General features: G+C 40.3%; 1 protein-coding gene and 1 long non-coding RNA gene across 3 annotated transcripts; one reads left to right on the top strand and one right to left on the bottom strand.

The window, feature by feature from the left end:
* The first annotated feature begins 16,504 nt into the window (after nt 1-16,504).
* On the top strand, nt 16,505-49,741 carry LOC127388161 (uncharacterized). Its single transcript, XR_007890325.1, has 4 exons — nt 16,505-17,814; nt 31,632-31,725; nt 47,707-47,790; nt 48,753-49,741. It is a non-coding gene; the product is annotated as an uncharacterized LOC127388161 (long non-coding RNA).
* Nucleotides 21,441-71,220, bottom strand: LIN7A (lin-7 homolog A, crumbs cell polarity complex component). 2 transcript variants are annotated; one of them, XM_051627323.1, is made up of 6 exons: nt 71,001-71,220; nt 49,754-49,872; nt 33,679-33,750; nt 31,093-31,302; nt 24,845-25,057; nt 21,441-23,237 (listed from the first exon to the last, which is right to left on the bottom strand). In XM_051627323.1, exons 1-5 carry the CDS (start codon nt 71,218-71,220, stop codon nt 24,845-24,847), a joined length of 834 nt encoding a protein of 277 aa, XP_051483283.1. In that variant the 3' UTR covers nt 21,441-23,237. The 2 variants fall into 2 exon arrangements, with proteins under 2 accessions (XP_051483283.1, XP_051483292.1); XM_051627332.1 differs by lacking the exon at nt 49,754-49,872 and having other exon boundaries at nt 71,001-71,019.
* Nucleotides 71,221-72,089: the final 869 nt, after the last annotated feature.

The raw sequence follows: 72,089 nt of genomic DNA, 5'->3' as shown, positions 1-72,089 counted from the left end.
AAAACAGAGATCTTCAATGATATCCATATCCATATGCTAATCTCAGATCAAAAGGCTACACTACAAAACTAACATGGGAACATAGCAAAGCTCTTTTACATATAACATCAGGAAGAATTCAACTCAAGGAAGAGATCTAAAGTACAGTTTGCAAAACAACCTTCATTACAATGTTTTTATTTTGTCTATTTTTTTTATAATGCCAATAATTTGAGTTTGTGTATTATCTGTAAGTAGGAAAAATCCTGCTTACTTCGTGTTTCAATTTCTGATTTGTTTGAGTGGAAAACCACTCATATTCCCTGTAAGAAAAGATAAACGTGTTTCTGCTCTTATGGTAAGGCTTAAAAGTGACAGATTTTTAGTAATTAGTTCTTGGAGGATAAAGGGGCCTTAATTCATTCTGTTTGTCAAAATATGCCCAGGAACACCCCAAATTCATGGTTGCATTTTGGGCAAAATTCAGCATCTTTGCCTTTCCAGCTCAGCCTGCTTGTCGGGCTTAAGCATTCAGGCTTCATGTCTGCAGGCAGCTCACTTCTCCCCACCCCAGACCTGTTCCTGCCCATTCTCTGTAGAGCCTTTGACTTGCTCATCACTTCTCCTTACTCCTCTCAGCTGGACCTTGGGGTCCCACAGGAGTACCCACAGCTGGCCACCCAATGACTGCTGACCTTTGGCAGGCTCTGCATGGGGGTATAAGCCCTACAGCTGGCCACAACTGCCTTCCTGGCAACTAAAGACCTAATGAGCTTGGCCAGCTGGAGACTGGGCTGGGATCCTGCTGGCCTATTTGTTCCTGTGTGAGGGATGGAGGAGTGAACCCCCAAATGTGGAGTGGGTTAGCAGAGCATCTGTTCATGTGCTGCTTGGGACACCAGCCATTTGGATTAGTGAAATAAGTAAAAAAGAGACTGCAAGGCTGTTTTTCTTGTGCTTCATTAGGGTTTTCTCTTGCGTATTAGCATAGGCTTCACTAGTGTTTTCTCTTGCCTATTAGCTTAGGCTTCACTAGTGACCTTCTTTATCCTCACATCTCATGCTATTCTTTTCATTCAGTCCAAAAGATACATCCAGACCATGTCCTGACTGAAGGAGTTATTCCCCTTCCCAAACACAGTGTGATACATATTCTTTTCATTTGGTAGGTGCCCCACTTTCTTTCCTCCAGGAGCTTACGCATCCTGAATGCTCATGGACCTCATGCCAGACTCAGCATGCCATGGGATCTAGCTACTTTCTCAGAGGTCTTCTGCTCTCTGCTCCCCAGGCCACCTGATAGGCACCACCTAGTCCTGAAGTCTGGCTTCATTTTGAGCATTAGTAACGCTTATGGACTGCCTGGCAATCTGCTGGAAAATGTGGGTGGCTATGATGCCAAAGGCATTGCTCACCTGTGCTTGAAGAAAGTGATAGTGGACATGCCCAGTGATAGGATAGGTAGCTCAGTGCCTGCTTTAAATCAAGTGCATTTGAATCTGATACTCTGTGAGAGGCCTTCAGAACTGGAGTAGCAGCAGAGGAGTAAATGTGTGGATTTTCTCTTTATTTTCCTTATCTTCTTCTATGGATACATGCTTTGAACAAATAGTATTTTCTGTTTTAATAATCCATATATCATGGATGCTAAGCAGAACTTACATCTTACAAAGAAGACTCAAAAGCTTTAGTTCTGATTTTTTTATTATTATTTTTTTCAAGTGCCAAATCCTCCTGCTTGCACTGGGACTCAGCTACATAGCAGGGACTCAGAATTCCAGCAAAGGTTTGGCTGGAATATAAAACTCAAGGTGGTATGCCTGTTATTCACTATGGGGAAACAAACAGTGGATTAAAACAAGTTTGAATTCAGCCCACTGCGTTTAATTGATTTCACAAAATTTATTAAATTAATACATTAATAACTTCTAATTAATGGCTAGCAAACAACAACTATAATTTCAATTATACGTGTACTTTGCTCAGTGCAAAGGCTTCATTAGCAAATGCACCACTGCTCCAGCAAGAAGTTCATTTTTTTGGTAAATGGAAGTATTTGACTCTGCTGAAAACCAGTTCTGTTCTTCTCCTCTCCACATTTTAATAAATGTACATGGAAGATATTGGGTTTGGGTGGGTTTTAGCTTTTGGGTTTTTGGGTTTTTTTTAATTAGCATTAAAAAATACATGGTTTGGTCATTTTCCTGTCCACTTTGTCAGGCTTTGAAGAAACAGAAATACAATCAGTATTTCCATTTTGAAAAGTATTTCTACCTTTGCTGTTTTTTGAAGCATCTTCAAGTTGAGCTAATAGTACAATTCTAAATCTCACTACCTGAGTACTTCAAAAGTAGAGAGGAAAATCTGTCTGCTGGCCATGCTGGAGGTGCCTCCGAAGTATAAATATATGTATGAAATTTCTTTCTCAAATGTAATGCCTACATGTAAACTTGTGGCAAATGCCTTTATAGACAGTAGAGATCACGGCAGACTTTCTTTCTTTGATTTAACTAAACTACCTCAGTGACTTGAAAAAGCGGCTTAAAAACATTAAAACCCCTTGGAGGGGACTGGACAAGAGTCAAGCATGTGGGAGGTGGGTGCAATTGCTCTGGTCCTAACTGTTGGGATTCTCTCTTCATTGGATAATGTCCAGCTGTTATTAGGAGCAGACCACCAAACTCCCTTCTTCTCCGAGTATATGCTTGTCAAAGGCTGTTTCTTGTTCTGGTGCTATGACTCCTACATTTCATTGAAGTTCTGTCTCAAATAAGCAGCTGGGAGTCCTTCAGGCCTCATTTTTTCAGGTATATATAATGCTTTGAACTCCCAATGTGACTTGTTTAGCTGAAAAGATTCTGCAGATGGATGAGCACCATCTTCCTGGGCACCTGGAGGACCTTAGTAGTGAAGATTTGAGCAGCACCTCACTAGTAAGATTTGAGTTCTTAATCCTTATGTGAGTAAATGTTTATTTTTAGGGCCTCATCCTGAGTGTAGGCATCCACCTTCATCTTCCTTACAAACTCCATGAGACTGTCTACCTGGTCATGGTATAGTGTAGGAGTTTGTTCCTGTCTTGCAGGTGGCCAAAGGGGACACGTCTCATGCAAGTGTCTCATGCAGTGAGAAAGGGGACACCACAGTAATTTGAAGCTGTTTTTTACATGGAGTAAAGGGATGGTGACTTTGGGCAACTGGGAAAAAGTTTAATAACTCTAAAATCCCCCATGCTGAGCATGAAGTAGAGGAGAAACCAAGTAAACAAGGGCTGAGACAGCTGTATCTTACCAGTGCCTGAAATGCACATTTTTCACAGGGTACACATTTCTCACATGTTTATTGACTGGGTGAAATGCAAAAATGACTGAACTTTGAAATGTGAAACTTGTTATTTCTAAGCTTCTTAATAAGTAGGACAGTGAAAGCTCCTTTTAGAAAAGTGTTCGTGAAATTGGACTTCTCAAGCAGAAGTGGTCTGCTCTGAAGGGTGTCCTGGCCATGTCTGCCTCCCACAACCCTTGTCCCCACCTCTCTTTTTACTGTGGAAGATTAGGACTATGAGAAATAACGTATGTATTTTTGTGTATAGTCTTGCTTTAATACTTCATTTCAGCAATAGTATACTTCCTTACATTCCTATTTATAAAAGGAATAGTCCTATTTTAATTACTGCTTGTTATTCTCCATTTTTTCTGTCTATTAAAATGTTTTGTTGTTTATAAATAATGCACTTGTTTACGTGAATGATTTTGAATGCCATTTTCATTTAACATGTATGGAAAAAAAGCTTCATCTTCATGTAAACTCTGTTTTAATCAGAAATACTATATTATAGACAGTTAAGTTTATTCTTACTGTAACTCCACTGAAACCCCTGGAGTTTCACCAGGAACAGATTTGGGCCAGAAGGCCTAGAATATAGTTACAATATATTCATTTTCTCATGCCTCAGAAATGGACTGTTTATGTGCCAAGCTGTAAAGTGATATTCATGATGACTGAAGCCTGAACAACATTAAAATATCCAGATCCTCTGCTCCAAATCCTCTGGTATCCAAAACTCTTCCTTTCCTTTCAAAACGAGGGGGCTACCACTGCTGAGGGTAAACAAGGGCAGGGGCACAGTTTTAGCACTCAAGCTGAAATAAGGACCAGCTTAGCTAGTACTGAAGCTTAACTCCAGGGAGCCTGGGTCTAAGGTGCTGCCCCAGCCCAGAAGGCTGCCTAGAGCCCTCCCCACCAACTCTGCCTCTCCTGCTTCTGCAGCAGCACCTTCCTGGGTTGATCCCTTCAGCTCAGCAATCCTTGGGAGATTTGCTGCACCGCCCTCCCAAAACCCCTTTTGTGAGGATTTTTTTTTTTTAAAGGAAAAGTGCAGTGGAAAATTGCTTTTTATTGCCATTATAAAGGGTACAGTGGTTCACACAGCTTGCAGTGCGCTTGAGAGCCAGGGGCCACGCTCTGTTCACACACTATGGAATATCAAGTACAATCATGTTTTCTGTTTTATTTGGCCCTGTTTTCCAGAAGTAGGAGCTTGAAATTATGCTCACAATAACTGCAGTGATTTTGAATGCCAACCAGATCTTACTCAATTCTGTGATAGGCAGTAGGTGCAAGGAGTTCTTGCTGATCTCTTGCTTAATTTTTTTTTTAAACTTTGCCCATATGTGTACTTCAAAACAGAGTATAGTCAGAAAGAAAATTTTGCTGAACATACAATAAAAACATTCACATTTTGAAAACAGATTTTAGAATAGTTAAAAAAAAATATCACTGTATGTAAGATCCCAGATCAAGATGCAACCAAGTTCATTTTCACATCCTTTTCAACCAGTGGAAATACCTATGCAGAAGCATACATACATATGCAAATTTTAGCAAGTTCGAGGCTTAAAAATAGAGGCAAGGAGTTCCTTCTTTATGATTATAGTCATTTGGAGGAAGGAAGACAAAGAGTATATAAGAGTTACCAGATTATTTATGTAAATATCGGACAATTTTGGAGATTGGTGATCCTATGCTTGACTGACTCTTCAACCCCCAATTAATTTTTATTATAAAGAATTGTGGCATATCAGCTGAAAATGTCCATAGTGTCTCTGGCAGAGCCTTTCCACAGCAGCTTTATTATCATATTGTTGCAGGAAATTGTTTTGGAAAGCTCAGGAGCTCCACCTGAGAACTTCGAGGTTTGTGGCAGACAGATGTGCAGGTGTTGACGTTCTGCACATTTTATGGATGTGAAGAGCTATGTTTGATTCTGATCTTGAAGGCTGGTTGGTCAAAAGCTGTGAGCAATACCTACAACTATTCTCTGTCCAATTTCAGGAAAAAAAAAAATGTACCTGGCAAATATTTTGTATTTTATGAATCCTTTTGGTTCTTGTTCCTTGTTTCCTTTAGAAAAAGAGGAAACTAGCATATAACCCAGTTGAAAATATGGACTATCTGAGAACTGCCTGTACTATAAGAATGAGAGCAGCAAACAAGCTTTGGTCCAACACTGCACAATTCTGGAGCTTGGCAGAGGCTTCCATCACACACAATGTGATTTTGATGAGCTGCTCCACACAACACGGTCTTCCCTGTTGCCACCCTATAAGAAATGCACACCTGGAACAGGGATTTCAAACTGCAGCATTTCATTCTGTTTGTAATATGCTTGTGCTGCCTTCTAAAATATCCCAGGAGACCTGCAACATCCAATGCATCATATCCCATGGGTCAGTGCAGTCCCAAGCTGGTGGGTTTAATTTCATGAAGTAGTCTCAGTGGGGTTTTCTGCCCGGATAACTCCAAGTTTTCTGATGACGTGCGTGCTCAGGCAGGACAAAGCCAGGCGTGAGCTGAGGTTGGTGCTGTTTGGTGTGGCAGACTGGCAGACCTGGGTTCTAGTTTAGAGCTGGAAGTGGGGAGAAGAGCTTCTGGATTAATTTTGATGCTGTGATTCTCCCATGACAATTAAAAAAAAAAAAAAAAAGAAGCAACTGGTAAGAGACCGGAAAAAATAATCCAATCCCTATTGAAAGCATATGTTGTACATCCCAGCCAAAAGTAACACAAATAGCTTTAGCCTGAAAATTGGAATTTATAAGCATAACACTGATCCAGCAGGAAATATAATGCACCAATACTTCAATAATTAAAAGTAATTCCACAGTACCCAGATATAAGAATACTATAATCTGTTTTATTTTGGCCTTAATAGAAGCGCCTACCTTCCAGTGACATTCTACACTTGGCTGAGGTTTCACTCCCTCTGGCTTCTCCAGAGAAGGTTGCTGCAGCTGAGGCCCTTTTGGGTGCAGGAATTCAAAGCTGAAGAATCCTTTTTCCAGTGGGATTATTCTTTTTATAAAGCTCTGTGTGTGTGCTGGAAAAGCAATTTATTTTGTCACTTACATGGGATAAAGCATCATTATGCTACTCAGCTGTCACTAGGGAGTATTTGGAAATGGAAATCTATTTTGGGGCCAGTAGTAGTTCTAATCATGGCAAAAATCTTTCTAGTCTGAATAAAGAACTTAAGAAGTGCAGGAAAAACGACTAATTTTCTTATTTTTTTTTTCCAAAAGCTCTGAAATGTAAGGGTTAGATTTTCTAAAGAATGTAGGATTTTAGAAAAAAACCCATTTCTTTAAAAGGTTGCAGTGCAGAATTTCAAATATATAACTTAAAAAAGAAATAATCAACTGTGCTATTTAAAGCATTGAAATCTATAGGAGTTAGGCACTTTTCAAAATCCCACAGCAGGTGAAGGCTCAATTTCTCCAGTGGGATTAGGTGTTTAAATATATTTGAAAATCAGACTCCAGAGCCACAGCAGGGGTCAGGTATCTCTAGTGCCAAGTGCATTGCCTAACTTCACAGAACTCTGTAGACCAGGAGATTCACAACACAGAGAGGCACTTGGGTCCCAGTGTCATGTCTGGGAATCCATTATGCAAAGCAGGGCTTTGCTTAAATAATAGGAACTTGGTGAAGAACATGTCTTAAATGTCTTAATCTGGATTGGAATATTGGGTCTTTCCCTAGTCAAGATTTTTCTTCCTTTCACGTGCTGAGCACTGCATTTAATGGTCTAAGCAGGAATAAACACTTCATTTACAAAGTAGAAGGAGAATGTGAAGTTGTTCCCCCTTTATAAAATAGCTTATCACTTCCAGCACTCACTCTTGACAGAGGAAGGATCCATGTCCTTTTCTGCCTATATGGAAGGGAGAGCTTTGATTAGGAGAGCAGAGGGTGTTTTGGGGCTTGGTGCCTTCAGTCCATATTTGAGCTGCTTCCCTGCATGGACTAAACCAGGTTGTCCTTCCTACAGCTCAGAGGTTGACTTTGGCTTCTCTGACATTTATTTTGCCTCTAAATCAGTTTCCCATTTCCCTTTTCCCCATGTTGTGGGGGTGGATTAATTATGAGGTATATGAGCCCCTTTTTCTGCAGGGCTTTGCGGGATCTTTTTGGTTGTATGTCTGGAAGCTCATCTAGTAAATGGCTAAATTGCTGGTGTTCTCCATCCTTCAATGAGAGCTTTCCCAGTTCTGTGACCAGGCCACTCATGTCTGAGCAATCTGCTCATCCTGGCTTTCATGTATGTTCCTTGTGTGATGAGGCAGGTGGAGGCATTTTGGTGGACTTAGAGCCCACAAAAGCCTCCTCACCAGGCTGTACAGATACCCTGGACCAAGAGCTTTGCAGGCCCTGGGCTGCTGCAGGAGGTGGATCTTTGTTTACACACTGGGCTGTGAACAAGAACTCCTGTGTTAGGAGTGGCCATTGACTCTGCTGTGGCCTGGGAGGGAGTATGAGCAGTAGTAACAAGGAGGTCTTAAACCACCATGACTGCTTGCTGAGTCACGCAGGTAAATAATTCCAGACCTCCTTGCTTTCTAGAGGAGGTCTCCTTGCCAAACCTGGTCCTCTTGGGGCAGACTGGAGCTCCAGGATGATCGCAGCAAGTTGTACATATTGGAATAACAATCTTGAATAACTTATTCCCTGTCTTGACTAAGTACTGGAGGAGTGTTGCCCATGTACTTCAAATAGTCACATCCTAGAAAGATGAACAGGTTTGCTTATTATACAATAGTGGCTGCTGCAGCAACCAGACCATTGAATGAGGAACAGAGAAATGTATGTTACCTACAAGCATTTGTAATCTCAATTTGTTGAATTGAATGGTGACTATATGGGAAGCAGGTTGACAAAATGAGGATGAAATGGCATCAGCAGGTAGCTCAGGCACATATGCTGGAGCATGTGCTGTTATGCCTGTTACTGAGAAAATTCCGCTGCAAAGCACAGCCTGTTGGGACATGCATTGAGCACTGGGGAGCGCTCTGGGACCCCACAGCATGTAGTGGGTTTTTATTTCCCAATGCTTGAGTAATTGCTGGCTTGAAAATCCTTAGAATGAGTGTATGTGGGCAGTCACCCACAGGGTAGTGCTGAAGGACACAGCAATGTCCAGGCTTAGTTTTTTGTCCTCTCTCTGTACCACAGGGAGTATAATTTGGCATGTTTCCTTACATGCCTCTACTTTTCTGGGATCAGCATTTTTTTTAATTATTATTATTTAAAAAATTATTTTAATTTTTTAAACCTATATTCTTTAGAATCCTGTGATGAAATGACTTAAAGTGGTGGCAGCCACTCATGTCAGACTCCTGGGGTTTTGCATGCTTAAGGATGCTAAAGCAGCAATGTCTGTCTCACAGGACACAGGATGCTTCTGACTGCTTATCCTGTTTGTACCTGCTTATCTCTTTTCCCAAAGGAAAAAACATTTGAAAAGCGTGGGCTGCCTCAATAAATCTATCTGCTATTACTAATGCATAACAAAGAGCTAAGCTGCAGCTTATAATTTTCAGAAGTTGTTGTAATGTGGAGTGGCAGGAAAATGCACAAAACAATTTTCCATTTGAGTCAGTGGGGAAATTGATTAATGAATGTTGATGCTGTCCTCACGTATTTAAACTGAGCCTTTTTTTTCCTGCAGCTTCCCAATAATCTCCATTATAAAAACTGCTGATATACCAAATGTATCCTCTCTCCAAAGTATGGTTTCCTCCGCAGTCCTACTTTGCAATTTCAGATTTCATCACATTAAACTGTCCTTTAATCTCATTCTCACTTTTTCCAAGAGTTTGTCCTGCATGCATTGGGAATTATGTCGGAGTAAAGATGGGCAGAACTAAGTTCATTGTATGGCCCCACTGTAGGAAATATCTGCACCTGCATAGCACTTACCAATCAAAATCACCCCCACAAATGATAGGAATATTTTTTGGGGGAGGGAAATAAATAAATAGAAAGCATGCCGAAACCTGGCTTTTTAGCTTGTGTTTAAAAGTGAAAATAGGAAATAACTTAGTAAGAAACACTTCTTGGGGAACTAAAGAAAGGCACAGAAATATTTTTAAAAGTGGCAAATGATTTGGCATAGAGTGTCAAACCCCACCCTGAGGGATGACCCAGACTGTCATGACAGCTTGCCTTGCTGCAGCCATTAATCATAGAATCATAGAATGGTTTGGGTTGGGAGGGACCCTAAAGATCATCCAGTTCCAACACCCCAACCATAGGAAGGGACACCTCCAACTAGAACAGGTTGCTCCAAACTCCACCCAACCTGCCCTTGTACACTTACTGGGATGGGGCCTTCACAACTTCCCTGGGCAGTCTGTTCCACTGTCTCATCACCCTCACACTGAAGAATTTCTTCCTAATGTCTAACCTAAATCTCCCCTCTTCCAGTTTTAAGCCATTACCCCTTGTCCTGTAACTACAAGCCCTTGTAGAAAGTCACTCCCCAGCTTTCCTGTAGCCCCTTCAGGTTCTGGAAAGCTACTATAATGTCTCCCCAGAGCCTTCTCTTCTCCAGGCTGCAAAAACCCAACTCTCTCAGCCTGTATTCATAGCAGAGGTGCTCCAGCCCCCTGATCATCTTCATGGGCCTTCTTTGGACTCTCTCTAAAAGCTCCATGTCCTTCTTGTGTTGGGGGCTCCAGAGCCGGGTGCAGCAATTTATCAATCTAAGAATTCATATTTGAAACCTGATTCATAACACTGATAAATCTGTGGTCAACTCTCCTGAAACTGTTATCCCCAACCTGACTTTGCACCCCAACTTCCATCAACTGCTTGCATCAAATGCTTTCCATTTACTATGGCTACTACTACCAGGCTATTGAACAAGCATCTTTGTAACATTTACAGCAGTTGTCCACAGCAGAAATTCTGAACTAGGAGTAGTTGTTTGATCCAGCCACCCACTTGCTGGGCTGTGTAATAAAAGTACAAGGTAAATCATGTCATGCCTGCAACTCCAGTCACACAAGGGCTGCAGTGACCACTTGCCTCATTTGGGGAAATGGGTGATGTGGGAGCTTCTCTGGTTGGGATTCAGGGTCACCAGGGAGAGTGAAACAAGGTGAGATGGGAAAGGGCACTGTCAGGAAAAGCAGGCTTCCAGAAAAGTCTTTGTGGAAACTGAGGTGCTGTTGGTTCCCTCGGGGTTATCAACATATAAGGGATCATCCTGAAACAACTCATTTTGGTCTTAAATTGTTAAAAGGAAGGATTTTCCTTCCATGATGCCATTGGGATCTAGTCCTTGCATCACACCTACTTGTAGACATCTGAATATCTTAGAAAATCTGTCTGTAAGATCTTTAATTCATTAGGCTATTTCTATTCATGGCCAGCTTACCATGGCATGGGCTCCCTGGTGAAGCCAGGGTCATGCAGTGTCCATCCAGCCTGTGGTTGTGTTTCTTAGGCTATAGATGGCAGTAGTTTCTTCTATTTTTGAATGCCACAGATTGCACTTAAGTTTTGACCTGTGATTATACCTTTAAGAATAATCAGTACCTAATAAATAATAGCACTTTAAATGTGCTAAGAAAGCACAGTTAGTCAGTCATATGCTGATTGCATAAGTGTAATTTTGTCACCTTTTAAAATAGTATCTTAAAACCTGCACATGAAGTGTTTCTGTGATAATTTGCTGTTGTATCTAGTTTTGTACTGGTAAACTTTCTGCAGAATGATTTATGATGTCATGTGCCATCTGCTATGAATTTTGGTAAAACTAATTTATCCTGTCTAGATATGGTTAACATTTTCAGTATGAAGCTGGTTCTGAGGTGTTTTCTTTTAGGAAGAGGCAGGTGGTGCTTCAAACACTCAGGGAATAGATTTCAGAAAGAGTTTGGATTTGTCTTCTTAGAGGATTTGGGGATGAGAGAGTTAAGGTTGTTCAGCCTGGAGAAGCGAAGGCTCTGGGGAGACCTTACAGCAGCCTTCCAGTACCTGAAGGGGCTACAGGAAAGCTGGGGAGGGACTTTTTACAAGTAGTGACAGGACAAGGGGTAATGGCTTAAAACTGGAAGAGGGAAGATTTAGGTCAGACATTAGGAAGAAATTCTTCAGTGTGAGGGTGGTGAGACACTGGCACAGGTTGCCCAGAGAAGCTGTGGATGTCCCTGGCAGTGTTCAAGGTCAGGCTGGGTGATGCTTAGAGAAACCTGTTCTAGTGGGAGGTGTCCCTGCCCATGCAGGGGGGTTGGAACTGGATGATCTTTAGGGTCCATCCCAACCCAAACCAGTGTATGAAGTAGCTGTAAAATACAACATTGGATTGGCATTTCATGAGCAAATAGTCCTCTGCTCACTTGCTCTTGATTTTTTTCAAAGCTTCAGAAATTCTTTAGCTTAAAGATACAAAACAGAGTGACTGCATCTACAAGACTACAAGAAAACACACAGTGTTTGGACTCAGGACAGGTACACAGGATAGAAGGGAGGATTAAACCTTGCATGGATATTGCAGACATATAGGGCAGTGCATATATGTGTGTAGTAAGGAAGTGCATGTATGCAGAAAGCAGGACACCTCCAGAAGCAGCACTGTCTCAGGGGCTCAGCAGAGGTAGGGGCAGCCCTGTACAGCAGGACAACTCCTCAAGGTGATCCCAAACCACCAGGTGACAACAGGAAGAGGGAAATAATGTGCCTGCCGGGCTGAGAAGCCACCAGACACAGCAGCAGGTTCATAGAATCACAGAATCATTAAGGTTGGAAGGGACCTTAAAGATCATCAAGTTCCAACCCCCCTGCCATGAGCAGGGAACCCTACCACTAGATCAGGTTGCACAAAACCTCATCCAACCTGGTCTTAAAAACCTCCAGGGATGGGGCATTAACAGCCTCCCTGGGCAACCCATTCCAGTTCCTTGCCACCCTTGTAGTGAAGAATTTCTTCCTAATACCTAACCTAAATCTCCCCTCTCTCATTTAAAACCAGTGTATTGTGGTCTTATGTGGTAAATGTTGTGGTTGCAATTTTTTGTCATTTCTATTAGTTCTTTTTGAAGCAATTGTTGCCAGGCAAGCAGGTAAAGTAAGCTAAGTATATTCTGGCAACATAAACATTGGTTTTGCTAACATTTTAATGAAATAATATATTCGTTCTTTTGACCATCTGTCTCTTTCAGTCTGTTAGTAAGACTAAGCTCTGTTTGTTGGGGTTTTGTTGTTAGTGTTGCTTTGTAAATAAAAAAAACCAAACCAAAACGGGGAAATGCCCATTACATAAAGTAAAATGTATATAAAATATAGGGAACTATTTTGTTTACTACACAGCTTGTCTTTTTTTTTAAACAAATCCTTCTTTCCATATTGCTTTCCACATATGCATGCCCAGAAGGAACTCAGTCTTGAGAGGTGTAAGTAGCAACAGCCTTGAATAAATCTTCTGAACCCCCTCTATGAGCAGCTCTCAAACTTGAGAGGTGATGTCAAACCTACCCGGAGAAGGGAAGAGGTAAAAAAAAATATCCCACAACCTCTTTACACAAAACCCTCAAATTCTGCTACAATGAAAAACAGCTTTTGAGGAATTTAAGTTAGTTGAATAAATAGCTTAAAAGAGGTAATACTTTCAAAAAGTAATTAAAATTGTATAGGAATCCTGCTATTCCTTTTGCTTGGACAAATAATTGGAGGAAAGTTAGAAAAGAGGAGGTTGAAGTAAAAGGTTAGTTTTCACCTACTACTTCATTTCAGAGTTACAGTGAAGTTCTGCAGGGGTCTGCACTGTATAACATATTTGTAAGTGATCTGGGAAACAATGTGCCTGGAAAGGAGAAAAAGTCCATTGATGTTAATAAATCAGGGTAGTAAATAATAAATCAGGACTGTCTGTAAGAACTGCAGAAGGACTTCAAGGGACTCAGTGACTGGCTGTTAAAATGGCAGATGAAAGTCAGTTTTGATAAATGTAAAATTATGCTCTTGGAGAAAAGCACTGCAAGCCTCATATATAAAATAGTGGATTGTCTTACCAATTGCCACACAGGAAAGATATTTGAGAGTTACAGTAAATAGTACTAGATGTTATAGTTCTAGAGAAAGAGATAATGAGCAATCAGAAAATACAACTCTGCTATTATGCAAATCTTGATGTCCCCTCAGACTATGCAGGCTCCTATAGTACCCCAATCTTAAGACCTATGTAGCAGAATAGGAAAGAGTCACCGCAAGGCAACAAACATGATCAAAGATTCCCAAATGGCTTCTCTACAAGGAGAGTAGGTCACAGGGTAACCTAGGACTTCTGTGTTATTTTTAATTCCTACCATTTATCCAATGTTGGAAGACTGATGACTCAAGGAAGATTAAGTTCTATATTAAAAGTCAGTTCAAAACAAAAGTGGTTCCATGTGACAAACCGAAATCTGTCAGGGGCTACTGAATACAAATACACATCTTTGGTTCAAGAAGCTTCCAAGGAAGCTCCATGTTGTTGAAAGCTGGAAGACAGTTATGGAGGGGTGAGCTCACCATAATATTTCCCTACCTTCTGCTCTTTGGAGTTGGATTACGAGGCTCCTAGCCCTGGTTTCAGCTGGTGTGATCCCTCTGATCTTCAATGTTCTGTTCTCTTGAAACCACCACAAGACCTATCACCAGATGGTGTTATAGCAAGTACCATGCAATTTCCTAGAATTACAACCTAGCAGTTGTTGATTTAGTATCATCTGTATGCTAGAAACAACATGCAGACATAGTTCTTTGTCTCAGTTATTGCCCATTTACTTAATACATTTCAAGAGTTTGCTCGGCTTCTGTGCACTAATCTTTGGCAGTTACTGCCCCAGTGATAAATGTTTTTGTGCTCTTTAGCTGGATTGTTGCATTTTGAGGCATCTAAAATTTAGGCTTCTTATCTTATCTATTCATCGAGGTTCCCTATGTAGTGAAGGCAGAAAAAGAGACATTTCCCATTAACAATACTCTCCAGTGGGAGAGTTGTAATTACCCAGTAGATTTTCTTCAGGGAAAAGTCAGGAATAGGATGTTCCTACAAACAGGCCAAGAAAATATGCTACTTCCAATGGGGAAAGTGAGATAAAAGCTTTTATGCTGCTTCAATGGCTGAAGCAGAGAATGGAGGATAATCAGAAAATTCCTCTGCTGTCTTCACTGAAAAACAAAAATGTATTATATTGTATCAGTAACCCTCACATAGACGAGCTTAATCACCCCTTGGAGATAATTGTTTCTTCCATGAACTGCAGAGGCTCATGTTTGGCTTAGACCAGAAACCTCTATTTTAGACATATGTTAGCTGTGATGAATTGCACCTTCACTGACACTGGCCTCTGAAAAAAATACTGTCAGTGACTCTGACTGACTCCTGAGTCACTTCAACAGTTACTTTTACAGTCAGAGAAATCTGTCAGATCTTTATCTGACTTGACATTTGGAAGTTTTCATTTTTTTTCCTCCTATTTTTTCTCCAGCTTTGAAAATTGTCTTTCTTTGACTCTTGGCTTGCAGAGCAAATCTGCTTTAAGATTGCACTCATCTCCTTAGTAAGACAGATCAGCATTACTCCTGAATAGCTGAGCTGAATAATTACTAAAGGCAAGATGACTGCTTCTAAGTCATGCTTTGGAGGTACACTAATTGTTATGCAGAGTTGCCAAGGGTTCATTAGTTCAGCAAAGAATCTGGTTGGAAACTCTTCAGTGCCTCATGAAGATCACTTGCACTGGCATTAGAGCCAATGACTTACTTTTCACATCCCTGCTCCATTCGGATTTAAGCTAATCATCCAACCAGCCGCAGCTGCACCAGCCTCAGTGGAATACTTGTTTCTGGATGTCTGGAGATTATTATTTGAAACTTTCAAGCAATCAATATACGTTTTGTCAAAATGTGTTTTTGGCCTTCTAAAGTTTTTTACTTTAAGCTGGGCAGACAGTTACGTGGTCACACTGACCAGTTCCAGAACAAGCACAGGTCTCGTTTCACCCCTCCTTGTCCAGGACTGTAATTCTTATCCAAGTAAGTGGCATTCTAGAAGAACTGGAGAATTTGGACTGCTGTTAAGGGCCATACTCAGAATGTGCAGACTGAGCAGATCTGGCCCTTGCCTCCCTCCCAGGTGCTGTCTTTGCACCTTGCATTTCATGGAAAAAAATGTGAAGGTTTTCAGAGACTGGACTTTACCACTGGAGCTTGCTGAAGTAGGACTATTTAATCAACCTTCATGACTTCTTCTGGCAATGCACTTTTGTCTTTGAAACATGAATGCCAGTTTTCTAAAGTCCTGTATTTGTAAAGCTGGTCCTTTTTGGATATTGCTTTCTTCCATGTCTTTCAGAGAGGAAGCTGCCTGAGAAGATAATCTGTGGTACACAGACTGTAGCTCCTAGTATGTTTTCCCTACTGAAGAAAAAACCCTGGAAAGCTTTCAAATACCTGAATACTTAAGCTGAATATCAAAGCCTTGGTTAGAGTCTGGGGAAAAAGGAAAAAATATAGTGTCTAGAAGGGGAGAAATGCCTCTACAGCTAATCTATAGATACAGCTGGATCCAATGATCTGGAACGGTGTTTGGGTGCTGCTCTGAGGAAGGAAGGCAGTGTGAGGCAGTGGTGCAGACTGTCAGCATCTCTGAGAAATCACAGCTACAAGGGAAACCCAGTTTGACGATTATCTTTGCAAGTCTCCCCCTGAAAGCAGAGCAGCTGCTGCAGTGTGAGATTCATGACCTGCACCAAACTGTCACTGCACCTGGCTCACACGGCTCTCTTCAGCAAGGCATGAAGACTCGTGCTGCATGTTTCATTTGCCTCAGTGCAGGCAATGCACTTGCCTAATGGTGCTCGGAGTAATCTTTTCATCAGCACACCTATAATCTTCAGCAGCAGCAGGTGCAGTATGAGCACATCCTGACTGTGTGCATTCCATTAATCATATTAAGCAATATTTACATTGACCATGGAATTCTTACCCAGGTAAGAACACTGCTTTTATTGGTGCCATCCTATTGCTCTCCACTACGCACAGCATGCAGAGCGGTGCTCTTGTGGTGGTGGAGAGCACACTCATGTGGTCTTCTCGCACGTGTCAAATGGAGCCTATTTTGAACTGTCCGTTCCCTGTGAAATGCGTGGAAATAGGCGGAATGAATGCTGCGCACATCTGTGCCTGTCTGCTCCTCAACGCCAGGAGAAACGGAGCTGGGCAGCGGTGACACTGGACGGAGCAGCCAGGGCTGCGATGGACTCGGGCTCACACTAGGCGTCTCCCTCAGCGCATTTATCCAGCTGCCCCGCTGCGCACAGCCTGGTACGGGCAAGGACAGCCAGGAAGACGCTCGTACAAAGGAGCTGTGAACGTGCTGTGCATACAGAGAAACAAATCTAACATGGGTCGGAAGAAATTACTGAAATTGTCTATTTAGTGCAATGCAAAAGTGTGGAGACAAACACTGCTACAAAAGACCAGGTTAGAACCTACATTTTAGTCTGAGGTAACTGATGCTTAAGTCCCCTTCCTGTAAGCTGTCAAGTTTACGTTCTCCTTTAGGGGTACTTAGGCCCAATGGTGAATAGTTTAACTCATTTCTGTCAACACTACAGACAAGATAAACATAGACATGCAAAAATCCAAGGCTTGAAAGGGGATGCTGGCATACGTTCAGCACCTGAAGGGTGAAGTCAGTAGAGAAATCAGTAGTTCCCTGCAAATTGTCCTTTGGTCCTTAAGAGCTTAAGAAATGTTCTTGATTTCTCATCGCACATTGTTGAAAACTTACTTTGAAATAGAATTTTGAAACACATGAAACATTTTTATTATACAAATGTTTCCAGACTGGGTGACTGAAGGCGCTAACTCCATGTCAGGAAATTGCCAGGGATTGTTTCCACATTTCCACGTCCAAAATCCCACAGACATGGGCCTGCGTGCTGCTCTTCTTCACCCATAAAACTCCCACAATCAGTGTGTGCACAGGAACTCTGACCTACTGCATGTGTGTGAATTTGCTGTGTGATGCCTTCAAGCAGGGCTAGATGTCCATCAGTTCCAGACAAGGAGCTGTTGTTCCAGCCACAGGAAATCGTAAGGCTGTTCCACAACCGGTGTCACTGCACAGAGTGCTTTGTCAGCAGGGAACTAAATGAAGGTGAAAATCATAACTTGCTGGAAAGTAGCTGACTCAGGAAACAGAGGACATTCTTGGTCTACTCTGACAAAATTTTTTTCAATATTTATCTACCATTTGTATACCCCCTCAATGTATTTTTTCCCCCTCTATTCCTCACAGGCATTTAAACTACTTTGTGTGGAGGAAGTAGCAAGTCAGCAAGACAGCTGACTACAGCGGCCATGAGAAGGCAGCTAATGGATATGTGGTGCAAGTGAAGTTGCAGAGCACTCCAGAAGGTGGACCTGGCAAAGCCTAAATGCCATAGCTGGCTGAGGAGATTGCATGTGGACAAGAAGTGTCACTGCTCGCATGAAAGAAGGGTAAGGAAATACTGCAATGGGAGAGCTGGAATAGCTCTGGGCTCTAGTCAAAGGGAATTTGGTGGCAAAAAAAGTGGAGACATTAGATATGAGTAGAGTTTGGATAGAAAAAAGATCGGGGTGAGAACTATTTCTGAGCTACTATCATCTGAGGTGGACCTACACTTACCCACCAAATTGTTCATGGGTACCTTAACATATCCATCATTCTTCCCAAGCTGTTTTCGTGTTTTAGCTAGGAATTTTGCCTTATTAGAAAACCTGCTGCTACAGAAAATTAACTTGTTTAGAGATAAGTAATATTATACATTCCTGGAGAAGCTTTCACACATGTGAAAAATCTTAACTCTTTTCCCCTTTCTGTAGCACTGCACTGGCTGCTCTCTGTACTTCAAAAGTTATACTCTGTGTTTGTTTTTCACATTTCTTTCATTTCAACAGAAATGTTAGAGAAGTGACTCCAGGGATACAGTTTTTAATTGGACCCGTTTATAAGCTAAGCCCCAGGCTCCCAGCTGGATTATTACAAGTGCAATAGTTCGTCTGGCTTGGGATGTCAAAATGAAAAGGTTGGGGGAGATTTACAGCCTCAGGCTTAACACCAAGTTTTACTTGAAATAAACATGACTTTGTGGGTCTATAAAACATGCCCACTTTCAGGCAACATACTGAGAACTGCTGGTGGGGAGGAACTGTAATCTGACTAATGAAGACACTCTCTATAGTACTAGGATGTGTTTGGGTGTCACCTTTTTTGCAGACAGACCTCAGCTTCATCCTACCCTCAGAGAGAGGAAGGAAAGGAAGATGTATTCATCTAGACTATAAGCTATTTATTGTTTCGATAAAAGTAAGTGTAATTGCTGAATCATGTACTTTCCTTTTCGTCAAATTAGTTGGTAAAAGTGAAACTAACTATAAGAAAGAAAATTAAAAGTAGATCAAATATTAAAACTCTAGGATTTTCTTCTCTTGGATTTTGAGTGCTCCTGATAGATATCTGCTTTTGTAGCATTTTTACTTAATTCTAGGTAGTTGCAGGCTGGTCAAGTTTTACTATGACTCTTGGTATCACAAATGCCTATTGTTCATCTTGTGGCTGCATTTATTGTAACATGCACACACACTATGGCAGTATATACTGCTGGCATTCACAGACTGAAACTTGTAGTAGTCTGGTCCTGTGTACACCACAACCAAAGCATTTTGCTAATGGTACCTGTGCTGAGCTCTTAAATTTTGTAGAACACTTCAGGATAGACATCCGTAGCAACAGGACTCTCCTTACAAACCAGATCACATATAAAGCCCATCAGTCATCTGAGCTATGCACATAGAGGTTTCAGACTAGGGAATTCAGACACTGGGGGCTGGATATTTATTTACTGATTAGGAAGCTCTGTAGGAGTGAAGCAGTGAATAACCCCTGAAGACATTACTTACTTCAAGGTAGTAATTTAGGATGTTTAGTCAGTGGCTCTGCTTTTAAACCCTTTCATGGGATGCATTATCCTGTGTTTAGATAGATGTCGGAGACAGGTGGAATGAATCACATTTGAGGGATGCCCCTAACTCTCCGTTGACTGTGGAAACAATCAGCATAAGCTCCACCGCTTGCTGTTAAACAGCTGAAAGTAGAGACAATGAATCCATCAAATATACATCCAAATATTTTTGCTGGTTCAGAGCACAAGACTGCATTAGCTTCATGGACAAGCACAGTGAGCTTGGGTGTGCTTGCAAGACTGTTTGAAAACATCCCTAATTCGTCCTGACCTTCTCATGGACAAGCATAATGGGCTGCATTTCTCATCTGACATATCACAGCAAGGAGCACATTCTTGTGCTCCCAGAATACTCTCTCGGTTTGAAACTTGGGTTATTGGATGCTGGATACAGAAATGGTCTCACTATTGCTTATGAAGGGACAGTAATACTAGCTGATAATCCTCTGCTTATATACGGAAGGATCTCCTTAGCTTCTCTACACACAGTTCTGCATTAGGACATTGGTTAGTTTTATTATCCCATTTTCAGAAAGATTCAGAAATAACTGCTACTTTCTGGAACAGTCTCTCATCCTGTAATAAATACATCTATCACAAGCATAATAACTATTCTAAAGCCTGAAATTATGCATAAAATCCTGTACTATTTCAAACACAGCCAAAACCACCCTTCTTGTTTAACTTTTTTTTTTTTTAATTCTATGAACTTTGTTTGCTCATGAGATTTTCATTTCATTTAGAACTCTCACATTCCTGAAGTTAGTAGATGAATAAACAGTTTCTTCTCCTGAAATTGTGCAATATAATCTTGTGCCTTCTGCAAGAGTTCCCAAAAGTTCCTAAGTCAGATTGGAAGCCTGGCTGTGATAAATGTATATAAAAGGTTTCATGTATAGGACTAAAAGGTCTGCAGTATTATTCACCAGGGAACTGCAGGTAGATTTTTATGTAATTTCTTCCACTCACAGGCATTCTTTGACCTTTCATCTATGATTTTTCACTGTAGAAGGAAAAAATGAAAAGGCAACCCTGTGAGCTTTTCACTTTATCAAGGGCTATAAAATTCTTCAATCCCCTATAAAGTGCCAGCCAGAGTAGGTATCAAAACCAGAAAAACTATGGCTGGTACAGCAGATCCATCAATTTCAGTAAGTAAATGCCACCAGCCCTGAACTGCTATTTACTATTAAATCTTACATCTGGGTCTTTGGCATAAGTGAACACAGTGCAAGAACTTGTAAAAATCCCATGGCACCCCTTTGGTTATTGTAATAGAGAGGAAGGACTTGCTAGATCTATCTCAGTTTGCTGCCAGTGCAAGGAAACATGAGGGAGCCCCAAGGGTAAATGTGAGCAATAAAATTCACTAAATGACTGAAGAGTTCAGGGTAAGTGAAAAAGCAAATGCCAGGACACCACCAATCAGTTAAAATACAATGCACAAGTACCTCCAGACCTGCAAGTGGAAAATGTTGTCCTCCCTGTGCTTCTTTTAGGTCCTAATTCAGCAATGAATGTGAGGAAAGTGCCTTACTGCATCAGGATCAAGACATTTAAATTGCAAATGAAATACTGTCTACAACAAAATGCAGATTATAGGTGTAGGGACACAGATTATTCTGTGATTAAGTGGCTCTATGTTTTATTGATCAGTAAGGGGCATGAAAAGTGACCCCTAAAAAGTTATTTCTTCCTGTTTCTACTTCAAATTTGTCGATAATCGTATTTTTCTTGTATTTTCTTTAATTTCATGCTTAAATGTTGGCAAAGACTAGAATGTTAATTTTAGTGTTTATAGATAATTTATTGGATAATAATATATGAAAATGAACTTGATATGCTTCCCTATATGAATGAATTTCTATTATTGAAATTTACTAATCAGCACATTCCACTCCATTAAACCTAAATTTTTTGAGGAAGAGGAGGAGAGGAGGTGGAGAGTGGTTTGGGAAAATGCAGTACAGTGGGCTGACTAATTCTGGATGCTTGGTTTCTGAAAATGCAACTATTGGTGTAATTCAAATCATACTGATGACATACAGAACAGTTATATGCACTCATAATAACAATTTATATACCATCAATATTAATAGCAGTGTCTGTTTGAGAATACAGTTTTAAAATAGGTACATACAATTTTATTAAGTATAAAAAGGCATAGTGCAGAGCACAATACAATGCATTTCATCTTTAATTCTGGTAGTCCTCATACTCCACTGTTTTAACTGATATTGTCACCAATGACCACTGGATAGAATTACTTCTCTGTATAAAATGTGGCTTCTCTGGATGAATTCATGCTGTTTGGTTTTAAAAATACAGTAATTTCCTTTCAATAGCTACTTACACTAATGACTGTCAACACAGTTGACTAGTCTGCATCTGGTTTCTTACGTGCTATGATGCTGCCAGTTTCCCGTTTCACTTTTCCTCTCTCTGAGAATAGATCCTTCAGAATATTAATTGTTTCTGACTTTGTTCCAAGTTCACAACCAGAACATTGATTCAGACCATTTCTACATTCCTCACGTTGCTAAACTTTCACTGACACCACCTTGAGTCTTCAAGATTCCTGGACTGTAGGGATCTCCCCTAAGCTCCTCTTCTCTCTGTCTTTTCTCATGAAGCACAAAAGGTGTGCTGAAAATGATTATTTTTTTTTTTAGAATTTCGGGGGTTTATTTCCTTATTTTCTTGAAAGTAGATGACATCTGTAGCCTTCCAGCTTTGACTGTTTTCTTTGGAAAAGCCGACATGTAAACTTAAGAACTTAAGTTATATATTCTGTTTGCACATTCCAATTTGGTTTGATTTAAAAAAATAATAATAATCAGAACTCTAACTTCAAATTGATTCAAATGATAACATGCGAGTCTTAAAAAGAAACATCTTACACTTCTTCTTCTCTAAAATATATTAACATTAGACTGGAAAATAAATTAAAGAATACAGAAAAGCTGAGATTATGCTATCACAGTAATATCTGCCAAACAAAGCTTGGTCTTTTGCTAACATTAACTTACTACATTTGCAATACATGCTAAGCAAAGACCCTACTTCTCTAACAGGTACATTCAGACAATATATATTTTATGGAATAAATATATAATATATCCAGTTATAGATTTCTGAATAGTAACTATAATAGATACAAGCAATATCTACGTTTAAAAATACAGTTCTAGGATTCCCTAACTTTACTACTAAGAAAATTAAAGTTGACCTAAAACTTTCTCACTTTGTTGATGTATAATAAAATATATGGAAACACCAAGAGTAAAAAGCCAATTGCTTCTACAAATGGAATACTTTATAAATATAGTAAATTGCTATTTCCAGAGGGAAAATTGAAAATTATAAACAGGAATTTAGGTTAAAACAGCTCTACAATATAGAGTACAAAGTGGCTATGAAGCATGATGTATGAGTTTGATGTCTGTGGCAAAAATTTTCAACTGATGTAGTTGTTCATTTCTGGATATAACTGTAGAGAAAGATTCTGTCCCCAAAAGCAACCGATCTTGATCTCCTTAAACCAAAACTTTCACTGCCTAGAGAAAGCCAACTGGCCAATTTGTGAGAGTAAGGAGTGCAAGATCAGATCAAACATAATTATTTGGAAGCCCTGGACTTCTCTGTTTCATAGGCTTTACCTACAATGCTGTTCTCATTAGGAACAGAGTCCCAGTAGTATTAGGTACCTGTGACTGCCATGTGCTGAAAAGCCTTATCATGAAGGTGCCCTCCCTATGGTTGTCTTAACTATGTTATTCTTGTACGGCACATTCTCCAGATGAATTCTGTTTTATTTTTCCTGTAGTTGTTTCCTTTTGCTGGAATACTGAAGTAGTACAGCTCTGGTTGCTTGATTACTGAACTCTTGATCGAGGCTTTTTTTTTCTTGAGAATAACCTAGAATGAAAGAAACACATTTTTCACACCAAGCACAAGGAATTGAGGAATTAGGTTGCTGTTTGTCTCTGCCTGCCTTTCTTCTCTTTCAGTTTAAAGAAAAATTCAAAATCAGTAAAAATAACTTACATGCTAATGAAAAGACTTAGGCAACCGGAAAAATGAAAAAGTTCACATGAGACTGTAGCATTTGTATATTCGTCTCCTGGAACGGTCCTATTTTACACAGAAACCCAAAACTTACTTCATTAAATTCTACTGTTTATACCTCCTACCAGAACTGAGGCCCTGAGGTGGGATTCCAATCCCACTTAGTGTCTGTTTCCATCAACAAAACTGCATTTCTGATGGTCACAGGACAAGGGGTCCACAAGGTGGGTTTTTTTCCCCTAAATATCAATGGAGGTCAGTGTCAGTAATGATGAAATGATCCCTGGGAGCTTCAGTTTCCGACCATTTGGGGAATTTCTGAGTCACTTGTGGACTTTTACTGGTGCAAACATCCTGTTTTGGGAACACCTGGTATGAGACGTAAAGGACTGGGGTGTAAGTCATTGGGACACACTTCCTACGTTATTTCATTTGGGCAAAAGGAGCATATCGATTAATGTATTTATGTCAAAAAGTCTCACTGATTTCAGGAAAAAACTGTGTATGTGGAGAATGTCTGTACCTCATACGTTGTGTTTTGACTACACTGGGAAACTTGCAGGCCTCTCAGAAGCTACTGTAATATTAAATGTCAGTCAGGAGTGAGTTAAATACTTCCCACCAAATTGGCGATGAGAAGCAAGTACTTGCAGCTTCTCTGCAGAGGAACCACAGGGTGAAGTTTGCGTTCCCTATACCAGAGAAGGAACTAGGGAGACTTTTCTTTATATACCAGTAGCAAATCTCGATATTCTGTTGAAAAGCTGTAACAGACTATCTGAAAATACATTAAACTTTATCTAAATCTGGTAGCATATTCTTTCCAGTCACAAATGCTCTGGTTTTTAATTAAAAACTACAGCCTTCCTATGCGGTCTTGTTTGTAGGTAAGCCAGAGCTGCTTAGTGGCTATTGATCTCAGGGTTATTAGTTGGAAATTGGATCAAGAATTTGTTAGCATCTTTCACCTGTTCTCAAAATGCATTCTTACTGGGTCAGACTGTGTGGATGTGTACCAAAGAATGAGCTCTGATCATCCTCCCTGCAGTATGTGCTTGCCAGGGCCCTAAGGGCACCACCAGCCCTGACCTTGCACCCCAAGACTACCCCCACCCTGTGGCAGCCCAGGACCCCATGTCAGCTCCCTGGGGCTCTCTCTGCTCCCCCCACAGCCAAGGACCCCACACGGCCTTCTGGAGCCATCAGCTGTGATGCTGCATCAGAGCCACCAGTCTCCAGCTCCCCACAGCCCTGCCTGGCCATGGGCTCAGCCGGTTGCCATCCCCAGGGAGGTGCCTGATGGGCTGGGGCTGTCCTGGTGCCCCAGAGCTGCCCGGCCCCTGGCTGGGGCTGGAACAGGCCTCGGCACCTGGCCCTGCCCTGACGGACCCTGGGAGCCGCTGGCCCAGGGGGGGTGCTGCCAGCAGGCTTTAGGCAAGACCAATGAATCCTCTCACCTACGACATATGGTTTTGCTGTGTTGTTTGCTGCTGTTGCTGCTGCTGAATGAGCAACTGCTGCTGTTGCCGGCGCCGGGCTGTCCTCAGTTTTTCGAAGCGAGCCTCCATCTCCTCCAGCACCTTGGGAGTGTAGCGTACCACCAGCTTGACACTGTCCTTAGCCGCCTTTAGCAACTCCACCGCCTTCTCATGGTGCTCTCCTTCCACACTCTGGGAGCAGGGAGAAGAGATTTAACAGAGAATATGCTGCTTTGATCTAGAGCTCTGTCCTTTTTTTCACACTGGGCTGCTGGGGTTTTAGGAGCTCCCACACGTTACATTTTTCAAGGGACTATTAAGGCAAAGTGTTGAGTTCAGTAAGATTTACACTGCTGGGAATGTATTTATTTTAATATTTTAAATAACACAAATCTGTTTTAGGTTGTATTACAAACCTGATTTCTGATCCGTGTGAAAAGCAGGGGAAATATTCAACAAGCTTTATGCAAACAAAAACAAATGTTAAAAAGCCTCAAAACCCTGCAATAAAAACCCAAACAGTCTGTTTGCAAGGTGCAAAAAGAAATACTTAAATGTTGGTAAGAAATGAAGAAATTGCAAGTTTGAAATAGCAGTTTTCCTTTCTTACACCCTGGCCCTGTTTGGATCCTGCAGGGAATGCCATGTGGTGATCCATCAGTTGCTGAGCTGCAGGCAAAGGAGCGTGCCTGCTGGTTCCAGGGACCAGCCATGTCTTTGTTAATGGCATTACTCACATGTTTAATATTTGTGTGATATGGGCTCTCTATTGGAAATAAACTAGTCTTTCTCTGGTTAGTTGTAAGCAGTTAAGCACTAACAACTGAAATGTTGCATGCTCCTGCTGGAGGAACATATACTTCCCCTCCCTTTGTGGAAAATGGTTGACAGTAAGATGATATCTGCTGTGAAATCAAAAGTGTTCTCAAAGGAGTTCAAGCTCTGATTTCTATGCTAACACTGTTTGAAACAGTAAATTTCCAAATGGGGGAGGTGACTTGGCTGTGAAAAGAGTATTTAGTTTCTACCATTAAGCAGACTAACTGGAGCGCTTTTCAGGCATATGGATTGTTTCCACATCTTAAGAGAAAGGGAGAATTTTTCTAATGGTATATGATTGCCCATGTGTGTTGTAGGCTATATTCCAACAAACAAAAGTATATCTGCACAGAAAAAAAAAAAAAAAAAAAGATGGCAGAACTGATATCTTCACATTGATTTTAGGCATTCTAAAAATAAGTCATTTTTTTCCCACATAAAAGAAATCAACGTTTACTACATGCTGTGTTTTAAAACTTGTAAGTTTACTGTGCTATTTAAAATGAAACTATACCCACAGGTGTCCAAAGAGAAGCAGCAGCATTTGAAGTATCTGAAGTTCAATTCAGGCTAAAAGAATGATCGTTATCATCATTATAGTAACTGTCAGGAGAAAATTCCTTCTATTTCCATCTTTCCTGTTTGACTGAGTAGCATTGTGCAAGAACAATGAATAAAGATTACTTCTGCTGTGACACACTACGAACTAGAAATAATGATTTAGAAGTTTCAAAAAGCAGGCACAATACACTTCTACATACATAATCTAAACAACACAATTCAAGATTATCGCCTTACGGTTTATCTCCCTTCTCCTGTTACATATCCTTTAACATATTAATACAAATAATTATTCCTTGACTGGTTCAACTGACTGGACTCGAGTTTCTACAGAAATGTAAAAATGCTTCAAAAACGTTAATGCAGCTTGGAGAAATAAGGAATGTCATGGCAGGTACTGAAATTATTGCCAGGAAGAGAGAAAACCTTGAGGTAAATAGACATCTGATTGTTGAAATAAATTACTTCATATTCTTGAACTGCACATTCACGAAATCTCTCCAGTAGGTCTCCAATTTAAAGATCTTTGAGAAAGTTCATGATCTGTGATGACCAGTTTTATTGGAAATTGTGACTGGGATAAATCTGCTGAACAAGCACTGCTACCCAGAAGTAATTTGGAGAAAAAGTTTCCTTATAAATTTTTGAAAAAGAGGAAATTGTTTTGTGTAAGAACCAGTGAATTAATCCAGTGCTCCAAAGAGAGCTTAAATTAAAAAGCTATAGATGCACAGGGTGTTTTGTGAAATTGCTTTAATGAACAGGTCACAGACAAATTAAAACCTCTTCCCTGCATCCCCTACCCCATAACTGCTCAGTGTTAGAAGAGGCAATCATAAGTAACACACACTGTAACTAGCTATCTTTTGTAACTCACTGCTTGGATACTGGCTTTTGTAAACACAGTTCTCACCTTAAGAGGAACTGTACCAAATGTGGCCTTGTTTTATATTTCATTTTTTGCTTGTGAATTGTGGTCTGTATGATGTGGCATGGACATTCAGAGGAAACGACAGTGTATTTATTCAGTGTTGTGATCAGTTTTGCTGTGGAATAGTATGAACTTAGAACAGGCTAAGGACAAAAATTGTAAGCTCCCAAGCTACACGAAGTAGCTAAAATATTCATTTGCTTTCAAAGAGTTGGATGGTTCTAATGGACATGTATAAGCAATTGTGATTGTATGTGTCCTGTAGGGGAATAACAGGATGGTGTACTTCAATACTTCATACAACTTAGTAAACTGTATTTAATTTATTATTGCCTGTTTTCTTTCCCATTTGTCTCTGGCCTTGTTCTTCCAGTTTACAGCCGGTATTTTCTAATCAGAAATGACGAGTTTGACTTTGTTGTTATCCAGGTCAATGGAAAACTCCTATTGACTTGAATAGTAATGATACAGAGTTAAGCCTAAAGCTCTGAACCATAAACAACGAGGGGAAAATAAGCAAGGCAAAGTAAAATATAGTACTGCTAAATACAAACCCTAGTCCCAAAACATATCTAACTCAGATCTTAACTAGAGTTTTCAGCTGCTATTAATACGATTGCTATACTTGCTCTCAACGTCTCCATTGCTGCCTGCACTCATATTTCCAAGGCATTGCAAATGCTCCACCTGCACAGCAGTAGCTGACAACTTAAACAGCAGAAGCTCCTTGGAGTAGGGAAAAGAACTTACACCAGTGAAGGAAATTGTTTTGCTGTTTCAATTCTTCTGCCTCTGCAAAACTCTGAGGCTGTGCTGGTGAAGGACTCCTGTTGGTATTGGTCATGTCGGTACACGGGATTTTGCTGACTGAATTACACTGGCTGGGGACATTGCAAGGATCTGATAATCATGTTACTTTAGAACCGCTCACCAAATATGGGATTTAATAAATTTGTTTCAGAATGTATGTCTTTATTTACTATGTAATTTTTTATTGCATCTATTTTATACATACTTCCATCTATCTCCCTTATTGCACTGGCAGATTGCATCAAAAAAAGGGATGCAAAATACTGTGTAGAAACAAGAACGATAAAATCCTAGAATGGTTTGTGATGGAAGGAACCTTAAAGATCATGTAGTTCCAACCCCACTGCAAGGGCAGGGACACCTCCCACTAGATCAGGTTGCTCCAAGCCCCATCCAGCCTGCTCTTAAACACTTCCAGGGATGGGGCCTCCAAAGCTTCTCTGGGCTACCTGTTCCAGTGTCTCATCACCCTCACAGTGGAAGAATTTCCTCCTTATATCTGATCCCCTCTTCCAGTTTTTAGCCATTACCTCTTGTCCTCTTGCTACAAGCCCTTGTAAAAAGTCCTCCTCAGCTTTCTGGCAGGTCCCTTCAGGTATAGGAACAGCTGGAAGAATTGCAGACACAGCATGGGGAAACACCAGCTATTACTGTATCCAGGGCCTTAGACTTATCATAAATATAAAAGAAAAATTCCCACCCCCTTGCAGACAAAAAAGAGAAGCTGGTTGTTACCCTACAAGTTGCAAAACTGAGAAGAGTATTTCTATTAGGTATCTGTAAGCAAATGCTTGGGTGATAAATTAGCCATTATAAACCTATTTTGTATCTCTTTCTGTATCTGACTCACACCAGGTATCTGACAAATGCAGAACAGAATCCTTGCCAGCTATGATCAGCAAATGTCTTTGTGGAGCCATCGGCAGGGCTTGCTGCTTTCAATTTCCTTTACTTTTAGGGGGTGTGGGATGAAAGTATGTAACAAAATCCCCAGCATAATGAGAAAGCACTTTTTTTAACATCCGGTGAAATGGCTCAAGGAACAGTCATGCTGGGATAACAAATCTGGATTCTGAACACACAGCTCTAATTTTATGTTGATAATTATAAAGTTGGATAACCACCAACTTCTGAGCACAAACAAGTTACAGATAATTCATTTTCATTTCATGTTCCACTGCTGAGCCGTCTGTTGTATTGTACATACTGTATACTATTTCCTTTCCTCCAGCTAAATTGAGAGAAGCACAGAGTGAACTAGTCTCAGTGAACAATGTTAAATTTAGACTTTTCTCCTCCTGTTTCAAGCTGTCTGCAAACAAATTACCACTTCTATAATTTTTGTCTTTTTTAAGAATTATATTGTATGGGCTTAATTCAGCCCAAGATTGGTGCGTGAACAGTTGCTCAAAGACATTATTTCAAGTATGCAACTGCAATTCAATCTTCAGTTTCTATTGTTCAGACTCTGAACACTGAAGTTTTTCTGTTGCATCTTGCAATCAACTTTCTCAGGTGCCTACATGCAAATCAAAAGTTTATATTGTGGGGTTTTTTGCTTCATTAGCTTAAGACATATTCCAGAGCACATTCATGAATTTCTTTGTCCAGACTATCATGAAATAGAGCTGACAACAGTAAAATTCAGTGTATCATGATGTCTTAAGGCTCACGACTGTCCTCCCCAGCATTTGCCTAGACACTGTTGACAGAAAAAAGAACCAAACACTAATTAGCAAATACAAACTCTTTTAATCTGTTTTTTTATTCACTTGTTGAAAGACGTGCTGAACAACAGCATCACCACAAATATTTTATCTACTTCCAATCAGTGAAGTTCAGGCAATTTACTTATTGGTTTCTTTTTCCCTGAGACAAAATAATCTTTTCAGTGGGTTTTCTTTTACTATGTTTTGGATCTTTTTTTTCTCGTTGTGTACAGGGGCAAGTAAGCTTCCAGAACTGTTATTTCTCTTTTGAGAACATGATGGCTGATGGAAGAAGTGGAAAAAAGTCTGTCTGAAGTGTCGCACTGATATCTTATTTCAAGAGAAAGGGAATAGCTATTGTTGAGAGAAACAGACAAGAACATGAAAGCATGCAGAAAACAGCTTTTTTTTTTATTGTTGATGGGCTTGCAACACAGAGGAAATTTAAGTTGGAAAGTCTTATATTTATGACTGGATTCAGGAATGGCTCCTACGTGCTTTTGGTGTATTTAAATGCAAAGTTTAGATGGAGGTTTTGCATGGAAAAGGATTACATTTTCATTAAGAGAAGTGTAGGGTTATATCAGTGAGTATGCTTACCCTTTCAGTATTTTACATTCCCTTGTAAAAGGGAACAAAAAGCAAAACGAAAGGCACAATGTGACCCGTATCATGTAGTCAGTGCCTCATTTTTTGCCTCTACTCTAAAAGTCTTTTAATTTTTACCTTGATACTGACATTCACAGTGAAACTACTGTACAACACTCCACCCTGAAGTATTGACTTACATGAGAAATGACTGTGTAAAAAATGTACCTTTTTACTGAAACTACGTGCTCCCTATATGTGTTCATTTTTACAGCTCGTTTCTCTGACAAGTATCACAGCTGGACGAATGTCACTGAAAGAGATCTGGAATGCACCTTCCATTGCAAATTAGCACTAAATGTGCTTACCAAATTTCCCTTGGTATTATGTGTTCAAATGCTCTGAAGGTCACAAGGCTGCACAAGTGTCACTGAGGCATCACTATGCTTGGAAAGGGGCTGTGCGCCTCAGAGACTGTAGAATTGGAAGAACAACAAAGCCTGTTATTATGCTTTTACTGCAAAATTTGTAGCACGATCAATTAAGAAAGACATAGCTTCTGTGTAAATTAAACATGTGGTGTAGATTGGAAATAGAACTTTGAAGCACCCTCCATCACAACAGAAATTGCAGTGGCACGAAGCTGTCAATGCAGCTTTGCCTCATTGCACCATAAATGCATGCTGAAGGTCCCTCACAGAGCTCATTCTTTTTGTTTCATATGGCTGCATTTTAAATAACAGTATTAGAACAGCTGTGAAAAACACAAATCCAGACGAAAATGAAAGCTCTATCAAATTTCCACATACCACTCCATTAACCGAAAGCAGCTGGTCCCCCCGTTTCAGCCCTCCATGCCTTTCTGCCACTCCTCCGGGAATGATGCGAGAAATATAAATAGGTGAATTTTGTTCCTTTCCTCCCATGACATTAAAGCCCAGGCCTTCATCAGTCTTTGGCAGCTCCACCACTCGCGGGTGTGAATGGCCTTCACTTGCAGCAAAAGCAGCAACTGTTGCCTGTAAAAAAATAACAAGGAGTGATTTGGCTTTGTAGGGAGAACACTGATACACACTCTTATTCATCTGCAGAAAGAATTCATTCCTGTGAAAACATTTCAGTATCTTATTCTGACCTTTTCTGATCATCTGGAAGCATTTTTAAAAAGTTAATTTCCATGCCAATGCTTTTGAAATTAAAGGAATAAGCAGAGGAATAGAGAGTTCTAGTGACTTGTCAAAGATAAGGCAGAGTCAGCAGCAGAGCCAGAAGTAGGCACTGGGAAGCCTGACTGCGTGGTGGTGAGCTCTTCTGATCACTAGTGCATTTCTTCTTTGCCTTTTCACAGGGAGAAAATCTATTACTGTGGGATAAGATAATGTTATCTCTACTGTGTTCCTAGTCGAAAAAAAGTGGATGAACTCTCTGCTCTGCTTTCAGAGGTATGGAATTTTTAATTTATTTTTTGGGCACAGAAAAATATCCTAAAAAGTTATTATTATTATTTTTTTTTTAATTACTTCACAATCTTTATGAAATCTTGCAAACTAAGTAACTCCTGGAACAGGAATATAAGTTTTTGTAATATAATTGGATTAAAACTTTTATTGAAAAATTAAATCTTAAGACAATGGATTTATAAATCAATTAGAAAAATCCTAGACTGTTCATCTTACTCCAGCAAAAAAGCCTGTAACATTTAACAGACTGTAAAGCTTGCATCCAGAAACATACTGCATCTTACACTTAATTTTCACTACAAGTATTTTCCTACTTACAGATCCCAGTGAATCATGAAATAAGCATGAAGAAAATCCTTTATACTTTTCAAAATGTGTTTGTAGTCCAAACTGCTCAAACAATTCCACATTACACTAAGGTTTTTTTAAGCATCCTAACAATGCTTACGCTTAATAGAAGCTAGTGGATGATGTGACATAATGGATCATTCTCAGTTACATGTTTTTGCACATGCAGACCTTGTCATCATGCATACATTTTATGTCAGACATGAATGCACTAGGAAAATGCAATGCAGACAGCCCAGAAATAACCAGGAAATACTGCGATATTGAAACATTGCTCTGTAACCCTGCTGTTCTATATGAATAAGAAATGAGAATGGCAGACACTAATTGGATTTCTCCCCATTTACTATACGACACAGCAATAATTTCTATGTTAATTTGAAGTGTAGACAAATTGGGATCACATACACACATTTCTCTATATAGTAGCATAAACCTTACAAATTCACATTGTCCATTAACTTTCAATTAGAAGAGAGTGAAAATCACAGGAAGAGCCTACAGAAAGGAACATTCTACTTAGTACGGAAAATACACTGCAATTTAGTGCACACTATTTGCTAGCTACTATCCAGCTTGCTTCTCTAAAATACTGCAGAAATAACTTTGTAACACACTCCCAACCTTTATCTTCTGATACAGCTTTAAATGAAAATCTCTTAACACAAATACATAATGGTAAGATCTTCATTCCATTAAGATAACAGGGAGTTTTGTCACTAACTTCACAGGAATAGGACCATAAAGAAATGTCTCTAGAAAATATTTCTGGCTTTTGTAGGTTTATCTGTTTTGGATAGCACCTGTTATAGCACCCAGAAGATAGTGTAAAGTACAAAATGCTAATGAGAAGAAGAAAGCCATGGTGGACCTCTCTGTTTGGATGTATCTATTTTTGTGCATGTTATGAAAATACAGAGTGTATTTCGTACTGGCACATAAAAAGGTTCTTTCATGGTTCTGTGAATTTCCTTAATAAAATTACCATTGTATTAGTATCAGTAATGTAGCTGTTATGGTCTAAGGATATGCAAAAGGCAGGTCCACATGGACAAAAAGACAGTATGCTTTATTAAAACAGGTAATGCATCAGAAAAATAAATGAGCTTGCAATTGGCTGTGGAGTCTCTTGATCAGGCCATTTTTATCAGTGTTCATCCTTCCCACTTGCTCAGTACCTACAGTTCCCATTAGTTTAAGTGGAATTTTGACTGTTTCGTTTCCATCTCCCAAATTATTGTGTCCTCTCTGGATGAACTTTATGGAAAAATAGTTCATTAAAATATTAGTTGTTGCAGGCAGACTTCTACAGAATGAACCAGTAGATTTGCTTTGGCAAAGCAACTTTTTAAAAAGCATAGATTTCCATAAAATCATTCTCTTTTCTTAAGCTACAGAAGCAGCATAAAGGTGGAAATTTTCCATTATGATTGTTACCTGGGAAGTAGCACTGGTTCTAGACTCTGGGCTGCCACTGATGTCTAAATTTTCTTACAGTGTACACACGAATACCTGAAACACACACGCGCACAGTCAATTACTAGGTCACTTGGTTAACACATATTTCAACAGTTGCACATATCCTACCTTTGCAGTGGCCCTGGCTCGGAATTCGGGGCAGCCATTTACAGTTATGGTTTCATGCATGTATTGATACACCTAAAATGTTCATGAAAATAAAATGCAATTAATTATAGAAGCAAAACAAGGAATTTTTATTAACCCAGACAGGACAGTCCCTTTCCCTCATAAGACTACATTTCATTAGTGCTGCATTCATGAAATCACAAAGTTAGGCATCTGCTAAACTTGTGCATGCTTAAGTTTATAGAAAGCATCAAACTGTGTTTCTCAAGACACTTTTCAAACTTAAATGTACATCTTCCAAAGTGATTCTTTTCCCATCTCTAGTGCAACATTTCCTATAGCCAGGAGAATTAGGCTCTGTGTTATGAAAAATCAGTGGCGCCCTGCAATTGATTTGAATGTACATGATCTGAACTGGTTTGACTGGTTGTCTAAGCCTCCACCGACAGCTTCCTTGTTCTTTCAACTTTCCTATGAACTAAAGATTTAGGAGGCTGGTGTTAAAAAAAAAAAGATAGTTGCTCAATATACAGATGCTGAAGAACAGAAGTGAAAACTACATTTTGGAGAAAGGTCACAGTACTGGCTTCCACCAGTCACAGCTAGGATTGGGGGAAAGGGCTGGCACTTTGGTAGGTCATACATGGACCATGGGTAAGATAATAAATTATTACAAAATTGTACATTTACATATATGGCATAAAATCAATATTGCCAATATGTACAACTTTCTGTCTGTTCTTTTTTCTATACACTCTTGGCCCACTCTCCCTTTTGAAAAGCATCATTAAGGAGAAAGGAAAATGCTCTCTCACACTGCCATTGTTCTATAGATTTGTCAGACTCTTGGATGAAAAACACCAAAAAATGCCTTGATACTAGACAGTTATTTTGAAATCAACCTTAAAAACTTTAAATCTTTAAATATTTATGAGTATCATGGACATTTTTTAAACACAAAGGCAGAAGCAAACAAAAAATATCTTTTAAATTTTCTTTTAAAACGAACAAATCTAGAATATGCTCTTGTATGCCAGGGATTTACTTGGCTTTTTCATGACCTATGTCATATGGAATTTTGTCTTTTCATATCCTTTATGTCTCAGGTTGCATTCCTCAGAGGGAACCTTTGGCTAGTAAAGCATGTTTGCTTTTACAGCAATCTCTTTCTTAGGGTCCTTGAGGAGTACAGATTCAATCATACTTTTCAAAAGATATTTACCTCTCATTGATTTTGTGATGCTTCAGCAGGAGGGCTAAAGCTTCCCTCTTTGAAAATGTTAATGTTATTTTGACAGACAAGGTGTCAGATCTTGTATTCAATTGACACATAAAGCACAGCTTGTCCCATATATAGATAAAACTTGCCCATCCGCCTGTCTTGACAACTTGTTATGCAGTATCATAATGATGTGTCTCTCTCCACTTAGCTTGTTATTTTAAAACTTAGACACTGACTAAGGTATTGCTACAAACACCTAAAGGGAATTCAGATGTGTGGCTCATTTCTGATCTCAGTGGACAGACATAGTGGCAAACAAACACTCTTGAATTGGAGAATGTTTGTGATGACTGATCCCTAAACCTTTTTTGAGGTATATCATACACAACGGAAAGGCAAAAAAGGAAAGGGGGTAACAAATGCAATCCATTTCAGAGATATGCTAAGCACTTTTAAAACAGAGCAAAAAGATTCCTGGTCTTGACTACTGTCAGCACATAAGTCATTTGAGGACTTAATTCAGAAAAACTTGGATCAGTGAAGAAAGCTGATGCAAGGGTAGGATGCCAAAAACTTCCTGCTTTCTCCATTTGAAAGCAAATCTTGCTTCCCTTGGTAAAATTGGCATCGACCTCAGCAGAGGCCAGGATTTTTCCCTTAATTTTTAAAATACGGGAAAGCTCTTTTGTAGCCTCTAAAGGTTCTCTGGTTTGTTTCGTCTTCATACTGGATGATGCCATCATAAAAATTGATTGAGTTTACATACTCAGAATCACCCTGCACAGATCAGTTTATTGTGTAACGTCATAGGACATATCCTTATAAGAACAACTACTATATTATCTAAGAACACTGTGTAATTGCAGTAATTAATCATTAAATACTTCTTACTCCAAACCTCATGTTGTATTGAACCACCTATAATGCTGTATTTTCTTGGTAACTGCAGGTTCCCCTTTTTCCTAAATCACAAGTGCTAAATGTACATACTTGTCTTGCTTGCACAGCTATAAATGCTGTGTCTGGCTATAGTGTCTAAAAGCATATATTTGATTACTGAACTATTATGACAGGTCACAAGATTTTAGATAAAATAACAGTTAGCAGTGGTTCTTTAAAATATTGATTACTAAGACAGTATATCACAAAGATGAGCTGATCATTCATGTGATTATTGGCTAGATTTGATTTTATGTAACTCTGTATTGTCTGCATCTTATCAGCATGTAGCTAGTAGGCTTAATAAAACCCAGTATCATGGTAACTAATTAGTATACTGGTGAAAGAACAAACTCACTAGTGTGTGATTAAACTAGTATGTTAAAAAAGAAGTGACTAAAAAACTTCTGAAAAATTCTATCAATAATGCAAGCCTTGTATTAATTTGTAAATTCTCAAAGATAACAGATTTTAAATGGTGTTCTGCAAACAGTTATCAGTGACTGTAATATCTGTAGCACAGTTCTTACGAAAAGAAGTCTTGCCTGTCAAATCTCACTCTCTGTTGGCAACAGACGTGACCAGTCTTGAATATCTGCTTGAGCACTCGTAAATCTAATTTTACTATTTGACTGTTACATAATGTTTAATGAAATTTGATTTAAGAGGGACAAAACACATTATTATGATAAAACACTTTCTTATTATTAAGTCAGTTTAACAACCAAACACAGATTAACTGTACCTGTTAGGGTTCAGATCTAATCATTGCCCATTCTAGCAATGCACAAAAAGCCCACAGAAGTCCATAAATAATCATTGTTTGCCTGTAGTCACACTAACCCCTTTATCTACTCTGATCTCAGCACCACCTTTGCCATGATTTGTACACAACGCATCCATTCTGCTGCCTTTTCCATGTACAGACAACAGATAATCTGAAAATGCTCTTTGTTCACAAACTAAATAAGGTGGCATTTAAATCCTCCCAGACTGAAACACCACTTTTTGTTGAATTCATTGTACATGACAAGGAATTGAAATGGTGTTATAAAATCTTTCTTTTTAGTGCCTACTATTACCTGTGCTCGATTGTTTGCATTTTTAGCATGCAGCAATTGTCCTGAATCTAATAATGTCATCCTTAAGATGTCATGAAAGGTTCTTCTGAAGATTTCCTTATTTGGACAAAATATCATTTAGTACACACAAAGGTGAAGAATTTAATTATAAGTATTTGAAAAGCTCCTTTAGGATATTTACATAAGAAGCGTTTTAAGACAGTGACCTTTGCTGACCATGGTAGATTAATAATTTTGAAAGATATCATTGTGTAATACAAAGGGGTAAAGAAAGACAATTATCCTATCACAGAATCACACGCTGATTGAGGTTGGAAGGGACCTCTGGAGGTCATCTAGTGCAACCCTCCTGCTCAAGCAGGGCCACCTACAGCTGGTTGCCCAGGACAGTATCTAGACAGTTACTATGTATTACCAATTTGAGAAAGAGCTGCATATTTATTTTTGTATGTAAAGCTGTTTATTTTTAGAGTGCCTGAAAGACTACATGAGTGTTTAGTAATATTTGCTGACAGATTCCATACACGGTCTAATGGTCTAGTGCCCAGGGAAAAGTTTCCACAATTCATTAATAATAGAGATTAAATTACAGGTGAAATGTCAGTGTTTCAAGACGCAAAGCTGCAGCTGTAAGGAAAATGGTAATGTTTCAGATAATTTTCCCCCACAGCGATTTCTACCAAGACTGTCAGTGTCTGTAGGCAGAAGGTTCATCGGGTAAATGTGTGCTGCACAGGGGTTTGCTCACACAGCTCTCATTTGTGCAGTGGAGCTAGACGTACTCAGCTTTGTTTTCTCTTTCCTGTGGTGCAGACAATACAACACTTCCATCAAGAAATATTCCTGAAAGCACAAATATAGATCTCAGACTTTCTCAGCTTCTATGGGTAGTCTCAGACATCATAATCTAAAGTTATTCTCCCACAGTACTCAAAACATACAAAAAGCTGAGGAAAATTACTAAAAAATCTGAACTTGGAAGTGAATCCTCCTTATACTGTGGCAGCTCTTGCTGGCCCAAAGAAATGTACATTTTATTACTTCTTCCAGCAGGAGCTGCAGTGAGTCAGATGCAGCAGGTATTATTGCTATGACAATGCTCCTCATCCCACATATTCAGCTGGGAGGCAAAGCAGCTGGCTTAGCATTAATAAAGTACCTGCCTTACAGGTACTTTAGGAGCTAGCTTCTCAAAAAGAATTACTCCATACAGACTCATAACAAAGCAGCACGTACTGGGCTAGTCTATTTAAGTAATTTTGAAGCTTTAGGATGAGGTCCAGGAATAACAGTGTACCTAGCAGCCTGTTTTCCAAAGGAGGCTAGAAGCAGCATTCTGTTTACAACCTGAATGATGCAGCATCTTTTCTGCTGAATTCTCAAAGTCACAATCTAATTAAACAGATTTTGTTCCATTAACTTCTTGAAGAGGTATTCAATGCTGCTGACATATTATGTAATTCAAAGTGCAACTGTACCTACAAGAATGATGCTCAACAGGTGTTTGGACAACTCAATCTAAACATCAGAAGGGAAGAGGTGTGAGGCAGAAATAACTTTGCAACAACGAAGAAGTGGCAATAATTTTGCAATAATGAACAAGTGTCCAAAAAAACGCACAAACAAAAAGAGCACATTTCCATTTCTATCTGTGAAGCAGTAGGTCCACATAAACTTTTCTAAGATACAGAAGTGAGGAAGTAACCTTTTTGAAAATGTAGGGGGTTTCCCAGCACAAGATAATATATGTAAGAAGTTAACATATTAATTGGTCACGTTTCTACAGTGCCTGCAGTATGATAACATAAAAAGACATAAAAATCTGCCTTCAAGAAGTCACAACCTAAAAAAGTGCCATAGGTAAGCAGGTTAAAGGGTGGAATGAAGAAGCAATCTGCAAAGATTGATAATGAAGTTTAACACATATATTGGAATTATCTGGGCTTAGTTTCTTTAGTTCATCTATCTTTTTTTATTGCTTCAATGTAGAAGATAATTGTTTATTTATTTTTGGAAGAAGTATTTCAAGGAAGGGAAAATAGGAGCCTGACAGTACATAAGGAAGAGAGAGCATGAGAATAACCAGTGCAAGGAAGACATAATTGATTTCAGTGTATTTATGTAGTCATGTCATGCATGTGTATTCATGCACGTGTGTGCATCCTTGCAGAACTGAGGCTAAACTAGAAAAGAGAAATTATTATTTACTTACACCTCAATATAATTCTTCTGCCTTCAACCACGCTGAATCCCTGTCTTCCTAATTGCCTTCATATGTTGGGAAGGATGAAGTTAATATTTCTGCCTTCTAAGGCATCAAGTAGAAAGGAATATCTCAATCAGTCTTTTACCATGGTGAGAAGAGCTCCTGACTATATGCTTTATTCAGCATAGCTGCTGCCCTCTCTCCTGTCTTCCCAAAATCTGCAGCTGATTCTCAGACCTTCAGCCTCCTCTGACCTGAGAGGTGAGACGCATCTATCATCCCATTTGGTGTGCTGGTCTGGACTGGTCCGTGGGGCAGAAGGAAGCCCACTTTTGTGACAGGGAGAAATTACAGAGCCAAAGTGCACTGGAGAGCTGCTGACTTCCGTGACCTCCATGACCTCCATGCCTTGTTTCTGAGGTCAAAATTCCATCTGCAGCACAAACCAGTTGTGTCTTTTTTCCCTTCTACTTTGTTTTCATAATTTCTACCTCTTCACATTTGGTTTGGCATTTTTTCCTTACCCACAACCTCTTGCTTGTATTTCCCATTCTTAATCCAACACATTTACATCTTTGGAGGGGAATGCATTGGTTCGTATGCCTGGATAGACTATCCCAGCACTGTATTTCAGTGCTCAGTTCACATTGTAACTCTACCACATAAGCAGGCAAAGACACTTTAAGCACCACAAAGGTCAGGAGGGACTCTGGTCACCCTTAACGTCTTGTACACCATAAACCATGGAACCTCATCTGGTAATTTCTGCACCAATCATAATTATTGCTTGAACTACAAAGTCTTCAGGTAGGTCTGTGAATTTCAAGCCTCCAGCTCGCTTGGGAAATTGGTCAACTGGTTAACAGCATTTTAATTAAGAAATTTATTATTTCTAAAATTTTTCCAAATTCAAGTTACAGCTGTTGGATGTAATTGGGTCTTTTTAATCTCTTTTGGTAATATTTCCTTCTTCTCCACTGGAAATATTTGCAGGTCTTTATGATAGGTTTGTCAAGATTTCAAACAGCATTTGCTTTAATACACAAAAAACTCCACAAAACCATCTGATTGTCCATTTAAGATGATGCCTGAACAGACGAGCACATAAAAGAAGGAAAACAAGTCAAACACAACCAAAAGCTTATGTAAGTAGTGTGGAGGTATGCAGCTTCCCAGACCACCCTTTGTTTTCCTAATGACTTTTTATCTCTGTAACCTTATTCAAGCTCAAAACCAATGCAGTGGAGCACTTCAAGTCAACCGTAGACCTTTCATAGCTCAATAAAAACAGAAAATCTCTAATGATGGTGTATCTATCTTGTTTTGCATCTCTTGAATATCAAGTAGCATTTCTGGGTTTGTGCCTGTTTTCTGTTTTTTTAAAATTATCTTATGTGCTAAGCATGCTCAGGAAAGCATGGATACATCATAAAAGCATATTTTCTCCACCACAGCTACAGCCTCTATTTAATATACTGTACTAAACATGGTCACACACTGTAGCCCAGAAGACAGTAGTTCTACAAGGAAGTAGAAAGCAGGTTTATTTTCTTTTTTATCAAGTAGAGTGAAAAAAAAATGTTAGAATTGTTTTTTTCATTGTGCTAGTAGCTACTTTTAAATTAGTAGTTAATTTAAAAAAATGGGGAAGGAACTATTCTGGATGACTGAAAAGCACTTGACAACAATGTTAATGTAAATTGCAGTCCTTGCAGAGGACACTGACAACTTCAGAAAACCCCTGGCTGTGGATGCCACCTACACACACTGCAACTTCAAGTTTATCATAAACTTCAGTTCTTCTTAAACAAGATAGTATGAACAAAACAACCCCAAAGACCCATTTTAATATGGGTTTGGTAGTCCTGACAGAAGGAGAAGAAAGCAATCTCATACCCATGGTCCCAGTATATATTGTACATTGTCTTCATGTGGTCTCTGAGAGCAAGCAGATAAAATGTCTTCTTTTTGTCCAAGTCAAAAGGACAAGCTGATGCATGCCCGTGGATATGTAGCATTAAAATGGTTGAAAAGTACCACTGAGGGGAAGGTATGTGATACGTTATAGGGCTTATCTGAAGTACCAAAAAGTCTTTATTACATAAGTTATTTCCTGCAGCTACTGAATTTGGACAACTAGTAGGAAAAGCTGCTTTGTGACTAGTCTGTACTGTATCTGACAGAATGTGGTCATTCAAGGTTGCTGGCATTCTGAATACTTTTACATTATAAATTGCTAGCCTATAACCAGTTAAATGTTTGCCTTTGGAAAACTGTTGGAGTCTATTTTCAAAACCAAACATCTGTATCATTTTCGTAATTGTCGTAACAATCCTGTTCCATGAAGTAACACTGCATGAATGTTGCTTCATTTGGTAAGGATGCTAACCTGTTAAAAAGCTCTAACCTGTAAATGAAACTCAGTCTTGTTTAACAACCTGAGGAGATGAGACAGTTTCAATTTCAGAACACATGGAATAAAACATTATGACTGTTGTTTTTTACATTTTTACAGAGGATATTTTATGTTAAAGTTTTCTTCTGGGGGGGGGGGCAGGGCTATAGAGGAAGCTAGGTCAGTTTTATCAAAGTGAAAAAAACCTGATTAGAATCTCCATGCATTATTAAGCTGTCCTTAGGCAGTAGGTAAAACCAGTGCAGGCCTGACACATTGTTAAAAAGAAATTATAACCACTGTAAGAGTATATTATTTTAATTGAAGTTGGAATACTTTATGGAGGCACCAGTTAAAATGCCAAAATACTACTTGCTCCAGCATTTTTCCATATTTTGTGTTGAAAAGGATGGTGTTCACTCTGCTCTGACAGTATCTGTGTTGTTGTTTGAAAAACAAACCAAGTTTTGGTCCCTGAGTTCTTGCCATGAGGCTGTGCCTGTCCAAGAAACAACCCAACAGGGGTTACAGGCTGGGGCCAGAATTTCTTTCCTCCCTTCTGTGCAAGCAGAAGAACATAGCAGATGTACCAGGAAATGCATGCTGTCACATCCTCTGCCCATGTTGGATGAATCAGTTTAAATACTCCTGGTGTTGCTGTTAGGATACACAAGACCTCTGTGTGTCCCCTCTTCTTCCCTCAAATGCCGATTCTGTCTGGAAACATCACTTTGACACTTGGGAGTCAATAGGAAGTTGCTTGGGCCCCTCTTTAGAATAATGAAAAATAGACTCTCATTTGCAAATAAAAAATACTTATATGCAGAATAATAAAAATGATTGGGTTGTTTAGTTTATTTTATGTCCCTTACTGTTCTATGCTCTGCTCTAAGTCAATGACAATTATGATCTGGCATCTTTGAAGACAATATTATAGGTGTCTCAGAAAATGAATGCTTTGCAATCACTAAACCTTAGCAAAATACTATCCTGGAAGTATCTTTTGCTTCTTCTACTCTAATATACTGGGATTGAAAGAAACAGCAACATGTGTCATTTGTTAATTCCCATAAGACCACCTGGAGTTCACAGCTCATCATTTACAACTCTCTCTCAGACACCACAGTCAGTTACTTCTAACTTCAAATTATGCCCAGCATTAACACTAACTTCCTGCACTCTTCCAGTAAGTCTGTATATATGCTGTTGGGACTGCCGTATGCAAGTGCCATAGCCCAAACATTAACAGATTCAGCAAAACTTTGCCAAAAATCAGCACCCAGATGAATGATGACAAATCTGAGCCTGTCATGCAAGTTCATATCAAGTGTTCCTATTGAGTTGAGAAGGCATGGAGAAGGAAGGAAACAGAGCTGATGTTTCTTTTTAAATACCAAGAAAAATGAAGCCAAAATAGTTTGAAAACAGTTTTACAATTTCATTTATTTTCTGTAGGCACAATTAAAAAATGGAGCCTGAGCAGCATTTCTCAGGATTCTCATCAGTAACTTCAGTTATGCAGAACAGGGGGGTACTGAGGCTCCATCAAGGCAGAAACAGTGGTGCAGTGCTTCCAACAACCTGTCAGCACAAATATTCCTCGGTAGTTCACCTTGCTGCTGATTTCTCTCAGGAGGAAGAATAGGCTTGAGATGAACTGCAGCAGAGGCTATTCTGTTTACTCTTAAGAGTTTTATGTAATCAAATATGATACTGCAACAATAAACTAAAATTATCATGTGAGGAAAACAAAAAGATGCTGAGGTGTGTTGCCCACTTTCCACTGGAGTTACCTTCTGCGACACATGCAACTGCAGCCGTGTGCAGAACAAAGACCATCACCTGAGCACCACTGGCCAGAGTTTTAGTAATTATGGCACAGCAATCCACATGAACTGTAGCATAAACAAGAGATGTCATTGCTTTGATTCTACCCATTGCAGGACTCTTGCAGCACTAAAATATTTATCCTTTGTGACAGGCACAACTACGCAAGCAGAGCACAAATGGGAGTAGGTATATGGCATCAGCCAACTCTGAAAATTGATCTTTAATCAAAACCAAAGGGAGAAAGCACTGATTAAAGACCAGTGATATGGTCTAGCCCCAGATTCTGGGGTACTACATCTGTGTAATCAATGTATTTAGCTCTAGGCAGCTCAAAAAAAGTGACAATGGCAGCTGTTTTAAATCTCCTGCAGTGAAGTCATGGAAGTCGTAGGGACTGAGTAATTGCACAGAGACTCAGTAATGCTTTCTCTCAGATAACGCTTGGGCAGCTTGGTAAATTCACATAATTGCCATTAATGAAGGCCATATGTTGAGAGACAAGGTAATAATTCCAAAAGTTCTCATTCATGCCATCCAGGGCTTGGAAGCAACTAAGTAATGCTTCATTCACTTACGGTAAAGTGATAAATGAAACTTCATTGTTTTTCAAAATTTGGGTAATTTTTTGTTACATTCAACCTAAAAAATAGCATTTTTTTTTTTTAAACAGTAGGGTAATTTTATTAAAAAAATATTCTCTGTGTTTACTGCTAGCTTATCTTTCTAAATGCCTAATTCAGCATGGTGGCATGACAAAAAGCAGGCAGCCCATCTTTGGAAGCTATTTTTTTTCTGCCCTGATTTACATACATTACAAATCTTTCTCTCAGCTCATCATTATAGATACAGTACTTGTAACCAGGAGGGGGAAAGCAAAACTCTGTTATAGATGCCATACCATCATCTTCCAGTGAAGCTAAATAATGCCATTTCCGAACAGTGACTGCAGTACTGATTTAGTTGAAATTTTTATAATTGTTTAATGTGGCTTTTCCTTGCTGGGACACTGGTAATGAAAAAGGGATGGAAACGTACAGCAAACAATTCTTGCAAACGTCGCACAGCCCCAGAATTCAGGTAAACTGGTTCAGCTGACATTACAATACACCCCAATATCTAAAAAAAAAAGGATACAATGCTGAAACTTTGCAATTAGCATCAGAAATGCTAATTTAAATGAAAATGTGCAAATCAATCCATGCACAAGCATCTGAAACTCTGAATGAATTTGGTTAATTTGCACAATTCCGTATTTGCTACTGCATGAGTGTCACTGCTAAGTTAATGGTGCAGAAATTCTGAGTAAGCTATCTGCAACACCACCAACAAGGTATCAGGTTAGCCTAAGGAGAACTTTTGCTTCCCAGCCCATCTAATGGGGCATCATGCTAATATAACCACACTGCTTTTATGACCCGAGTTACAAATCTGAGCTGATAAATCTCATTCATTTTACTCATACGAGTTGTGCTATTGCCCTTTTATTTGCTAATTGCCTTATTAGTAAGTCCAACATACCACTTTTGCGTAATCCTTACCAACACCTCCATCTGCATGGGTAAATGTGCCAGCAGGGGACTTCACATGTCAGGCTTCCTGCTGAGCCTTAATCACAGTTTACTTCTGTGAATTATAGCAGTAAGTCTTCTTGATACATATCTCCTGAAGTTGCATCTTTTAATTTAAAAAATTCAAAAGCTGGGCTTGCCCTATGGATATAAGAAACTGACTGGAATTGTATTTCTTCTCCTGTAAAAAATATTCAGCTCCCAGTGAAAAGAAAGAGTAATGCAGGGTAGGATTTGAACTCTGGGGCTGCCCTCATTGTCAACCAAGAGAGTCTGGCCCAGTGAACCTCTATTTTTACAGGACATTGGATTCATCAAGCAGAAAACAATGGAACTCTGCATTCAGAGGCTAGGCCTGGGAGGTGGAGGAACAGCACTGTATTGCAAACTGAACAAACAAATCTTGAGATTCTTGAAACACAACAAACCCAGGTCTTTAAATGACTCCTACATTAAAATCTTACTTGACTGTATTTTATGTTCCTTTTAAGAAACCACTGTCAGTGACCCAATCCTGCAAAAGTGCTCTTCTGCAATGACCTGGTATTTTGGTGGGAGTCATAAAAAGAGTGAAATAATGGTTATTTTTGTGTATCTGGTTGCCACACCACATTTTTATAATGAACTTCTGATCTGATTACTTTTGGTATTGATACATGCTTTACCACAGGTATTTACCAGTCAGATTTTCTTTTAAATAATAGCCATACAGAAAAAAAGTTAGATTTAATATTGAAATGGAAAACAGAGAATCGAAGGAAGGCTGGGAGGAAAGCAAGATACACTTGAATTTTACATATTTACATAAAGAAACTCAAGAATCAAGCTGAAAGTAAACTTCCACTCATCAGGAGATGCAGAGGTTTATCACACTGTATCATTACTGTCCTGCTGTTTCAGTACCAATTACCACAAATTAAATTCCTGTAATCTGCTAAGGTATGCCACATTTTCTTGTTGATGATTCACTCTGTTTTTCTCAACTGTTTATTCTACCTTCCATGCCTACAGCTCTTTAAAGTTTCTTGCCAAAGCACAAGTTCACCTTGTCTTACAGGTCTCATAACTTCCTTTTTACTGACTTATAACAATTAAAGTCACTTTATCAATTGCCTGGTTTAACATTCCACATGAAAATACCTTCTCAGTAGTTCAATTATGCACTCACTTTTGCAGCCTTGCCCTTCATCTAATCCAGTAACCCCCTGGGAATCAGAAGACTATGACATTGGAACAGCTTTGAATACACAGCAAAAAAACATGGAAGGGTAAAGGACTTAATGGTATAATGGACAAGATTCATGCATCTTTTGCCAGGTGACAAGGCTATAAAAGGCTAATTAATCTTCATGTAGCTAGGGAGCTTTTGAAACAAGTAATTTTAAAATGCAATTCATTTTTTTTTCCAAACCTCCATTTTAATGTGACCAGACTCCAGTTAACTTGTTTTCCGGTCTAGGGGTCACTTCAGATGAAAAGGAAATACTGAGGCCATTACAGACTTCAATTACTTTCATTATCTTCAGAGCTAATACATATTCTTGCCTAGTGCCAGACAGAACATTTCAGTTGGTGGTACTTGTACTAAGCTAAGTGAGAACCATTAATCACCATTTCCTGACACAGCATCCTAAAAAAAATCCAAAGTACTTCTATTTAAATTTCATTCACTTGGTCATTTAAAAAAGATTTTATTTCTGTGGAATATTAGTGGGGGATTTGAACTGGTGGGTTGATTTTCTAAATAAGTTCCCAAAAATACAGTTCATTACAGCCATTTAATAGATTCCAACATATTAGATTGGAATGTATGAAATGTAATAAATTATCTTTTTTAAAGACTAATTGATCTAAAAGTGACCTCCTGCTTCTGTAGTTAAAGAATTCCTACTTGTAGAAGGGACAAGTCACATTCAATCATTATTGTACAGATTATATTTTAGCTTTGATCCTTTTACCTGCACTCAGCCCAATACTGAGTTTCTCTGGGACACATTTTAAAGAGCAAACTCACTGGACGGATAAGTGTCCATAACTTCTTAGATTGGAATAGAAAATATCTGTTTTCCAAATCTCCTCCATTATGGCATTGATAGGACTGAAGGAGTCAGCCTTAACCTCTTTTACTAGATTTTCTGATGAGAGAAAGTTAGGCTCAGATCTTGCATTATACAATGAACACACCACACTGCAGATATGAATCTCTGCATGCATATAATAAGCAGCCTCTTCCAGAATTTGCATAGTAATACAAAGCCTGCCACTGCTCCTCATCCCATTTCAATTACTCCTACTTACTGCTCACACATGGTCTGCTTCACTGACTTCTCCAAGAAGGTTCTTGTGTTTCAAAATACTCCCACTTTTCTTGTCACTTCCAACTGACTGTCATGCCTTCTCATGGAAGGTCAACAACTTTTCTCCCCTAGTCTAAGTAGATGCTAAGAGATGGAACTAACCATGTCTTCTCTCATGTCTTGCAATTGGGATAAGAGAAGAAATACAATGCGAGGGATTATTTGTAGGGTGATTTCTGTCTACCCTCACCTGCCTCAAGTTCAAATACACTCAGAAAAGACCGTGCTGTTCAATAAAGTAGCTATCAGTTTTTCATAAACTGCAGTGTACATGGAGGACATGCAAGAAGGGCATCACTGATTAACTGCAAGACCCAGCTCAGATAACCTCCAAGCCCTTGCTGCAGTGCTTGGAGCTGTCTAACAATGTAAAATAGCCAAAATATACCATGCTTTTCTTACTAGTTGTTTTTTTTTTTTAAATGGAAGAAATTTGTTTCTGCAGTTTTCCAACAACTCTTCAATCGGTGGAATAAAAGAGAGTTACAGTCTACACACTTCCAAGGGCTTAATGTAAGTAACTGAAAAGAGAAGCCATATGTTGAACAACTTTAAGTATTAGCAATGTATATATGTCAGTTCTCCCACTCTCCCTAAATTAAAAGATTTGTTACTGGGCCTTTTATATTTGGAGACTTCTTCTAAGAAAAGATTTACGTACATGGTGATGAATGGCATTAGTATTTTTTTTTTGCACGCAGAAATGTTTTCTGGTATTGATCTATTAGATAGATTGGTTATATTATATATATTATATATTAAATATGTAAAAAGAAAAAAATGTTTTTGTTTATGAAGTTGGTAGAACTGATGTAACTGCTCATTCATCACCACTCATTGCATGTGTAACAACTTGCTCCAGGCTTCCTGAAGTGACTATTATTTGGTTGTAAGAATCTAACAGTAATTAGATAGTCTGTCATGTGCAGGTTGCCTTCGCACAACACGCAATAAAGACCTTTTATGCCACTGAGAGGACTTTGTCAAAACCTACTTTCAGCTCACTGAACTGAAAGTGCATTTATCTAAGCCATTTTCCTAATTCCCAGTCTCTGTACCCAACAAGCTTTGCCTTCGCTTCTGCTAAGACTGTTTTTCAGAGAGGAGTATAAATGTGGTAAGATTTCACTGATGATGCTGCAAAGATTGAAAAGTGCCTTTAAAAACTGGTGTACCAGGCCCTGCTATCTGGAAAAAAAATCTGAACAAACCCCCCACAACTTTTCAATGTCCTTTGGTTAATTAGAGAAGCATTTAGTAGGTTAAATGAAAGGACTAGTCATTTTATCAGCTTTTCAATGCCATTATTTATTTGCATAGAACACTATTCCCTTTAAAAAGCCTTGAAAACTGCCATTTAATTAAGTGGAAGCCTCTCTCTGTTTCTCACATTGAAGAATATATTCCTTAAAACAAAGAGTGTGTTACATTTTGCTTATTAAACTAATGTCTGTTCCTCTCTTTCTTCCTTCCAGCCCCCCAGGAGTCCACTCAATCAATATACTGCTGTTGCCTAGTTATCAAGAGTTCAATCCTGCTACCATCGAGGGAACATTAGATTCCCCATCGATTCAGCAAGGGAGGATTAGTTCCAGGCAGGAGATAGATAAACTGAAACAAAAGTTCTTACAGATTTTCTGATGAAAAGATGTTGCCATCATTGAGGCATTTAGAGCTTCTTCTCTCTGGCAGGCTAACAGCACTCAATTTTGTAGGTAAGAAGTCTAAAATGATGCTCTATTAATTCCCGGTCTCTGTCTTAAGAAACTTCTAATGGAAGTATTTGTAAATTAACTGCTTTAAAGATACTGCTTGTATGCATGTAGAAAGCGGGTTACTTTTCCTCTAGTTAATTAGAAGGAACAATCATCATTTATCTACTGTTGGGCAGTGCTTAGGCAGGCCCCTGACCACAGCTGGCAGGGTAATGATCACAGTACTTTGCAATCTGACAAGGATTTCTGGCATGTGGAGCAAGATCCACCAGGACCTGACCACTGACTTCCACGGCAAGATTCCTGTCGGCTTCAGTTAACTTCAGTGCTTGCACTGTTTGACTCTCACCACAATCTCATCTTATCAGCACATCCCGATCACACACCTGAGCTCAACTGAGAGGCATTTAAGCTTGCACTGACCCAACTTGGCAGGTCCCCACATCCCAGCATAGTGCTGTACAGGTTACCACAGACTCTGAAACAGCATGAGCAGAATACTGAAGTACTAATTAATCACCCTTTCTCCTTAGCAAGGCTAATTGCCTCAGGCTTGATGCCTTGCTGATGCAACTCTTCTGTGTGTGCTTTTCAGTAACTTCAGCATTCTGCAATGCTAGCAGGCAGCTACAGACACATCTCACATCCATCACTCTTTATACAAGGTACTCCTGCTTCTCAAGCACTGAAAGGCAAACACACTTTTCCTTTTAGGAGAGGGATGTTATTCTGAGAAATAACTAAAAAACACAATTTCATACCTCTCTGATAGCTGTACAAAACTCACTCTGCAGCACTTTTTTTAGGGACTGTAGCTTGTGTACTGGTACCTCCCCAGATTCTTGCAGTTTCTCCAGTAACTCAATTGCTCTTGCAACATCTGAGTAGGGAAAAAAAAAAGGGAATACAGATCAGTATAAACAGTGACTAGATGGGGCATACCAATGTTAATTTTAAAATTAGTTCTAGCAACACATACTGTATTAATGTTGTGTTATACTAGCCTCAGATGGGCAACAACATTGCTGTTGAGAGATCCAAATCCCAAAGTATGGACAAACGTATGTACGCATACAACAGACACACAGTGAGGGACAGTGTTATTTGCAAACATTCTTTGGAAGAAAGCCACCAGTTCAAAGCAGCTAAACAATATTAGCAAACCTAAAATATTTATTACTTTCTGCATAAGACTAAGTAGCACAGGAACAGTTTTGGGTGCACTTTCAGAAAGTCTGAAAGAATGAAGTCGAGCCCTTCTGAAAGCACTCTTTGACTAACAAAACTGAAGAAAAATATTTGATCCTTTCTCATAAATCTAAATATCTACTACTGATAAAGAAAGTCTTCAAAGGCAAGTAGAAGCCTGCTAGGGGATAAGAGGAAGCCTGCTAGGGAAGAGAAAAAATGTGAGGCTCTTGTCTAAGTCTGCAGAAACTAGTCTGCCACACAAAACCTGTATGACCCAGAGAAATACATGGAACAATATTTTGGTGGCCTGAATTCTCCTTAAGCACCTGTGTATTCTCAAGGAAAATATCAAAGTGTCTCTGAAGAGCAGTCTAGAGGGCTTAAGTGAGTAGCCATATGGTGTGGTGAGTGGGAATCTGGTCCAGCTGAACAGTGCCCACAACCTCCTTCTCATAGTATTTTTCCTCTTTAACATTAGTTTCTAATTTATACAGTTCTTACCAAGACACATGCAAAACAACCCAACCCAAACAAACAACAAAAAACCAACCCATGAGAGAGACCTCTATGGCTGGGGACACAGATGCACAACAGTGGCCAGTTTCACGGAGGCTAACCTAGTCAAGCAAGGGACATGCTGACTTACAGGCAGGAGTGAACTGAGCAATACATATCCTGGCCAGTCTTCAGGATAACAGAGCTGAAATGGAGGGTGGGTTTTCTCCTCCTGTGTCATTTAATGCTACCTTGCAGCTTTTCCTGTAAGTTTGCTGGTATAGTAGAACCTGGCAATGCTGTTATCTTGACAGTGTGGTCACTCTTGAATCTTCTAGCATCTTTTGCATGGCTACCAGAGCCACCACTGGCCAGTTACACCACTCTACTAAATACAGGTCTGTATCCTAGTGATGAAATTAATAAACAGTACTAAATGATGAAACAATATTTGAGGCATTTCATTCTACACTTTAATGGCACAAAAAAGAAATAAACACCCTCCCCCCAACGACACAACTCCAAAATGACCACAGTGGCTAGAAGCAACCTTATATAATTCTCCTTTCCAATGACAAAGATTGTACTGTTTGTGACTGGGAGATTATTCTAATTAAAACAGTTCTTACAATTCTTGGCTTGTAGCTGAGCTATACTGACCAGATGCCTTACACAACGACACGAGAAGTGTTCTGGAAATAGAAAAGAGATTACAGTAGATGAGCTGCATTAGGAGTAAAATCATAATAATATAATTTTCATTTAATTATTACCCAGCTGCATCACTGTTAGGGAAAGACACCTCAAAAATTTACAATTTAATTAAAAGAAGCAGGGAATTGGTCAGCATGGTAGGTTGTGCCACAGTAGAGTATCACCCAAATAATCCTCAAGCTGTTTTATAGGGATCTGTCAAAAGACACATCTTAACTATGAGAGGAAGCATGGCAGAAAGCACACAGCATTTCTTTCAGAAGGGTGTTTCCACTTACTGGATTGTAGTTTGCATCACAAAGCAGTCCTGGAGGTCATGAACTCTGAGCTGAAGCTAACCCTAACCCCATGTTCAAACACTACACCTTTGCTTTTGCTCCAAGCAGTGCTTTAACTGCTAGTGGGTATCCAGCTAGCCTGAAATAACCTCTCTGCACAATGCACACAATGAGGGAGGAAGGTCCTCAGCACCACCTTTTTACTTTCCTGATCTGCCCGTGTTACTCCACTCCACACTACCTGCTGGTAAAGACACAGCCAATGTCATTCAAAAGGGATGATCTGAGAGGCAGAGACCTGGGAAAAATAAGGTCTGGATTAATGAAGCAGGTTTGAGAGCTGCACATACAGAGTTCAAGCAGCTGACACTGTATTGGTAAATAAAAAGGGAAGAAACGATGTGGAGATGTACCAAGAAAGATCCCTCTAAGACACTTAACTGAAGCAATGATCAGAAAGCTAAGAGGAGACCATGGAAATAACGCAGTCATGGAAACCAAGAGAAAATGAGATTGCAGAGAGAAGAATATGAATGATGGCAGCTAATATATCAAAGAGGATGGTTTTGAGATTTAAGAAGAGAATGGTTTCAATGGAGTGCAAATAATGACAATTTAGTAAATAAAATATGATGCAAAAGAATTTTTTTTTTTCAATGCTGTTAGTAATAATAATAATGTCACGTTTATTTTCTAGCAAAACTATCAAATAACTCACCTCAGAATTCTTATTTTAAAATCTGCATCTGCCACCCAAGACTTGCAGTTAGCTAAATACTAAACTCACACTCCCCAGGTACAAGTACCAGTTGTAAGGTGCAAACTCATGTCAGGCAGCACAAAGCAATTAGATTATTTATTCTGAAGAAACTTCAGCAGCCTGACATGATCAGCTAAGGCCTCTGAAATTCAAGTGATACACGACAGCTATTCAGATACTCCAAATCAGACCAGGGTCCCTTCCATCGTCAGTTTTGTTAAGTTTAGAAATGTCTGTCACAAACTACACTCGTAGAAGGTCAGTGCCACACATGACAGATTGGTTACTATTTTAGAGTTATTTTCATTTCCACACCTGAAAACTCTGTAAACCTTTCCACATTTGCTATGGTCTTGAACTGAACGATATTCAATGAAAGATTTGTACTGATGGAGAAATTTGTTCTGATCCAGAAGAAAACAAACAGCTTTGGGTGCACTGATCAACCTAAAAGAGTTAAGGACACCTCTAAACATTTCCCCAGGGCATGGACCACATTCTAGATTATAATTAACCACTTCTAAAGAGAGGAATTTTACAATACAAATGTTAAATTCATATTCCACTTCAAAAGTCTCGCATGAAACAAATGGTTGTTCCGTATGTGGACCCATATGGCAAACTGGGCATTAAGTTGTCACTTGCCAATACTAGATTACTTTGTGATTAAGAAGTGGTTTGGGGTAAAGAAAGTTAAGAGTATCCCAAGAGCATTCTGATTTCCCACACTTCCAAATTCATCCAGCATGCTAAAATGCACAAATGCTGTTACCTAACTTCTTGCTTTATTATTCACAACTAGCAGTCTTCTTTCTCTTGTCACAATTAAGTCCATAGTTTGCTCAATTTGGCAATGACTTGTGGGATACTGCTCATGGTATAGAATAATAAAAGAGCTTAATGGGATAAAATTACAGAATGAAAATGAGGCATGTGTTGAGGGCCAAAGCTGTTTGTTACCAGCTGATGCTTTGTCAGAAGCAAAACAAAACAGTTGGTACAAACCAGAAGATTTTCAGTAGACTAAAAATGTATAAATATGAGCGTATAAAATATGACTTCATGAAATAGGCTGTATTTCCTTCCATTAATAACTCTGAAGGGGAGAGCTGAACAAACAAGTGCTTTTGGACAGGTTAAAAAGTGAAATTTATCAGTAAATGAGAACTTAAGCGATGCATAGGTTTCTTGTTAATGATTCAGTTGAACTAAGTGTTGCTTAAAGAACTGATATGATGACAACGAGGAAGATTTTCAAGATCTGTTGAAACAAAAAGCATATAGCAGGGAATCCACGCCTGTTGAAGTCAATTAGATTACTGTCATATGTTTGAGGATTGGTACTAGTCTGCTGCGGTACTTTATTACAAAGGTAAGTAGCTTTGCTTCTAAACATTATCACCAAGGAATTATTCTTAAATGTCGTTTCCTTACATACTCGTGGAAGGTGCAAATTGATGAAAATAGTGCGTGTAGGTGTTTATTTAGATTTATGTAAAAAAAAATACATTCCTGGAATTATGTTAAAAACACTTAAATTCTATGTAAAAAAAAATATCCTTGCTTTTTATTTCTGACTTGGCCTTCCTTTACGCAAAGATATTTTTTAAACACAACTTCCAAAAGGATGAGACTTTGTGCAGCCTGGTCTAGTGTGAGGTATCCCTGCTCACAGCAGGGAAGTTGGAACCTGATGATCTTTAAGGTCCCTTCCAACCTTAAGAATTCTATGATTCTATGATTGTTTTGCCTACTCAAACTTATTTTCCAAATTGTGAACTCCCTTATACTAACATTAAACTCATGCTAATGCCATTGAAGTCTATCCTCATTTCCCAAATTAATATCCCACAAAAACTGGTGGGAATTTTGAGTAACAATGTGGGTAGAATTATTCTTCTCTTTTCTACAATGCATACACTTCAAATGCACTATGGACTTACTTCCCTTCTTATTATAGCCAACTCTAACCACATTTTCTTTTTACCATTTTTTTTCTGATTTTGTTACACATAAGCATAACTCCCTTCTCTCCCATTCTGTTTAATATTCACTTCCCTTTTTGTCTTCTCATCATCATGCTTGCCTACAGCCTTTCAGGAAATAATACTGTTTCATTGTGGTAGGTCACATTACCAGTGAAACACTGAGGAGGCTGGGGGCTGTGGGTGGAATGCATTCTATCAAGTGCACTCATCAAAAGAAAAGCATGACTCTCAGAAAAAAAAAAAAAAGTCAAAGTGTTCTTTCTGTATTTTCATTTGAATGAGGTTTCATTCGCATTGTTAGCTGGACACAAGCAGTTAGTTACTATACAAACTCTTAAGAAAGAGAGGAATCACTAGAACATGGATATCACAGTGTGATTCAGGGGGAACATTCCTGATGTTGAATCATGTATACACAGCCATATAGCACAGTGCAGTTGAAAAAAAAAGTTCATCTGGCTTAGTTATCACTTTGTTCTATTATTTACTGTTTTCACTCTGTTTCTTGTTCAAACATCTAGTAAGACACAATGTAGACTGATCTGTTGAATTTGATGGATGTTTTGAAAAGTAAATGCTATCTCCAATATTTTGCATTTCAGCTTTTATAACTCATAACCAAATTATGAATCCACAAAAAGAAGACTGGCTGGTCTGAAGTTGGTGCTCTTCCACACTTCTGTTGAAACTGGAAACAAGCTCTGGCACTCTGTGAAACTTGGCCAGTCTGGGGTTTCACTCTGTTAGATTTTGTGCCGGTTTTATGTTTGTTTCAGTTTAGTCAGGTTGAAAATTATTAGGAAAAGTGTAGCAAATTATTTTAGCATGCTAAATGTGTCTCATTTAATACCAGAATGACTCTTGAAAAAGAACACACTTGCATTATACTGTAATGTGAAAACTGTTAAGGTCCCTTCCAGCCCAAACCATTCTATGATTCTATAATCTAACTTTCCCTCTTGTACTAGTCAGTAAGTGAGTTGGTTTGCAGTCCCTAAAATAAACATACTTTTCTCCAACTTAAAAGACTATTAGGGAATTAAATAGCAGCTACAATGCTATATAACATTAGTTTGGATTCAAACCGTAACTACTTGGAAACAGTATTTCTCTAATCTAATCACTATTTTGGAATCACCTTGTTGGGTTGTTCTCAAAGCCAAAATACAGTAATTGCTTGTTTATTAACAAGATATAAGACTACAGTCTTCTCACCTTCTTAAGCTTTCTTTATGCCTCATTGCTGTTAATTCTGGAGACCTTCACTGCATTAATATGCTTGTTACTAGAAAAAGTATATATACTGCATAAAAAACACCCTTTGGTACCTCAAAGAGGTGGAACATCACTACAAATTGACAGCAAGGATACTCAGTAAGTCTCTAAAATATTCACTAGCTTCACCATGGCATTACAGAATAATAATCCTGGCAATTTTCAAGTTCTGTTCTGTTGTACTTGAAGACCTTTAATGAGGCTGAAGGTGGAGAATTTGCATGACAGGTCCTTATAATTGTCAGTAGTTTTTCATTCCTCCTATACTTTTGTTCCAGTTTAGTTACTCTTTTAAGGTCATGAGAATGCATTCCAGAATTCTTAATGTTATTCTGTCAAGTTTTAATCTTCCTAAACCCTACACTGTATGTTTTATTATATTTAGCAGTCATCTCCAAAGACTACCAAATGACAGTAGGTAATCAATGGTTGGGCATTCTGAATGTCATGGTGATTAGCAAAGTTCATTCATAATTCATAGCCAGTATTCCCAGTACATTGTACTAATCTATTTATGGGACTTCACAGTTAAAGCACCAGCTTTGAAAAATTTCCAGCATGTATCTTTTGAAAATCTTCTGTATTAGTAGAGCTGAGTTGTTAGTCGCCGTGTTGTACCACATGGCGATTCTCACTCTGGTATCAAATACCAGACTGCCCACTATGGCTCCTTTCACCTCTTTGCTTCCTTACTACCAACACAGTGCCCTCCTGAAATGTAAGTGCTCTTCTATTAATTTAATATATTTATTTAATCAAATCTGGAGAGTTGAGAAGAATCAAGCCAGAGAGCAGCCTTTTTTGCTCATTTAAGTAAAAATGTTTGTCTTGCACAAAATTTCATGCTGATCAGTAAGTATAAAGGTGCACTTCATGATGGTACATCAGACTGGATGCGCATGGAGCACTGAGCTAAGCTGTTAGAATATAGCAATATTATTCAACACTTTGTAGTGTGTATCTGTGAGGTCTATTCAACTTAATTGCAACAACAATAGTAATACCAGTGTTTTCATACTCTAGTTCAGACGATATGAGTAGAAGTTGTAGATTTACTGCATTGTTATTTTCCACTCCTGTGGTTAAACAATGCTATGAATGCACAAATGAATATAACAAAGCATAACCAAATAGAGCTCTCATGATTCAGCTTGTGGCGAGGGTTTCAACTTGCCACACTTGTGTTGTAGACATTGAGAGCTCAGCGACTCACCCTCGACTGCTGCTACAGTCAATGAGGGAAAACAGACACTTTGAGGCTACAATTCATCTGACCTATTTTAGATGAGATGAATCATACTCTGGGAGTGCCTGTTCCCTTTGTTGACTACAAAGGGAGACTACATGATTAGCTCAGATGTAAATGCCTGCATCCTACATATTAGACATCTACATCAGTACGATGAAGCCCACTCTTACTGTCCAGATATATAATGAATGACTCATGCACATCTGCTTCCAAGTGGTCCCGGAGACACCATACTTCAGAACAGTTACATTTGACAAGAACAGTGTCATTAGCAGACAGACCAATGCATTTTATTTAAAGCTTTTTAAAATGCCTTAAGCAATGATTTTATGGAATTTTTTTTCTTGTTAATGTATACGAAAAATCAACCATGAGATATGACCAAGTATACCTCTGTCTGTCTCATTATGCCGAATGTGAAACAACTGCTCCCAATGACATTAGTGGCATAGCCCCATGGGTTTGTACATACATTCCCCCACTGCCTCAGGCAGGCTCATTTTCTTTGGCTACTCATCGGACTATGTTTTGGTCTGTATGTTTCTTTATGTCTGAGCTTTACCCAGGTTCTGTCTGGCTCTAGCTTCTCAAGTACAGCATGGGCAACCAAGTTCTCTGCTTCATTCCATTTCTCAGATACAGAACTTGTGACCAAGCTGTTGTACACCCCAAGTCAGGGTAGAATGCCATGACTTTTCCCAGCGGCTTTAGAAGGAATACCTGAATATGACAGCAAAGGTCTGAGATGTTTTGCAAGGTAACCTATAGAAAGGACAGTTTATTTGCAGGGAAAGCAGTGTCACCTGTGATCCAAATACAGACAGCAAAGTGTGTGGAGACTCCTCCATCCAGCATCCTCAACACCACAAAAGCACTCCTGGGCTCTCCCGCAATTTCAGTCACTTTTACTGTTTCAGGCATTCTATCTGAAATACTGATATACTGCCATCTTGGGCATGCTGTTCCTGTGTACTTGCTCATATTCAACATTCAAAAGGTTCTCTTAACTGAAAAAAATTGTGCTTCCCTATGTTCTTTGATCCTGACAATGTTGACAATGTCTGAGTGGTCTCCAGCCTTTCCAATCTCCTAACTTTTAACCAGTGATTTCTGTTCTTTTCCTCAGCTAGAAATTTTTCATAGCTTTAACAGGAACAGATTTGTTGGCAATATTCAGATTTTGGAGTTTTTGGTGTGTGTTTGAGACAGACCTATAGATGTCCTAAAACTACTGAAGTTCATCAGATACTCAGAGAAAGCAGCTTGCTACTGTCACATTTTCACTGCTTCTATTTAAAGGAGTAACAATAAATCACAAAACAGTAAAGAACGACTTAATAGGTAACGTTATTATTTCAGTATGAAGAGTTTCACTGGTTTAATTTGAGACCTAAAGAATTCAGAATTTTCAAAGATGGGCATTTAAAATTAATAATAAAATCTAGTAATTTTTAAATGCAGATTTAATTTTCGTTCTTCCAAATTATTAGTTTCATTACAGTTCCTACAGCAATCAAGATGAGGAGGTGCAGAAATATGAGGGTGAAAATTTTCACCAGAAGATTTTGCTGTCTGTGAGAAACCAAGAAATCACAGATATACTAACCCTTTACATTTGACAGCACTCACTGCTTTACTACAGAAGGCACTGAACACAGCACCAGTATGAAAACAAGTTAACAAATTATCTTTTAAGATAGAAGATTAAAAAATAAAGCTGAAATTGCAAAGAATAGAGGAGCATTTAAAACTCTGGTATTTTCTAGCACAGTAGTTAGACCAGAATGTAATGATTTTTCATCTGCATTGGCTGTGGACAAAAGGTAAGGGGTGGTAATTTCCACCCCTCCCCCCCCCCCCCCACTGTATACAATTTTAGTTTTATACTGCTTAATCACAACTGCTCTTTGTGACCATAACTCTAATTTATATGTAGCTACTTACTGCTGAATAGAACAGGGAAGACATGTTTCTTGTCCTTTTTTTGATGAGAGATGGCTGGCTACAAGTATGACAGAAAAAGATAACAGGTTTTTTGGGACTTAGCAGAAAAGTTCTTTTTGTATTCAAGTAAATACATATTATGCATGTTATTAATATCTAAATATATATTAATTTGTTAAATAAAAAGCATTAACCCTTGTTCCCTGAAGGAAGCAGGATATTTTGTAGTTTCAGATTTTGTGTTACTTTATTTTGATTTCTTAAAAGTATGTTTAAAAATAGGAAAAAGAGAGGTCTCAGGTGCCCAAAGCAGTTATTTGCTTGCAAAGGCCATGTAAAGTGTTCTGCCTGAACTTCCTGAAACAATGAAACAACAAAAAGAAAATGCTTTGAAGCAAAGCTGTTACTTCCTGAGAAATTCAGGTAAAGAGAGGTGGTCTTAATGATTTAAGTTCCTACAAGTTGAACCACCTGAAAACAAGGAAGCTGCCTACTGCCTCACGTAGTCATAGATACCTTGTAAAGAGATGCCTTGACAACTCTCCACCAGCCTCATCTGTCTCCTGATTACAAAATCACTTGATCTTGCAGGATCAGTTCCACCTCAGCAGAGACTGCTCACCAGGCTGGAGTGGAGCTGCTTTAAGCTCTAGAGAAAAGCACACTGGACACTTTGCTGAAACTGCAAATGTCAACACTGATCCCAGATTAAAAGAATGAAAAGGCTGGTTCATTAACATACTTCAAGGATCCTACTTAACAGAACACCACAAACATATAGCGAAAAACATAAAAATCAGTGAAGGAACGAAAAATTTTACTAACATAGAGAAGTAAAAACCAGAAATAATTACTAGGAATAAGCTTGCCTGAACAAAGGAAAACAGGAAGAAAACCAACACACTCTTCTCTTAGCTGAAATCCATTTTCTTGTTCCCCTGCCTAAGCAAAAGCAAGTATTTATGCATCCTATGTGATTATCACAAAACAAAAGTATTGGCCTTTCCAACACTGATACTTTCAGCAGTGTTTTTAATTTGCATCAGAGAAATTTTAGTTGGCAGGGCAGAAGACAGGAAGAGGGAAAACAAGGCCCCAACAGGTGTTTCGCAAAGGGAGGTGAGGTTAACTTAGGGATGGTAATTCTCCTTCACAACAGGCAGCGTGTTTGAGCCAAAGCAGTAACTCTCACTTTTTTTGCTCCTATGTCGTTACTAGAGTTTCCTGCTGCCTCTCCTCAGCTCTTATCTCTACAGCTGATCTCAGTCTTAAATCTTTTTCTGTTATTACCAGAAAGAGGAGAAAGATGGCTGTGGGCTACTGGCAATAGTGACAATTGTCACTTGAAGTCTAGCAGCATTAATTTATCTTCTGTTTTTCTAGATGGTTTGAAACTTCAGTGAGACAACAGTGAAAAGATGGCATTTCTGGAATACAATGGATGTGACGCAGTCGTTACATACACATACCCAACAAATTTACCTGCAGACTCAGGTTACAAGAAGAAAGTTAATATTCTCTCTTCAGTTTTAGCGCATTTATGGATATTGCTTTTTTTCTAGATTGAATCCCTCTGGTAGCTGCCTACACGCTGTTCATTTCTTAGGAAAGGAAAAACCCTGTTCATGTGAAAGCCTGCATGTGAAAAGCTACAACAGCAAGAAGAAAGCAACATAAATAACATCCTTTGTTAATAAATCCCTGCAAAACTAGGCAGCACAGATATGCCGTTTGTTGACGTCAAACAGTGACCACTGTTAATTTTCAACTTTGAAACACATATGATCTTAGAAGAAAGTTGTGACTATATTAAATTGCTGCTGCAAGTTATGAACCACAATTTGAAACAGAAAACCCTTGTGAGAAAGAGAAAACCCTTGTGAGAAAGAGAAAACCCTTGTGAGAGAAAGAGAGCTCACTGTCATCTTTGCAGTGCTGTTGTCTGGTGTCCTATATGTTGAATGATGCTGGAAATAGGAGCAGAATTGTAGCTTATCTCAGGTTACAGCCTGATTTCACAAGGTATCTACCTAAGACAGGAGGAGCATACCTGGCTTACTTTGATGTGGTTGCACTTTTAGGAAGCAAAATAGATGGTATAAATCAGCAGAAACTCCAGAGCTATTAATGTTGGGTTACAAGACTATCCGGCTATGCCAGGGATCAGACATAGAGCCACCTCTTTCTCCAAAGACTGCTTCACAGATTTTAAAGCCATCATGCCCACTTCAAGTTTCCTTGGCCTAGCTCTGTAGAAGAACAGCTATATTGTTCTTTTGTTCCTGTGCTGATCCAGTAAATAGAATCCTATAATGGTTTGGGTTGGAAGGGACCTCAAAGATCATCCAGTTCCAATCCCCCTGCATTGGGCAGGGACACTTCCCACTAGACCAGGCTGCTCAAAGCCCCTTCTCTGGGCAATCTGTGCCAGTGTCTTACCACCCTTAAATAAATAGCATTTGACAAAAAACACTGCTGCCAAATCTGTTGTCAAGTGAAGAGATGATGGCGAATAAATTTCTGAGGACTAAGATTGCAGCTGATGGCCACAGTCATAGCCCTAATCTATTTCAAGTACGTTCTTCCACAGTGCTTAACTGACTGTAGAGGAACAGATACCTTAAGGTCTAGGAGCTTTAGTCTTTTTCAGAAAACATGGCTGAAACAGAAAATTAAAGAGTTAGTGGATGTGAAGGATTAACTGATTAAACAAGGGCTTCTGTTGAAAAGAACCAGTAAAAAATCTAATTTTGGTTCAAGAGAAATACATTAAGAGCCTGTTTTGAACAACACTCTTCCTTATACAATTATCCATGTTTAAACAGAAACAATTAAAATAAATGCTTTGATGCTTTTTATTAATGGATACTTCATTGTTCCATCTTTTAAATAATAAAGAATAATCCTCCTCCAATCTCTTCTGGAAACTGAGTTTTACAATTTTTTTCTGTTTTTTCTTTTTTTTTAACTTTAATGATTATTAGTAAAGTAGCTGTAAATTAACGACTCATTAGGAGAAGCTGTATGCATTTCCTGGTAACTTAGCGGAATTACATTTGCGGTTTATTCAACCACTTGGTTTTGGACGCTGGTGAAAGACGTTCTCAAACACACACATACACACCCTCCCCCCCCCCTTCTGTATTTAACTTATATAAGATTTGAGTTTGTGGTTTAAATATTCAGGAAAACACAGTTAGTATGCAAATGTGCATTTCTGAATCAAGTCTTCTCATCTGAATAGAGACTTAACAGTTGAACGTTTCTCATTCAGAGGCTGACTCACCATCAAAAAAAAAAAACCTCAAAAGAAGATTAAACTGACTGAGATTAACTTTGAAAATGCCTGGATTTATACATACATGCACAGTTTACAGCACATTAGTAACTATTATTTTTAAAATGCCAAAAATGCATCATGTGAAGCAAACTAGCTGTGCATGAGGAAGGCAGACTTACAAATTCAGTTATGTGCCTCTCAAAACACTATCTACCTGCCTTCGCTTAGCTTCATCTTAAATCCTCAGCTTCTCATTATCTGTGCTTCTAATGAGTAACTAGAAGGAACAGTTTTACATATTTAATTTTTCAAAATCTATTCATTACCTACACAAACATCATTCTGTAGATGAATAGCACAGGTCAGCCAAAAGCTTCTATTTATATTTTTTTGCACTTGCAGGAGTGTCATCTATGTTAAAGAGAGATATGCATGTACATGTCCTGAAACAGGGAACTCAAAGGACAAATTATACTCAGAACAAAGCTGATGACTTCAGTAATCTGTCACACTTTTAAGAAAAGTTTCTTAACATTATCAGAGAGGTCCAACTCCAGCAATACTTAAGCAAATTGTTTACTTACAATTACATTAAGAAGTTAATCCTTTTTTCCATATTTCTAAAAATGTCTCTTGGACATCAGTGTGAAACTGAAATTTTTAGGATCCAGCATAGGGATGTTACTTATAAAACAGATTAAGAAATTTAAGATATTCCCGCTCTAGACTCCACAAAGGTGACTTAACATTAAAAGATGCCACAAGTTTTGCAGAAGACGTTTCCATGCATCTGTGTACAGGTGCAGCTCTTACAGCACCTGCTGCACACTGAAGACAGTATGATGAACTTTAATTCACTTCCACCTGCTGTGCCCTGGCACAACTCAAATTCTGTATCACCGTGAGTCACTCTGGGCTGGAGGACAGGGCCCCCTCTGCGAGGGTGAGGCTGGCCAAAGGGTTGTGGTTCTGTGGGCACCCAGCCTGCCTCAGACATGTCCAGCCTGGCACAGAGCTCCCACTCTGCCATATGCCAAAGAACCTCTTCAGATCAGGCCTGTACGGTCAGAGACATTTAATCTGGACATCTGCATTTAACTTTTTGAACCATGTATTTTTACACTGCTCATAAAAACCAAAGGTGACACTTAAGTAGGTACTTGCTCCTACTCCCGCTCCAGTGCTGCCAGAGGCACAGCTGAACTTCACACTTAACTAACCAACACTTCAGCCACATGGACTTGCACAAAACATCCCCAGTCATCAATGGCTCAATCTGTTAAACTTAATCCATCCCTTCATAAAAATATATTAAAAAAAATTTAAAATGTTGACACACTGATGTAAATAAACAGCCAAACATCTCAGTCTGTGACCAGAACTGTCACAGACTATCTTACAAACGATAGGCCTTTTTTTTTTTTCCTTGGAAGAATGAATTTGGTTATTTGTATGTCCTCAGTTGGCATACCAGAAAAATGTTACATTTAAATGTTACATTTAAAGTGCGTGACACTTTCAAAAGTATTTTTCAATTTTTGCACACTAGGCTGAAGAGCAAGAGAAGACATCCTGGTGACAGATAGGAAACCAGGCAGGGAGCAGCACATCGCTTAGCACTGCTCCACAGGGCTTCACCCTGTGCAAGAGAGATCTGGTCTCATGCTGCACCTCTGCCAAGGACTGTATTTCACACTGTACGAACTTGATTTTCTCTTCCCAATGAGAATGTCACATATTTTTTCCCCAAGATAATATACATTATACTAATATATGCAGAGTCTACCACAACTTACATTCGATACAATTTCTTTTATATACATATGGTGGGCATAGATAGGGAAAAAAATCCCCATTTATGTAGGTCACAAAGATGTAATGAGAAGCAAAATGACAGGAAGAGAAGAGTAAGGAAGGAAGACTCTAGCAAGTACCAGTGTATATTAATGATCAGATGCCATCCAGTACCACACCTGACCACATTTGTCTACCACCTCTAACAGCCAATGGTGATTCCAAACTCATTCGTACTCTTATTATCACTGAACATGGTGCTTCATAAAGGATTTTCAGGAAGTTTTAGGACACCCACTCCACTGGAAAAACATTTGCTTGAATTAATAAAAAACCAACAAAGCTCAGTTACGCATTACAACCAAACAGCAGGAAGTCTTTCCAGTTTTCAAGGATGTGTTTGAAAGCAAGAGAAATTTGGTTGTCAATAGCCAATAGCTATGACCTTGTTATGGAACTTTTCAGGGATTAAAACATCAGCACTGTATATTCAGTCTATTCAAATTTCTTCTTTTATCCTCAGTCACATGAAGTGAAATTATCAGTGACATGAATAGCAACTATGTAAGGAAAAACCTAATAAGACACGGATTATTAAGAAAAGAGAGTTGAAAGCCACCCTTCTCATGAAAAGATATTCCCTTGCTCTTAATCACGAGATGGTCTTTGCGCAGGCTAATTGTATAATATCTTCAAAAACAAGAAGAACTTTTGAAAAGTGCATTTTTAAAGCTGACACTTTCATGATTCTATGCAGAGGAAATGGAATTGATGTTATTTGCAATATGAAAAAAACACACAGCCAGCTTTCTTTCAGAGCAGCTTTTCATCTTAGAAGGAAGAGCAGAAGTAAAATTTTACTATCTGTAGATAGACATAAATAGATGTAGATATAAAATATCTAATAAGATAAGCATTATGAAAAAATTGCCAGACATTTAGCAAAATAAAGAAGTTCAGAGAGAGTGGAACATCTATTATGCATAGCTAGAAAGATGTCTGCTTCAATTTGCAGGCCTTCATGTAATCACTCCTAAAATGAGTGCTAAGGGAAAGTGCAGAAATCTTCCCTCCCAATGTGCTTCTGGGAGCATAATGGTACTTGAAGAAAATGCTTTCACCAGACTGTGCTAACAAACCCTTTAAGCGATCCCAGTCACAAGAAGCTTCCTTTAATTTCTAATTGCTCATGATGTGTACCTGCGGCACACAGGAGGTCCTCAGAGAACAGCAAGGAGGCTGAGCTGGCTGTGGATGATGACATTGCACTTGGAGAAAAGCAGAACATTGCTGGTGAATGTGTATATCACATTTAAGACAACACCAGGCTGGTGAGGTGCCGATGGTCATTGGACAGCGGAATAAGAGAGGATTAGAGGAGGACAATGGGTTGCTGGACACTGAAAATGGAGAAGGGCACTGCCAGTCTCTATATGAGGGAAGGAAGGGAAGGGAGAGGAGGGAGGGAGTAGAGGGAGGAGACGGAGGAGAGGGAGGAGAGGGAAGGAAGGCAAAGGCAGGCAAGAATGCCAGGAGACCTGCATGGATGAATGAAGAGCTCCTGGTCACTCTTAGATGAAAAAATAAAGTCTTCAAAGGGTGGAAGGAGGGTCAGGTAGCCTGGGAGAAATACAAAGTTGTCCAAGAAGTCAGGAATCAGGTTAGGAAAGCTAAAGCCCAGATAGTTGAACCTGGCCAGGGACAGCAGGGGTAATCAGAAGGGTTTCTACAGGTACATCAGCAGTAAGAGGCAGCACACGGAAAATGTAGGTACTCTGCAGAAGGAAACACGAGACCTTGTCATGCACGATAGGGAAAAGGCTGAGGTACGGAACAACTTTTTTGCCTCAGTCTTCACCAGTAAGGGAAAATCCTGTCTGACAAATTTGGTGGCCTTTTATGATGGGGTCACAGCATTGGTGGACAAGGCAAGAGCAACCAATGTCATCTACCCAGACCTGTGCAAAGTGTTCAATACTGTCCCACATGACATCCTGGTCTCAAAATTAAAAGGATGGATGGACCACTCAGTAGATAAGGAATTGGCTGGATGGTCACACTGAGGGAGTAGTGATTAACAGCTCAATGTCCAGATGGAGAACAGTGATGAATGGTGTTCCTCAGGGGCCGGTACTGGCACTGGTGCTGTTTAACATCTTTGTCAGCGATATGGACACGAGGATTGAGAGCTGCCTCAGTGTGTCTGCTGACAATACCATGCTGTGTGGTGTGGTTGACACACTGGAGGGAATGGATGCCATCCAGAGGTACCCTGACAGGCTTGAAAGGTGGGCCCATGTCAACCTCCTGAAGTTCAACAAGGCCATGTACAAGGTCCTGCACCTGGGTCAGTGCAATCCCAAGTATAAATACAGGCTGAGGAGAGAATGGATTGAGAACAGCCTTGAGAAGGACCTGGGGGTAGTAGTCAATGAGAAGCTCAACAATGTGCACCTGCAGCCCAGAAAGACAACTGTATCCTGTGCTGCACCAAAAGAAGCATGGCCAGCAGGTTGACAGAGGTGATTCTGCCCCTCTACTCGACACTCTTGAGACACCACCTAAAGTACTGTGTCCAGTTCTGGAGCCCTCAACACAGGAAGGACATAATGCTCTTGGAGCAAGTCCAGAGAAGGGCCATGAAGATAATCAGAGGGCTGGAGCACCTCTCCTACAAAGACAGGCTGAGAGAGTTGGGGCTCTTCAGCCTGGAGAAGAGAAGGCTCCAAGCAGACCTCATAATGGCCTTCCATTGTCTGAAGGGATGTACAGAAAAGTTGGGGAAGGACTTTTTACAAGGGCATGTAGTGATAGGACAAGGGATAATAGTTTCAAACTGGAAGAGGGGAGATTTAGCTTTAGTGTAATGGTGGTGAGACATTGGAACAGGTCGCCCAGGGAGGTTGTGGATGCCCCCTCCCTGGAAGTGTTCAAGGCCAGACTGGGCTTTGAGCAACCCATTCTAGTGGAAGGTGTCCCTGCCCAGGCAGGGGGTTTGGAACTAGATAATCTTAAAGGTCCCTTCCAACCCAAACCATTCTATGATTCTATGAAAATACCAACTAATTGCAATCAGTGCTTTATGTAACCGAAATGGGTATCTGTCAAGTTTTTATGAAGGACATACCTGCGGGAAAAGTAAAAAATAATTCTGTAGGTGGTTTTAAACATTTCCCTTTTGGTTTGGAGTGATTGCTTTGGCTTTTTTTTGGTGCAGGCAAATTAATCTGGGAACATACTTAAAAATCCATAACCTTGAACATAAATGAAAAAAAGAAGAAAAAGAACAACCCGACCTTACTTTTTTTGCTTGTTATTTTATGAAATACATCATTGTAACTTTCTGTCTCAACCTCCAACAAGGTATAGTTCCCTACACCTTTAGAATTTAAGCTTTGAATGGGCCTAAAAAAAATCCCCACTTAGCTCTGATGGACACTGGGGATTACTGATGGGGTGGTATCGATTCAGGATGTAGGACATATGCAATATAGATAGGAAGGGAGCATTTTTTTACAGTGAAGACTTACTTGGCTGTTGGAAGATGCCTGGCAGGCAAGCTCTTCCCCCTCTGTCGTGGTTCCTTGACTCTCTCCTGCCTGGCTCACCATTAATGTCGTGGTTTGGGCCCAACATGACCACAAAAGGAACAAACCCATGGCTGCTCACTCAATTCCCCCCCACACACACACACTCTGGGATGAGGAGGACAAAGCTCCTGGGTTGAGACAAAGGACAAGGAGGGTTCTTCACTCATTAAGGTCCCGGGCAAAACAGACTCAACTTGGGGAAAAAATAATCATTTAATTTCACACTAATCAAACACACAGAGGACACAGCACAAAGAGCAGGGCTTGCATATGTTACCCCACCCCTCCCTTCTTCCCGGCCCCAAATTGCTTTGTTCCTGGTTTCTCTCCCTCCTCTCCCCAGCGGCACAGGGGGACAGGGGATGGGGTTTAGAGTCAGTTCACAACTAGTGGTTCTTGCCATGCCACCCTCCTCAGGAAGGATTCCTTACAGTCCTCCCCTGCTTCCCCACAGGGTCCCTCCCATGGGAGAGAGTCCTCCACGAACCTCTCCTTCATGAGTCCTTCCCACGAGGTCCAGAGCTGCTCCAGCCTGGGCTTCCCACAGAGTCATGGGCTCTTTTGGGAATAAACTCCCCTGGCACCAGGTTCTACCAAAGCTGTGTAATTAGGGTCCACAGGCAGCAAATCCTCTGGCCACGAAATCCAAGTCCACTGGCCAAGCTCACCCCTCCTGGCACTCTCAGGGAATGTTCCACCACATTCGTCCATGAGTGCAAGGGGATAGCCTGACATCTCGCCATGGGTTGCGGGGAAACTTCTGCTTGGGCACCTTCTTGCCCTTCTTCCTCACCAACCATCAGCACCTCTCTCCTCCTCCAGCACAGCTCTTCTCCCCTAAGAGCTTCTCTGCTCAGGTGTTAACGTTAATTCTTTCGTATGTTAATCGCAGAGGTGCATCTATTGTCCCTCTAATGGCTCCTTGGCTGGGTTTTGGAGCAGGGGGAGCTTCTCGAGCCACTCCTGTGGCCCTTCCCCCGCTACCAAACAACCCACCAAACCAGCACACCCTCTTAAAGCTCCCAAACACCGAGGCCACACTCCTTAAACTCCCTACGTGGTACCCACATGTAGCTCCACTGCTTTACATTTCCTCCCTGAAAGAGCTGCTGACTCCTTTCCCTCCTCCCAGCAGAGAACCACGCAAAGGTCAGGCAAAAGCCTTTGAGATTAAATTGTAAGTGATTAAAATTTCCATTATTTTGTGAACTTGTTCCACATATTAAAGAGCCCTAATGGAACCAGCAAACATTTGTGCAGGTAGAGAGGCACATGATGACAGAAATTAAGGAAATTAATTCCTGTGCTTTCGATTGAAGTAATCTTCCAGAATGTAATTGGCTTTCAATCATTCACACAACACGCCCTTCACCTTTAAATGGTAATTCATTTTACCATACCGGTTTTGAATGTCATTTACGTCAAGTGTTAAGAAAGCTCCCATCTAGAGCTACCATCTAGAACACTGTGTATTTTTTCTGTCCAGGAGACCACGTCAGAGACTAATTCAGATTTCTGATGTATGTATCTATACAATGTCTCACTGTTTTGGTGACCCTTAACAGAAGGAAATGCTGAACACTTCCTGATCAGACATCAAGCAGCAATTCCCTCAGCAATGCATGGTTATTAATGCTTCCTCTTCTTAAGCACTTGCTATTTTCTCACAGCGCTGAGTTCTCCACGGGACATAGAAAGCGTACATGAGAGTGTAAGTCTTTTCAGGGCTGTGTCTAGGTCACAGCAGAGCTGTGCAAAGCACAGTGACAGTAAACATAGCTGTGCCTGCTTTAATAAAAGTAGCAGAAATCTGTAAAATCTCACCATGTAGCACTTTCCTTCTTCTGTGACTGCAAAAGAACAATTACAGAGGAAGTATCTGGAAGCACTGGGCTTAGTCTAGTGGCTCCTGGGGTTGCTTCAGCCCACCATCTTCAGGTGATACAGCACCAACATGTTTTGGTGATCAAGTGTATGCCTCTGACAAAATGCTCTTCTGCATGTAATGAAAAGGAATATGTAATCCTGAAATAGTAATACTTTTCTTTGAAAAGCCAGGTTTGCTAATGGATTGCCATCTGTTCAACTCTTTGCCAGGAAATAGATTTGTCCTGCTTACTGAAAACGGTATTAGGGTGAAACTGTAGATTACACAGTGGATTTCTGAGCAGTTTAATTTGAAGTGCATGCTAGCACTTTCATATTTCAGTACGAATAACTTCATATCCTCCCTTTCTACTAATGCTGGAATTTAAGTCATCCAGCACACTGTATTTAGAAGACTCTGTGGACTGTTTTGCTCTCAACCGGGTCCCAGTAAAGGTGCCTACCTCTGCTTTATCATTTTGAAACTGAGTTCATCAGGTTCCTTTGCATATGACTTACAACAAGAAGCTCTCTGTCATGCTTTGAATGCCCATCTTAATCCTCCGGAAAAAAAGAATTTTAAAAACGAAGGCACTGGCCTCAATCGCACTTTCAAGAAAGAGCACAAGATTCGTATGTGCTGGGAGCCTCGCAGCGCCTCTGGATGCAAGTCAGGAGGAAGGACAACCTGGTAGTTCAGGATGCAGTGTGAGTAGCGTGGGGACCTAACTGAGGGAGCCGAGGGAGCAAAACAAATCAGAATGGTTACTCTCCTCCATAATGCAAGGAAATCTAACAACATTTCAGCTGAGCCTTATTAGAAGCACAAATGCACTGCAAAGGAAAGGTCCAATTCGTACAGACAAAAGTTGAATTTCAACATAACTTTTAAGGTTTCAGCACCCTCTTAGATTACCTCCCTACGGTTACTGACAGGCTCCAGGCTAGCAGAACACAAACTGCTCTCCCTACCTGGACCCGCTGTCTACAGGAATACGCAGATGCTCTCTTTTCTAGAGTAGTACCGCTACCGCACAAGAACGAGTCGCAGCGACTGACCCCTTCCCGCCAGTCCCCCGAAACACCGCATTTCGCCAACAAACGACCGGTTCCTCCGGAGGTGCGACCTCCCAACTCGCTGCGGGGAACGGCGGGCGCTGGAGCTGCTGCCCCCGCCGCGGAGAACCACGACCCACGGGGACGGGCGCCCCGGGGGGAGCCCCGCAGAGCGGGGGCGGCAGAGCCGCACGGCGGAGCGTCCCCGGCGCAGCGGAGCGGAGCGGGGCGCTGCTGCCGGAGCCGCATCCCTCGCCCGCGGCACCGCCGGCGGGATGCCAGCCAGCCCGACCCCCGCCCCCCTGCCCGCACAAAGTTTTATTTCCCCTATTTCATCCCTTCTCCTGCCACCCACCCGAGCCCCGCGGGGAGGCGCCTCCCCGCCGCCCTCCGCCACAGCCAGCGGCGCCGGCCCCACCGCCCCGCGGGGCCCGGAGAGCCGCCGCCGCGCAGTGCCCGCCGCGATGGCGCCGCGGGGGAAGCCCCCGGGCAGGGCGCGGGTCGGGGGGCGGCGGCAGCCGCGCTTACCTCTGTCCAGCGTGAGCGGCTGGACCGCTGTCAGTGTCGCCATGTCTGCGGCGGGGCTGGAGCCCGAATGACGCGCGGCTCCGGCACCGGCGTGGAGTGCGGGGAAGGGCGGGGAGGAGGCTGGCAGGGAGAGGGGGCGGAGGAAGAGGGTGGCTCCGTGGGAGGAGGAGGAGGAGGAGGCGGCGGGGGTGGAGAGGGTGCCCAGGAGAGGGCGGCTCATCGCAGACGGGGCGCCGCGATGCTGCGGCCGCAGGGCGGCTCGGCGCGGCCCGGCGCGGGCTGCCGGCATCGCTGCGCCGCTGGAGCCGGGCCTGGAGGAAGCCCTCGCCTCGCCGCGCTCGCCTCAGGACACAGCCCCGGGGTCCGCAGCCTGCAGGTCCCGGGCTGGCCCGGGGCGTGCGCGGGGGTGGGGGGGCGGGTCGCCGCCGGTCCCGCCGCCTCGGGGCTGCCGCAGCTGCCGGCGGAGAACGAGGGGTGAGGGCGGGGAGCTCCGCAGCGCCGCGGGGCGGGGCAGACGGGGCGGGGGCCGGATCCGGCGCCTCGGCCTCGCCGGGGCTGGGGGCGGCGGGGCGGGCCCGGGTAGCGGCCCAGGAGCGGTGTGCGTCTGTGAGGCAGCGCTCCGCGGGCTGCCCGCGGGGGGTGGAAACCGCATGCGAAGCCGGGAGGCGAGGTACCTGGCCCCCGTGCAGGGCCTGGTTGAAGGAGCTTGTCCCGGGGCGGCCCTTTCGGACCCACCGAACTGTTGGTCCTGCCATCCTCAGTTGGACCGTCGAGCCTTTCCTAACTGCTCGGTGCGGCTCGGCCATCCTGAGGCGACCCAGCGCTCTCCTCTCAGCCCGCACGTCTCCACAGCGTGGGGCTGGGGCTTCTCATGTGCAGACTGAGAGGCCGGTCTCAGATGCGTGGTGGCCATCCCGTGCAGATCAGCTGCATCTTTGGGTGAGCCTGGGGGGCCTTGGCAGAAGACCGTGGAGTTTCACACTAGAGCTCGGCAGGGTTTGCTGGCAGCCCTCTCGTTGTCTGCCCTCGTCCCTCGCATGAAGTGGAAGGTACCTGGTTACCTGCTGCCCGAGAAAGGTGTGGCAGTAA

The sequence above is a fragment of the Apus apus genome, chromosome 1 (genome assembly GCF_020740795.1).
Source record: "Apus apus isolate bApuApu2 chromosome 1, bApuApu2.pri.cur, whole genome shotgun sequence".
NCBI lineage: Eukaryota > Metazoa > Chordata > Aves > Apodiformes > Apodidae > Apus > Apus apus.
Note: the sequence above shows the minus strand (reverse complement) of the source record. Positions and strands in the feature narration are given on the sequence as shown.

Coding starts and splice junctions, on each gene's coding strand:
- LIN7A (XM_051627323.1), bottom strand. CDS start 71,220: ATGAGCCGCCCTCTCCTGGGCACCCTCTCCACCCCCGCCGCCTCCTCC. Junction 33,751..49,753: donor TTTGTACAGCTATCAGAGAG/GTATGAAATTGT, acceptor TGAACATTTTAG/GTGTATCAATACATGCATGA. Junction 25,058..31,092: donor TGCTTTCGGTTAATGGAGTG/GTATGTGGAAAT, acceptor CCCTGCTCCCAG/AGTGTGGAAGGAGAGCACCA.